This window comes from Heptranchias perlo, chromosome 34 (assembly GCF_035084215.1).
Source record: "Heptranchias perlo isolate sHepPer1 chromosome 34, sHepPer1.hap1, whole genome shotgun sequence".
In the NCBI taxonomy this organism is placed as follows: Eukaryota; Metazoa; Chordata; class Chondrichthyes; order Hexanchiformes; family Hexanchidae; genus Heptranchias; species Heptranchias perlo.
Window position 1 is genome coordinate 9,324,006 of NC_090358.1, and position 72,089 is coordinate 9,396,094.

The 72,089-nt window shown below is 44.7% G+C and overlaps 1 protein-coding gene across 1 annotated transcript; it reads left to right on the forward strand.

Moving 5' to 3' along the window:
• Positions 1-33,642: 33,642 nt before the first annotated feature.
• LOC137301770 (ammonium transporter Rh type C-like) lies at positions 33,643-56,344 on the forward strand. The gene is made up of 11 exons (XM_067971399.1): positions 33,643-33,948; positions 36,947-37,139; positions 39,651-39,801; positions 41,061-41,202; positions 42,356-42,522; positions 43,560-43,697; positions 44,480-44,616; positions 46,813-46,937; positions 48,410-48,483; positions 50,270-50,387; positions 51,819-56,344. The coding sequence occupies exons 1-10, from the start codon at positions 33,765-33,767 to the stop codon at positions 50,381-50,383; spliced, it is 1,425 nt and encodes a 474-aa protein (XP_067827500.1). The 5' UTR covers positions 33,643-33,764; the 3' UTR covers positions 50,384-50,387; positions 51,819-56,344.
• The last annotated feature ends 15,745 nt before the right edge of the window (positions 56,345-72,089 follow it).

Below are 72,089 nucleotides of genomic sequence, written 5' to 3' on the forward strand. Positions count from 1 at the left end.
AAAGGCCACTGTATAAAGCCACCCCACCTTGTATTGTACAGAATGTATTAGAAAATATGTACTGTGTTTTAAAATTGATAATAATGAGATCATAATGTATACAATCTACACTGTATTGCTTCGAACTACCTTGCTGGAAATTGTGTCTTTTTACTTGAACTGTGTGTAAACTGTGTGTATCTTTAAATTTTATGAAATAAAGTATATTTTGAAATTAAAAAAACCTGGCGGTGGGGCTTGCAGTGGTCTGGAGGGAAGCCCGAAGAAGGAAAATGACAAAAGTGATTCAATTTCTTCCCCAACCCCCACCTTCCCCCATACAATGCGAATGTTCTTCATGCCTCAGGGCCTTCTGGCAGCTTCTCGAAAGCAGCATTCAGAAGGTCTTGATGCTGGTGGCCAGGAGCTTAGCTCTTAGGCCTGCAACTACACACCTGTTTCAATCCCACAATCCCAGTTTAAATCCCTCAGTTTTTCAATGTCTCGGCTGATACAGAAAGAATGCCCACTTGGGGGAGGCACTGGAGGGTTGCAGCACATGTGGAAGCATATCTCTGCATAGAGCTACTCCTTCAGGAGAGGAGGGCAAAACGAAAAATAATAAAGAGAAATTCTTGCCGCCTTTTCACGGTTGTACAGAGCTTCCCGCTTAAGGGGAAATGACACTGCACCATTTCAAATGGTTGAAAGAAAAAGCAATTTCTAAAGTTAAGGGAAATGCAAAATTTCAAACATTAACTTTGTCAAGAGTCAAGCTACAAGGAGAAAGCTAAAAATATATGATACTCTGTTAATGGTATAATTGGGTAGATTTTTGGCAGGCATGTGACTTTCAGTATTTTGGTACTGAACTATCTCAAGCAATGTTGCTCATAGCATTTTTGAAATTCCTGTTCCCCTCAGTATCACCATGGTGATGGATGAAACCCAGCAATGGGGAAACTATGGATGATTGAACAACGGCTCTGTCATTGGCCATTGGTGACTGAACAGGCACATCCTTCCAGGAAAAAATAAAACAGCAAAGGGGTCTCATATGTTCCCTTCTTTTTTTCAGTAACAGAAATAAATCAGCTGCACTGTCTCCCTGCGGCCCGAGCCCCAAGACACTTCCGTATCCTAGGACTTTGTGGCATATATACAGACATGCACAACAGTAAATTATGAGAAGTTATGCGAAGTGAAGATCTGTGTGACGATAAATCAGCTTGCAGGGGATGCAACAGGCCCAACCAGCAGTAAATAGAAATGAAGATGAAACTTGGCTGTTGAGTTGCATACTAAGGCCATGTTAGGGATGCTCCTGTCCAGGATACAAGTTACTGAAATATTCCTGATGGAAAGTCTGATTTGGGATTCTAGTTGTATCATTACCTAATATTCACTCACAAAGTTGTTCTCCAAAAATTATTCAGTTATGATGAAGAGTCCAAACACCAGAGCACAAAAGTTAAAACTGAGGAAGTTAGGAGTAAGAAGGTGTAAGACATTCGGAAGGAGACTTTACCAAAATGGTTGTGGTAATTAGAGTTTTATTTAGTACATGACAAAGCACAGTTGGCAAGTCAGATTGCTAACAGTTTTACCATCTAAGGCAATAGACACAATAAAAACAGCTTTTCTGGATAGAGATGCAACCCTGCCTCTTCCTTCGATTCTCTACTCCCAGTTCTATCTTTCTCCCAGTTTATATCGTTTCCTTCCTGCCGTATCATCTGATCACCCTGCAGTCCCCATTATGTGGCTCCATTATCACGTCTTTCTTCTATTGTTCACTTTACGTCGCATGCAAACTCACTTAATTAGTATGGAAACTTGCCTTTGAATTGTGTAAAGATCGTAATCTCACCCATTTGCCCTTACTTCCCTTGAACAATTGCCCTCATGCTATGATCAAATGGCCAATCGCTCAGACAATATGGTCAAATGGTCCCCTTATCAATACCTCACACAGTATGATCAAACCAGTTTCAATTTACTTTGCATCACCCAAAACTCACTAACCCCATAAAAAAAACTAACTCCATGTTTGAATTCTACAGATTATTAGTATAGTGTGTTCATAGGTTCTAATCTTGTCCTAAAAATGACCTCTTTGAACCTGCTTATAATGCAGATTCTTAGTTTTAAAATGTGTTAGTGTCTTTAATATTGTGAAATGTTTAATCAAGTTATTAGAATTATTAAATTACCAGGGAAGAACATTGAAGAGGACATCCTACATAGATCCAAGAGACAACTACATACAACTTTAAGAGAAAAGCTATTGAGGGAAATGGTGAGGACTCAGGCTTGTTTGTCCTAATGGTCTTTTTCTGTTGCTATAACTTCTTATTCCAGTGTTCAAAGTTATTTTAAAGTGAATTTATTATTTCATAGGAACATAGGAACAGGAGTATGCCTGCTTGACCAGAGAAAGAAAGCTTTGATCCTGTGACACTGTTTCAATTTGAACACCTATGCTGTTGTTGTAAGGCCTCCAATTCTCATAGAATTCAATACTGCTATTAATTAGCTCCATAATTCCAATAACTCCTACACTTCACTTTGCTTCAAGCCAAGGCAGTGTTTATCCCTGTGTAACCGTTTGTGAAAAGAGTTGAAAAAGATGTGACAACTGTTGGGATTAAAGCTGGTTTTAAACTGGCACTCGTTTAGTTCGTACTCCAGGAGACCAACGTCTGTGATGCTATAGGGACTGACCCCCCCCAATAGGAATGTTTAACAGGGGATGAGTGATAGATGAAAGTCCCTTTCTCGAGACAGGAACAATTTGTTAAAGCAGTTTTAATTGCAGGTTTGACATGAGAATCATAAGGTGACAATGTAAATTATCTGCCCCCTCTGCACCACTCTATACTGGAGCAAAGTGGAGCTTTGGGTAGCATGTGGTGCTTACTACTCACATTTGCTCCCTTTCCTTTATATCAAGGGGTCAAGCACTCTCATTTTAGAGCACTCTATAATCTAATTATTAATTACATTTTTCAATGAGTGACTTGACAACATTGCAAACACGGAAATCTCTTAGTCACTAGCGCACACTCAGATTGTGGCAGAGCTACAGGAAGTTCAGAGAATGCAGGACTGAAACGGCAAAGCTATGGAACTTTTGGAAAAGGATCAAAGAGAGTCAAATGTCCGTGGCACAGTGCAACAAAGGCTGGAGTGGGGACATTCCCCATGTTTAGCGCCACAGACGATTTCAGTGCAAACTTGGGGACAGGTACCCAGAGGGTGGAAGCTGCCCATGGAACTGTATCCTGACATAAGTCATGAGAGGAGTATAAGAAGAAAAATACAAAACCGGACGGAACACCATCTTAGGTGGACTCAGTCTGGTGGAATTGGAAAAATCACGTTTGCCTCTGTTCTTTGGCTTTTGCCGTAGGATGGTGAGATTTTTTCTTAGAAATTGGACTTTCTTTGTCCGAGTAAAAATATTTGACTTCGTCCTTTCAAAACCCCTTTTCCATTGATTGATTACAACCAGCAACCCAAAGGAAAATAATTCTTGGGTTTTAGGAACACAATAAGTATTGATGTCTCGTCACGCGTTTGCTGTGAGAAAGAAACAACATGGAGCCAATTTAAATCCTGTACTTTTGGCAGTAAAAGAACAATCTAGCTGTTACCTCTATCATAGCAAATAATTGAGGCAGGTATTGCAAAATGTATAATGGCTCGCTGGTGTCTTGTTTTCCAAGTACAGCAATTAACTTGTGACAGCAATCAACTGGGATTAGTATAGCTCTGGTTGAAAACCAACAAATAGAAAGATTATCTACACACAAAGGGTTGTAGAAGTTTGGAACTCTCTTCCGCAAATGGCAATTGATACTAGCTTAATTGCTAAATTTAATTCTGAGATAGATAGCTTTTTGGCAACCAAAGGTAATAAGGGATATGGGCCAAAGGCAGGTATATGGAGTTAGATCACAGATCAGCTATGATCTTATCAAATGGCGGAGCAGGCACGAGGGGCTGAATTACCTACTCCTGTTCCTATGTTCCAGTAACTGTTGTAAAACAATCTGGTGCAGCAAGCTGGAGTCATAAAGACAAAGCATTGAACACCATTCTACTGCAATTTCAAATGGTGAAATTTATTCATACAATTCTAGTCATTGTGGCATTACCCTTTTTTAAATTTAAAAAGAACGTCAATAATATCATATAGGGGTGACTGGCAGAAGACAACTTAAACCATTCACCATATCTCAAGACTGTAGTGCCTAGTGTGGTACTGTGCTGTGCAACAACAACTTGCATTGATATAGCACATAGTAAACATCCCATGGTACTTCACAGAAGAGAACTGGGCCCCGATATTAGAGTGGAGACGGCCTGGCAGCGGGGGTGGTGGTTGGGCATGTGGGTAACCCACCCAATAAAAAATGACTATTTTGCACACGATCGCGATTTAATTGGTGCCACTTAACGTGGCTTCCAGGTTTGCTGTCCGAAAGCTGCGCAGTGGACGGACTGTGCACCCGCATCACAGGCTGTCAGCTGGAGGAGCTCTATTTAAAGGGGCAGTCCTTCAGTGGCTTTTCCTGGAGCAAACACCCACACACCACAGTGGAGCAGCAAAGGGGCAAGGCTGCTCCAAGATTCAACGATGCCTCACTCCAGGTGCTACTGGATGGGGTGAGGAGGAGGAGGGGTGTGTTTTACCCGGTGGACGGGAGGAAGTGGCCTGCCTCTGCCACCAAGAAGGCTTGGCTCGAGGTGGCAGAGGAGGTCACAAGCAGCAGCAATATCTCACGCACATGGAACCAATGCAGGAAGCGCTTCAGTGACCTAACTATGTCAGTCAAAGTGAGTACACTTATTGATTCTCCTATGTTCCGTCTTCCACATCACCGCCCCCACCCCCCAACTCATTCTGCACTGCCAACACTACTCTATCACATCACTCCTCACACCCACTTAAGGCTCAGCCTCAACTTACCTGCACTTCCTCAGCACTTCCTCACCTCCCCTTTAGTCACGCCACCACTAGCACTCAACCCAATCCTCATACAATGTCTTGGTTCTGTCTCATACTCACCCTCTGATGCATCTCTTTCACGGTCAGCCGCACCCAAACCAATGCATTCATCAGTTGGCCACTTCACCATCACTCACTCACGCGTCTGTACTTTCTCCCCTTATAGGAGAAGAGAGCTCAGAATGCACGGCAGAGGGCGAGGACTGGAGGGGGGCCGCAACAAATCATTGTCCTCACAGTGGCAGAGCAGGAGGCGCTGGAACTCAGCCGAACCCTCGGGTGCCTGTCTGTCGGGGACGCCGAGACTGGCACCCGACAAATGTCTGGTGACATAACTTTAATATTCATCGCACACAATATGAATTGATGTTAACATGCCTTGCCATCTTCAGCACCTCAGTATGCCCATCACAACATGACACATCTGTGATGATGCTTAATATTGCCTTCTGTTCCCTTACAGGGCCTTCAGCGATCGCTGTGACTGCAGAAGGCGATTCCTCAGAGAACCTGCCAGCCTCTAAGGGTTCACCATCACATCTTAGCGAGCCATTCACCAGCGCAGATACTCACACCTCGGTGGGTCCTAGTCCTCAGTTAATTGGGTTGGCACCTGGTGAGTTACCACACACGTGAGTACAAGCAGACACTGGTGGCAGGGACAGCTGCGGAGAGTCCGCGTTGGTGGGAGCACTCCTCTCCAGGCTCTGCTCCGCTGGACGCAGATGCTGAACCCTGGGGGCCATCCTTTAAAAGGAAAATGATCGAGGGACAGCAGCACATTTGGGAGGTGCTGGAACAGGTGCCACGCGCAGTCTCCACAATAGCGCAGAGGATGGAGGAGTCCAACTCCTGCATGAGTGGAATGGTGGCACAGGTACCGGAGGGAAATCTCTGAGATAGTGTCACAGGGACGTGAGCAACTCTCTGAGATACTGGGCCCGATTTTAGCAGGGCTGCGGGTTCTCGGCAGATGGGCTAGCGGGCGCGTGGGTAATGCGCCCGGTGAAATTAGTGGGTTTCCCGCCCGATCGTAGCAGGCAAACCACTAATTGGATTCACTTACCTGCTCCTCCGGGTTCCCCGCTGCTGATCTGCGCGTCGGGCGGGCTGCACATGGGCAGTAAGATCTGTCAGCTGGAGGCGCTCTATTTAAAGGGGCAGTCCTCCACTGACAGATGCTGCAACCAATAGCAACGATGACTGCATGGAGCAGCCCAGGGGGAAGGCTGCTCCCAGTTTAATGATGCCTCACCCCAGGTATCAATACATGGGGTGAGGAGGAGGGGGAGGACAGAGATCTTCCACCCAGCGGGCGGGAGGAAGCGGCTCGCCTCCGCCACCAGGAAGGCCTGGCTCGAGGTGGCAGAGGGGGTCACCTGCGCCACCAACATATCGCCCATCTGCACACAGTGCAGGAGGCGGTCCAATGACCTCAGTAGGTCAGCCACAGTGAGTACACGTAGTCCTTCCCCTACACTCCGTCTGCCACATCACTGCCCCCACCCCACATCTCCTTTGGCACTGCCAACACTTCTCTGTCACATCACCCCTCATACCCACTCAAACCCCATCCTCATCTTACCTGCACCTACTCACCTCGCCAGTACTCACCCCGCCACTACCACGCAACCCAATCCTCATACAATCTCATGGCTCTATCTCATACTCACCCTCTCGTGCATCTCTCTCACGGCCAGCCTCACTCAACCTGCCACCACCTGTGCTGCAGCCACAGGGCATGCATCACATATGTGCAGTAGGCAGCGTAAGGCAAACGTGTCGTGAGCATGAAGGGGATGCACAAGGGTGTTTGAGGGTTTGTCATGGTTGTTACTTATATTGAATTTCAGAACAACTCACATCACACATTATATTGGCACCACTACTGCCATGTCTTCGCGAATCCTGTCCGGTTTGTGCAATAATGCCCGCTCCTGGGTATCACTATGAGGACCCACCACTGATGCCACCCATTGTGTCACTGCGGAGTGGGTGTAGGTGTATTTGCAGGGCTCTTCTGCGCAGACGACTGAGAGACACCGGCGATGTCCCCGGTTGCACCCTGGAAGGCTGCGGAGGAGAAGTTCGGGAGGGCAGTGGTGACTTTGACAGCGACAGGTAGGAAGATGGTGCACGGGCCAGCCAGGAGCAGCTCGGCATGAAAGAGGCTGCAGATGTCCACGGCTACATGTCGAGTGACTCTGAGCCTCCGTGTGCACTGCTGCTCAGAGAGGTCCAGGAGGCTGAACATCGGTCTGTGGAACCTGTGGCGAGGGTAGTGCCCTCTGCGACGCACCTCTCTCTGCAGTAGCCCTCCCTCCTGCTGTACAGGTGGATGTGTCACAGCACTCTGTTGTGGAGCTCCACGTGTCAGAGGTGGACGGCGTGGATGGCGAGGCTGGTGAGGCTGGTGATGCTGTTAGCCCTCCGAGGAGGTCATGACTGCAGCTACGGCGGCCCCCATCCGGAGGATGTACATCTGAGGGGGTCCGCAAGGTAGGTACATGTCTCCGGACCCCGGGGTAAGTGTGCAGGTTGGTGACTTTGACCGTCAGGAGGAGGGTGGTGGAGGCCAAACTTTGTCCCAAGTGACAGAGTGGCCTCCTGAAATGGGTGAGGGTCTCCCCCCCCCCAACCTGTCAAATGGACCTTTGCAGCTGCCACAGGCTGACAGCTGCAACATGTCCATTCGATCTGGGAGTGTTTCCCCCAGTGTGTGAAACAGTCCCATGTTGATCAAAAATCACACACAGTCCCTTAATCAGGTCAGTTAATGACCTGAAATACCAAACTAAATATTGTCAAGTGGCGTCCCGCTGGCTTTAATTGCCTGCGGGATTCCCACCAGCGGGGGCTGCGCGCGCACGCCGGCGCGTCAGCGGGGAACCCGGAAGTGGGCGGGATCGAGGCGGGATCCGGTCCCGCTCCTGGATTTCCCGATTTTCAGGGCCCCCCCGCCGAGAACGCACCCAATAGCGGGTGCTAAAATCGAGCCCACTGTCACGGGTACATCATGAACAGCGACACTTGATGCCACCCGTTGGGTCACTTTACAGTTGGTGTATGTGTAGTTGCAGGATTGTTTTGTGCAGCGAGGGGAGGGGGGGTGGGGCTGGAGTGGGCGCTGCTCTTTCCAGGTGGTGTGAAGACTGGACTCTTCATACATTCTGATGTTAAGAGAACCGTTCACATATCAGTGACTCTCTGGCCTCACGAGCAGCCAGGTGAGCCGCTGCTCTGCCCATGAGTTCCTCCTGCTCCCCCTCCTCCGCCTCCTCCTCAATGTGGATGGCAGATGTGGATGGGGATCCTGACGGTGTGAGTTTGAGGGGGTCCGCAAAGTAGTTACATATGTGTGAACAGAAGAATTTTGAGTGGAAAGTAAGAATTTTCAGGGAAACCACAAAGATCTCGCAGCCAAAACTTATCTGAACGAACTGAGTGCCCTGCTGCAATAAGTGACCTTTCCTCCCCATCTGTCAAAGAAGCATTTGAATGTGCAACTGGCTGCTGGTTGAAACACGTCTGTTGCAACATAGAGTTTTTCCCACAGCACGGGAAACGCACTGAGGATGCTTCAAAATCGCAGCCCTGCCTCAATGCGGAGAAAATTAAGTACTTCAACTACTTAACCTATCTCAACAACTGTGTCAAACATCAGCCTGCTGGCTTTAATTGCCGGTGGGACTTCTGCATTCAGGAGGCGCGCGCACACCCAGAGGCGCGCATCAGTGGGGAACTCGGAAGTCTGCGGGTTGGAGCCGGGTTCAGAACCCAATCAGGATTTCCCCGATTTTTGGAGCTCCCCTGTCCCCAATGCACCCGCAATTTCCCGGGAAAATTGAGACCCTGGACTCTGAGCAGTAATGCGAAAGATGACCAAAGGCATGGTCAGAGATAGGTTTTGAGCAGGCTTTTGATGATGGCGAGAGGTGTAACAAGGAGAAGGGGTTTAGGGAGGGAGTTCCAGAGCAGAGAGCAAAGACTGCTGAAGGCTCTGCCACTGATGGTGGGGAGGGAGAGGGTGATGTAGAGGAGGCCAGATTCTGAAGACCAAGGATTATGGACGAGGATATAGGACTAGAGGAGGTTGCATAGGTAGGGTAGGACAAGGCTGTGCGGGGATCTGTAAATGTGTTGGAGAATGGGGAGCAAAGAAGGTAAGTGTGTATAGGGGTGATGGATAAAAAGGATGCTGGTAATGCAGTTTTGAATGAGTTGGACTTTATGTAGGGTGGAGTTTGGGAGGCTGGTGAGGAGGACATTAGAGAAGTTTGAAGTTCAGCTCAGGGTCGAACATGGCACTAAGGATTTGAACTGTTGGCTTCAGTGTGAACAAGCAGCTGATACAAGCATTTGATACAAGCCAAATAGGATGGCTTTAATCTTGCCAGTGTTAAGTAATTGAAAGTTCTGGTTCATAGAATCATAGAAGTTACAACATGGAAACAGGCCCTTCGGCCCAACATGTCCATGTCGCCCAGTTTATACCACTAAGCTAGTCCCAATTGCCTGCACTTGGCCCATATCCCTCTATATCCATCTTACCCATGCAACTGTCCAAATGCTTTTTAAAAGACAAAATTGTACCCGCCTCTACTACTGCCTCTGGCAGCTCGTTCCAGACACTCACCACCCTTTGAGTGAAAAAATTGCCCCTCTGGACCCTTTTGTATCTCTCCCCTCTCACCTTAAATCTATGTCCCCTCGTTATAGACTCCCCGACCTTTGGGAAAAGATTTTGACGATCTACCTTATCTATGCCCCTCATTATTTTATAGACTTCTATAAGATCACCCCGAAACCTCCTACTCTCCAGGGAAAAAAGTCGCAGTCTATCTAACCTCTCCCTATAAGTCAAACCATCAAGTTCCGGTAGCATCCTAGTAAATCTTTTCTGCACTCTTTCTAGTTTAATAATATCCTTTCAAGTGTGGCCTTACTAATGTCTTGTACAACTTCAACAAGACATCCCAACTCCTGTATTCAATGTTCTGACCAATGAAACCAAGCATGCCGAATGCCTTCTTCACCACCCTATCCACCTGTGACTCCACTTTCAAGGAGCTATGAACCTGTACTCCTAGATCTCTTTGTTCTATAACTCTCCCCAACGCCCTACCATTAACGGAGTAGGTCCTGGCCCGATTCGATCTACCAAAATGCATCACCTCACATTTATCTAAATTAAACTCCATCTGCCATTCATCGGCCCACTGGCCCAATTTATCAAGATCCCGTTGCAATCCTAGATAACCTTCTTCACTGTCCACAATGCCACCAATCTTGATGTCATCTGCAAACTTACTAACCATGCCTCCTAAATTCTCATCCAAATCATTAATATAAATAACAAATAACAGCGGACCCAGCACCGATCCCTGAGGCACACTGCTGGTCACAGGCCTCCAGTTTGAAAAACAACCCTCTACAACCACCCTCTGTCTTCTGTCGTCAATCCAATTTTGTATCCAATTGGCTACCTCACCTTGGATCCCGTGAGATTTAACCTTATGTAACAACCTACCATGCGGTACCTTGTCAAAGGCTTTGCTGAAGTCCATGTAGACCACGTCTACTGCACAGCCCTCATCTATCTTCTTGGTTACCCCTTCAAAAAACTCAATCAAATTCGTGAGACATGATTTTCCTCTCACAAAACCATGCTGACTGTTCCCAATCAGTCCCTGCCTCTCCAAATGCCTGTAGATCCTGTCCCTCAGAATACCCTCTAACAACTTACCCACTACAGATGTCAGGCTCACCGGTCTGTAGTTCCCAGGCTTTTCCCTGCCACCCTTCTTAAACAAAGGCACAACATTTGCTACCCTCCAATCTTCAGGCACCTCACCTGTAGCTGTCGATGACTCAAATATCTCTGCTAGGGGACCCGCAATTTCCTCCCTAACCTCCCATAACGTCCTGGGATACATTTCATCAGGTCCCGGAGATTTATCTACCTTGATGCGCGTTAAGACTTCCAGCACCTCCCTCTCTGTAATATGTACACTCCTCAAGACATCACTATTTATTTCCCCAAGTTCCCTAACATCCATGCCTTTCTCAACCGTAAATACCGATGTGAAATATTAATTTAGGATCTCACCCATCTCTTGTGGTTCTGCACATAGATGACCTTGTTGATCCTTAAGAGGCCCTACTCTCTCCCTAGTTACTCTTTTGCCCTTTATGTATTTGTAGAAGCTCTTTGGATTCTCCTTTGCCTTATCTGCCAAAGCAATCTCATGTCCCCTTTTTGCCCTCCTGATTTCTCTCTTAACTCTACTCCGGCAATCTCTATACTCTTCAAGGGATCCACTTGATCCCAGCTGCCTATGCATGTCATATGCCTCCTTCTTCTTTTTGACTAGGGCCTCAATCTCCCGAGTCATCCAAGGTTCCCTACTTCTACCAGCCTTGCCCTTCACTTTATAAGGAGTGTGCTTACCCTGAACCCTGGTTAACACACTTTTGAAAGCCTCCCACTTACCAGACGTCCCTTTGCCTGCCAACAGACTCTCCCAATCAACTTCTGAAAGTTCCTGTCTAATACCATCAAAATTGGCCTTTCCCCAATTTAGAATTTTAACTTTTGGGCCAGATTGCTTGTCTAACATTAAATCATTGGTTCATCAATGATTTAATGTTAGACAAGCAATCTGATGGCACAGTGATGACAGAGAGGCAGAGTTAGCTGTAATTAGCATAGAGGTCGAAGCTACAGATAATGTCACTGAAAGGACAACATACAGATGAGGAAAAGGAGATGGTCAAGAACAGAACTTTGGAGATCTCACAAGATGACCATGCGGGTGTGGGAGGAGAGGCCATTGTTAGAGATGTGCTAGCTACATGAGGAAAGTTAGGAGTGAAAGCAAGCAAAAAAGGTCCGACAAAAGATGCTGGAGTGGTCGAGCATGTTGAACACCAGGAATAAGTTGAGGAGAACAAGGAAGGATAGAGCACCATGGTCGCAGTCACAGATGATATCACTGTGATTTTGACCATGGCGGTCCTGGTTCTGTGGGCAGGATAGGAACTTGATTGAAGGGGTTCGAACAGGAATTGGTAGGAGAGTTGAATGCAGAACTGTGTGATGAGGAGATGTTCAAGGACCTTGGAGAAGAAAATGAGGTTGAGGATAGGGCAGTAGTTGGAGAAGATGGAGGGGATGATAATGGCAGCTTTTAAAGAGGATGTGAAAAACGATTGTGCAAAAGGGAACATTAACTATATCAGTGCGCTCTGGAGCAGGGAAAGATAACTCTTTGTTCAGGAGCTGACTCAGGATGGGATTGAGGCAGCAAAAGGTGGAAGGAAATGAACCTGGTGGGAGTTGGGAAGGAGAAGCTACAGAGTGATATGGGGTCAGGGCTGGGCTGATGGTAGGACTGGGGAGAGTTGGAAACAGGACAAGAGAAGGAAATGTCTGAGGCAGCCAAATGAATAGTCTCAAACTTGGCGATGAAAAATACATGAGCACACACTTGGCATTGGAGGTGAGGATGGAGGGAAAGGAGGAAGGGAGTAGGGGGAGGTAGCTTGTCATTGAAAAGAGAAGTTTGGCATTGTTATTATCTTTGAGAATAGCCCTGGAGCAGTAGCAGAATTTGGCTGCAGAGAGGAAAGGCTAGAGCTGGTTCAGCCAGATCTGCCAGTCATATACCAGGTGCACTTCAGTTTGCAGCCCTCAGCTTTGAGGGTGTATTAGGGGAACAGAGCAGGAAGATTTCAAGGTTGATCCCTGGTCCATGCTGGTCAGTTGAGCTCAGCCAAGATGCTCTTAGGACATTAACCTTTGCTGCAGCCATTGGTTTACCCCCAGAGGCAGTAAACAAAATTACATTGTGAGGTGATTTTTCAGGTGGCACAGTATCAGTTTTATTTTGATAAACCTACAATTATATGTAATGTGATCACTTATTCACTGCTATTTTCCCTGAGGCAAATTCCTTTAACATCTGCAATTAAATATTGCAGTTACTTGTACCTATCGTAATATCATCGTGCCTGTGCCAGCTCTTTGAAAGAGCGATCCAATTAGTCCCATTCCCCTGCCCTTTCCCCATTGCCGTGTAAATTTTTTCCCTTCAAATATTTATCTAATTCCCTTTTGAAAGTTACTGTTGAATCTGCTTCCACCACCCTTTCAGGCAGTGCATTCCAGATCATTACAACTCTCTGCGTAAAAAATGTTTCCTTATGTCGTCTCTGGCTCTTTTGCCGATCACCTTAAATCTGTATCCTCTGTTACCGACTTTCTGCCACTGGAAACAGTTTCTCCTTATTTACTCTAATAAAACCATTCATGATTTTCAACACCTCTATCAAATCTCCCCTTAACCTTCTCTGTTCTAAGGAGAACAATCCCAGCTTCTCCAGTCTCTCCACATGACTGAAGTCCCTCATCCCTGGTACCATTCTAGTAAATCTCTTCTGCACCCTCTCCAAGGCCTTGACATCTTTCCTAAAGTGTGGTGCCCAGAATTAAACAATACACCAGCTGCGGCCTAACCAGTATTTTATAAAGGTTTAGCATAACTTCCTTGCTCTTGTACTCTATGCCTCTATTAATAAAGCCCAGGATCCCATATGCTTTTTTAACAGCCTTCTCAACTTGTCTTGCCACCTTAAAGATGTGTATATGTGCACCCCCAGGCCTCTCTGTTCCTGCACTCCTTTTAAAATTGTACCATTTAGTTTATATTGCATCTCCTCATCCTTCCTACCAAAATGTATCACTTCACACTTCTCTGAATTAAATTTCATCTGCCATGTGTCTGCCCACTCCACCAGTCTCTCTATGTTCTCCTGAAGTCTGTTACTAACCTCCACATTGTTTACTACCTTTCTGAGTTTCGTGTCATCTGCAAACTTTGAAATTATACCCTCTACACCCAAGTCCAAGTCATTAATATATAAATAAAGTGACAATCTCCTGACAATCATCGCTGCTAACATAAAGACTATGTTAATGTAAATATTGTTTTAACAATGGCACTGCTCGGTCTATCCAGATTAGCAATGTGTCTGAAATCGTTTGAAATTGTTTCAAAAAGTCACTGAAATATTCCACCCACATGCGTTGTGGCAATTCTTTATTACTTATATGAAATATATGTTGGGTGCCTCCATCCAACCTAGGGTTGCCAACTTTGGCTGTATGTATTCCTGCATCATATGATCTCCTGCCTGCAACTGCCCCGTCCCCCCATGCTCCCGACATTGGTCACCCAACACGTCCATCCTCACAATGCACCTCCTTCCCATGCCAATTTGAAAGCTGATTGGATGATTCTTGAAAATTAGTTAAAACAACTTTTTTCCCATTTCCAATATTTTTATAACTAATAAATGAAAAAAATACTCATTTTTTTTAAATGTCCCTGTGATTTTTCTCCTGGGTTGCTCACAGCACTGTCCTGGAGATTATTTTTTATTACCTGGAGGCTCCAGGACAATCCTGGAGGGTTGGCAACCCTATCCTAACCCCCTCCCTGACTTCATAGGAATTTGTGCAAAAGTGCACTCTGTGCAAAATGTCCAGCCTTGAGATATTGGGTTAACACATAAAGGGCAACTCACCAGTTCATTAATTGTTAATGACAGACTTGAACTTGCATTACCTGTTCATCCACTAAGGGCATTGAAGGAGGATTTAGTTCTAATCATAAACAGTAGGGCTGGAGGAGTATATTATATGTGTATGTGGTGCTATATACACATATAATATACTCCTCCAGCCCTACAACTCTCCGAGATCTCTGCGCTCCTCCAATTCTGTCCTCTGTGCATCCTCGATTTTCTTCGCTCCAAGCATTGGCGGTCGTGCCTTCAGCTGCCTAGGCCCTAAGCTCTAGAATTCCCTGCCTAAACCTCACTACCTCTTTATCTTTCTCTCCTCCTTTTAGACCCTCTTTAAAACCTACCCCTTTGACCAAGCTTTTGGTCACCGGTCCTAATATGTGGCTCGGTGTCAATTTATGTTTGATAATCACTTCTGTGAAGCGCCTTGGGACATTTTACTACATTAAAGGTGCTATATAAATGCAAGTTTTTGTTAGATATGATGAGCTCTCATTCCTAACCACATATTTACAGATGGGCATGGGTTCGGAATGAGAGATTAGCTGAATTAATTATTTCAAAGTGGACCAGTTTGAGTTACTTTGTGGCCAATTTAGATGCTTCTAGGTTGAGTTGGCCAAAGATTAAACAGTATCGACAACATAAAGGGGAAATGGAGACAGCTGAGGACTTAGCCTTTGTGGTGTGGATTTCTGGTTATCTCTGCATAACAGGATGGTACAACTGCTCCTTAGTACCAGCAGCCAGAATATAATGGCTCAAATCATCAAAGTAGACTGAGGCACAATTTTTTTTAAGAGAAACCAGTTCACTTAGCCAAGTAAAATTTTCCTGAATTAATATCAACCGTGAAGCAACCGGTGAGTTGTAGCAATTAGAGACGAAAACTTTTGGAGGAATCTGATTGAAAAACCAGCAGTACCCAGAAAATGTACACACTGCCCATACCCAGCTGCCAACCAGCCCCCTGACCCATCCTCCTCGCCAGCCTGAAGCCCCCTCTGCTAAGGAAAGATCTAAAGACCCCCATCACTCCAACAAAATGCCCAGAACTCTCTAAGGCTCTCACTGCATGTATCTGCAAGTGTTAACGTGTATTATGCCATAACCCACGACAGTGTGTAAGCTTTGCTGAATTCATTAAAGGGCTGATTCCCTGACCGGGAGTTCCAAAACCAGAGTGTACTGATTTTTGACCTACTATTTAAAAGGACAGCAAAACAAGTACAGTGGGCCCACAATTTCCTGGCCAGTGCTCTCTGCGAATGCTGGGAGAGCCTCAGGGGCCAGGGTAAATCGCACCAAGAGCGAGGCCATGTTCTTTGGGAACTGGACCGACCGATCCTTTGTCCCCTTCACCGTCAGGTCGGATTACCTGAAGGTGCTGGGGATCTGGTTCGGGGGGGCCGGGGCATGCACCAAAAACCGGAAGGAGCGTATTTCTAAGGTGAAGCAGAAACTGGGACTGTGGGATCGACAATCCCTCTCAATCGTGGACAAAAACCTGGTCATCAGGTGCGAGGTGCTCTCGGTGTTGCTGTACTTGGCACAGGTCCGGCCCATACCTCGCTCCTGCGCTGTGACAGTCACCCGAGCCATCTTCCGCTTTATCTGGAGATCAAAAATGGACCGTGTCCGCAGGGACACGATGTACAAATCTCTGGAGAAAGGGGGGAAAGGCGTGCCCAATGTGGCCCTCATCCTGATGGCCACTTTTGTGTGCGGCTGCATCAAGCTTTGCATGGACCCTCAGTACGAAAACACAAAATGTCACTACGTGCTGAGGTTCTACCTATCCCCGGTGTTACGAAGGATGGGCCTGGCCACGCTGCCACGGAACACTCTGTCCAGTTGGACCGTTCCGCCCCACCTGTCCCTCGTTGAAAAGTTTATGCAAAAAAACACTTTCGACCACAAGACGATCAGTAAGTGGTCCGCACGTAACGTCCTCGAGACACTGCGGGAAAAGGAGACGATGGATCCTGTCAGTCGGTTTCCCGAGCAGACTGTCAATGTCATTTGGCAGAACGCCTCATCGCCAGAGCTTTCAAACAAGCACCAAGACCTAGCTTGGCTGGTGGTGAGAAAGGCCCTTCCTGTCAGATCCTTCATGCACTCCCGGACTCTCAGCCCCACCGCACACTGTCCCCGAGGAGGCTGCGGTGGAGACGAAACCGTCGCCCATCTCCTTCTGGAATGCGCCTTTGCAAAGAAGGTCTGGAGAGAGATGCAGTGGTATCTGTCCAGGTTCGTCCCGAGCAGTTCCATAACACAGGACTCTGTGCTCTACGGGCTGTTCCCGGGGACGCACACCGAGACATCAACTGCTGCTGGAAGACCATCAACTCAGTGAAAGACGCCCTTTGGTCTGCCCGAAACCTGCTGGTCTTTCAGTGCAAGGAGCTGTCCTCGACCGAGTGTTGCAGACTGGCACATTTCAAGGTCCAGGACTACGTGCTCAGGGACGCACTGAGGATGGGTGCAGCCGCTGCAAAGGCTCTGTGGGGAAAGGCAACCGTTTAGAGCCTTCCCGCCATTGTATACCGAGGGGCTGCAATCAGGGAAAACTCCCCCTCGGGCAGAATGTAAAATTCAAATTGCTGCAATGTGCCTGTAATTAATCTGTAATGTACCTGTAATGAATCTGTAAGCATTAATCTGTATTGAGTATAATGCAATGAGACACCCCAGAGTGTGATGAACTGTAATTATGTACAATGTATTCACTGGACTGTACTTGATGTAACCTGCAAATTGTATAATCTGTATTGTGTATGTTTGGAATGTGATATGACAACTGTATTGTATGTTTTTTGCTACAAATTTTATGAATAAAGTATATTTTTTGAAGAAAACAATCAGCCCTTAACTTTTTTCAAAAGAAACACACACGCATAGAGGACACACATAGGGAACAACACCACCTGCACATTCCCCTCCAAGTCACACACCATCCTGACTTGGAAATATATCGCCGTTCCTTCATCGTCGCTGGGACAAAATCTTGGAACTCCCTTCCTAACAGCACTGTGGGAGAACCTTCACCACACGGACTGCAGCAGTTCAAGAAGGCGGCTCACCATCACCTTCTCAAGGGCAATTAGGGATGGGCAATAAATGTTGGCTTTGCCAGCGACGCCCACATCCCATGAACGAATAATAAAAAAATGGACTGAACAAAGTAAGTAAAATGCTCATTTTCAAAAGTTCAGATGAAGAGATGGCGTGGGTCAGTGTGCACTGTTGTGAAAATGTTTGACACACATGGCTCAGTGGATAAATGCACTGCCCAGCATGGTTGTAAGCCATAGAGATAAGGAAAATCCCACATTTGATCTCTATGCGTGATAAATTACATGATCTCATCGGTGGGGGTGGGCTACATTTGCACTCAGTGCCCCTGGCTTAGGGAGGGGGAAACAATTAGCCAGGGTTCCTCCTCTTGGTCACTACCCATGATGGCGCATGTGTAGAAATCAGGTGAGGGCAGGATTGGGTTTGGCTGTAATGCTGTCCCTGGTTGAACACTCTGCTGGCACTCACTGGTTAGGCTTACAGATGAAAAATGACCACTTGGGCGAGGTACCAGAGGGCAGCCGACACTGTTGGGATTGTACCCCAGCAACAACCAGCATCTTCAGGAGAGGAGGTTTAAATGAAACTATTAAAGCTGGCAACTTTCTCAAAAAAGTGATGAGACTTTAATTTCTTTACATATTGTGCAACAAAGTAAAATCACATCATCATGTCACTTGCTTGTGACGTTAAGATTGCAAAATGGCACAAGAGTTGTTGGCTCTTTTTTCTCCCTTGGAATGTTTTTTCAGGAATACATTTCCCCTTTAAGATCGCTGCGAGTACTTGTGCATCTGACTGAGGCAGAACCAGTTGAGAAATGTTTGAATATACGATTAACATTTTTAGATTCCTTGCTACATTATAATATTTGGAAGCTGCACAGAAAGCTTGTCACAGCGGCAGTCATTCCATATGGTTTGTCTTTCGTTGGGGGAGTCATAATTTATCAGACCATAAATTTAATATTTGTCTTTCAGTTGCAGAAATGCTCATGTCATTTTCCAACTTTGCACCGAGTGCATTAACCAGAAGTGGTTCATTTTTTCCTCTATAAACCTTTGATCCTTGGATATTTGGAAGAGCTCTAACTTGAAATGTGCACTCTTGCCCTTGTGGTCAAGTTTCTAAATGTGATCGAAACTAGGCGCATCCACAACAACAACAACTTGCATTTATATAGCGCCATTAACATAGTAAAATGTCCCAATGCGCTTCACGGGAGCAATTATAAAACAAAATTTGACACCAAGCCACATAAGGAGATATTAGAACAGGTGACCAAAAACTTGATCAAAGAGGTAGGTTTTAAGGAGTGTCTTCAAGGAGGAGAGAGAGTTGGAGAGGCGGACAGGTTTATGGGAGGAATTTCAGAGCTTAGGTCCCAGGCAGCTGAAGGCACGGCCGCCAATTGGGGGGGCTGTGCTACGCAAGAGGCCAGAATTGGAGGACAGCAGAGATCTCAGAGGGTTGTAGGGCTGGAGGAGGTTACAGAGATAGGGAAGGGCGAGACCATGGAAGGACCCACATCCTGGGATCGCTGGAAAGAATCAGGAGCAGATGGATTTTTCCCCTTTCCAACCCATGGACACCAAGGCCAATTGTAGCACCCATACCATTGCCCTGGCTGAGATCAGCATTGACCCAGGAATCAGACTGGAACCTTGTTGCTCTGTATGGACCATTGTAAACTAACTGAATGTTTTAAATTTTAAGAAAAGTTGATATTACCTCACCACAATTAGAATATTGAACTGATCCTGGTGTAATGCAGCATTTCAATGAGAGAGCTGGAGTGGATGCTGGATTCGTGTAGCTTTTCCTGTAAGTGTACTCCGGAAAATTTTCTGTTGTCAGTCACAGGCAGATAAATGAAACAAGTTAGAACCATATCTTGTTGAATAAGTATTTGAAGAATTGTTCTTCATTTGTAAGCAAAACACATAAAAACGCGGAAGTAAATTGTCTCGAAACCAATCATCTCGTCGAAGTCAATCATCCCATCAGCACTTTGCATGATGTTGCCATGACAATGACACATGACTGTTCTCCTTTTCCTAACCACCCTCTCACAAACCGACAGAGATCAAAGGGCTTTTGAACACAATGGTGAGAGGTATCTTTCCAAATAGCAAGACAAGGTAATGAATGAATTATTGTTTGGTCTCTGGGAGAAACCATCCATTTCACATATTACCTACCTTTCGTCTGGTACCTCTTTTGAGCACTCTCGCCTCTGAGTCAGAAGGTTGTGGGTTCAAGTCCCACTCCAGAGACTTGAGTACAGCATCCAGGCTGACACTCCAGTGCCAGTACTGAGGGAGTGCTGCACTGCTAGAGGTGGCGTCTTTCAGATGAGACGTCTGCCCTCTCAGATGGACGTAAAAGATCCCACGGCACTGTTCAAAGAAGAGCCGGGGAGTTCTCCCCAGTGTCCTAGCCAATATATATGCCTCAGCCAACACCTAAAAAGACAGATCATCTGGTCATTATCGCTGTTTGTGGGACCTTACTGTGCGCAAATTGGCTGCCACGTTTCCTATATTACAACAGTGACCACTCTTCAAAAAATACTTCATTGGCTGTAAAGTGCTTTGGGACATCCTGAAGTTATGAAAGGCATTCTATAAATGCAAGTCTTTATTTTTTCTTTTTTAAGTTATGAGAATATACATTGGGAGAGATGTAAAACAGGCTGCCAATTTGCTAATTCGCTATTGCCCGTTTTACACTATCGCACAAAGTCAAAAGTACCCCCAAACTGTGAGAATACACATTGTTTTTAAAACCGAGGATTAAAAATAACTATTTTCCCCAAGTCCTTTCTGTTTAAAGAAGGTCAAAAAAAATCCAGCAACGTGACACGACTGTTGCCCCAGTACTACCTAAGTACAGACCAGGAATTGAACCTAGCATATTCTGACCCCTGGAGCTCAGGACTGCATTGGGTGATGTCTTTCCCTGCTTGGCCACCAGGGGGACTATTAGCAAAATGAAATAAGTTACAACTATATCTTCCTGAAAAGTATTTGAAGAATTCTTCTTCATTTGTAAGCAAGACGCATAACGAAACGGAAGTAAATTGTCTCAAGACCAATCATCTCGTCGAAGTCAATCATCCCATCATTACTTTGCATGATGTTGCCATGACAACAATAACACCTGGCTGATCCACCTCAAAACAAATAATTTTTGGTGATGGCAGTGTTGCTTTAACCTGGGCAGGTTATTAAAGATTAGAGCACAAGGAATAGATTTATTTTTAAATTTAAAATTTCTAAGTTTCTTTTTACAAAATGACCTAAAAGCAGCCACACAATTTGCACGTATGTCTATAAAATATGATCTGTAAATCGCTTTGAGACATCGTGAAGTCGTGAAAGGTGCTATTTAAATGCAAGTTGTTTCTTTCTTTAGAAAAAGCATCCTAAGGCGCTTTAGAGAAGAGTAATCAAACAAAAATGGACAGCCAGCCAAAGAAGGAGATATTAAGAGGGGTTGGTCAAAGAGTTGAGTTTTAAGCAGGGTCTTAATGAAATGAGAGGAAGATAGAGAGGCGGAGGAGTTCAAGGAGGAAAAACCAGACTCAGGTTGTTGCCATGTTCAGTTTCAGGTCTCATGCCAGCATCTGTGCAGTTTATGACCCTCACATTCGAGTTATGCCAACAGCTTGCTTCACTGTGTGTTGCACAGGCTTAGTGACAAAAATATAGAGCACGCATGCACAGCGCTCTGCTCCCCAGCTAATTCATTTTTCATGTTTGGAGAGAGCCAAAGGATATCTGCTAACACTACAATGATTAAAAGATTAAGATTAAAATGTTCCCCAGTGACTCACTGGATCACTGACTCAACTTCAAACTTATACAGTGCGCAGCGAACCACTTCAAATCAATGCAAAAGCAAGAGTATAATGAGACAGTGTGAGTATATTAGAAAATTAACTATCTCGTGTCTGGTTTAGGATCAGCATTCACCTTGTGCCAGGGCAAACACTGATGTGGCATCATTTCCTGCTGTTGTTGTGTTTTCTTTATTATCGAAACAATGACTATTGGCTGAACTTCAGTTCTCAAGAGTGTGGAATAATATTTCCAAAGTACTGTCTCAAAACATAATGAGCCATGCAACCTCCTAGGAACATAGCAACATAAGAACAGGAGCAGGCCATTCAGCCCCTCGAGCCTGTTCCGCCATTCAATTAGATCATGGCCGATCAGTACCTCATTTGCCCGCCTTAGCTCCATATCCCTTAGCACCCTTCCCTAACAAAAATCTATCGATCTCAGTCTTGAAAGGTCCAATTGTCGCAGCATCCGCAGCCTTTTGGGGGAGAGAATTCCAGATTTCTACTACCTTTTGTGTGAAAAAGTGTTTCCTGATTTCTTAAATGGCCTAGCTCTAATTTTAAGATTATGTCCCCTCGTTCTTGGTTCCCCCACCAGAGGAAATAGTTTCTTTCAAAATCGTGAGTCCATGTGAGAATATAATCTCTGTCCACGGTAAAGAAATCAACAACAACAACAACAACAACAACAACAACAACAACAACAGCTTGCATTTATATAGCGCCTTTAACGTAGTAAAACGTACCAAGGCACGTCACAGGAGCGTTACCAAACAAAATTTGACACTGAGCCACATCAGGAGATATTAGAACAGGTGAGAGGTAGGTTTTAAGGAGTGTCTTAAAGAAGGAGAGGTAGAGAGGCGGAGAGGTTTAAGGAGGGAATTCCGGAGCTTAGGGCCAAGGCAGCTGAAGGCACTGTTGCTAATGGTGGAGCGATTAAAACCGGAGCTGCAAGAGGCCAGAATTAGAGGGTTGTAAGGTTGGAGGAGGTTACAGAGATTGGGAGGGGTGAGGCTGTGGAGGGATTTGAAAACAAGGATGAGAACTTTAAAATCGAGGCGTTCCTGGACTGGGATCCTTTTTGGGGAGCGGCCTGGGTGTGTATCAAATCCTTTTAACATTTTAAACACATTTTCTGCTATGGTTAAAGAGAAAGAAACTGAAAAAATAATAGAAATCTGATATATAAACAGAAAACTCTTGACCTGTGAGATCTGACAAAGTATCGACACCCGAAATGACATCTCAGATTCTGATGGATCGGCCATCTTTTCCAGTCTTTATTTCAATCTTTTGGTTCAAAGATGCAGCACCTTCAAGAAATAAGAGGCTGGAATTCCCTACGACTTCGATGAGGTGATTCGTTTTGAGGCAATTTACTTCCATTTCGTTATAAATTTTGCTTACAAACGAAGAAGAATTCTCCAAATACTTTTTCAGGAAGATATAGTTGCAACTTGTTTCACTTTGCTAAGAGGCCCCCTGGTGGCCCAGCAGGGAAAGGCATCACCCAGTGCAGTACTGAGCTATATGGACTGGAATGTGCTCAGTTCAATTTCTGGCCTGTACTCAGGTAACTGCTCTCCACTGGGGCAAGAGTTGGGGTCCTACACCTGGTCTCAGTTCAGTGCCTGTAACATTTCTGGATTTTTTAACCTTCTTTACAAGAGAAAGGACTTGGGAAAAATAGTTACTTTCAATGCTCAGGTTTAAAAAGCAATGCATATTCTCACAAGTTGGGAGTTCTTTTGATTTTGTGCGATAATGTAAAACAGGCCATTGACTTCAATGGAAGTTAAAATTGGGAGAGATGTAAAACAGGCTGCCGATTCACTATCACCCGTTTTACACTATCGCACAAAGTCAAAATTACCTCCTTTATAAAAAGAGGTACCAGATGAAAGTGATTAATGTGCTAAATGGATGGTTTCTCCCAGAGACCAAACAATAATTGATTCATTACCATGTCTGAGCATTCGGAAAGACACCTCTCACCATTGTGTTCGAAAACCCTTTGATCTCTGTTAGTTTGTGAGAGGGTGGTTAGAAAAGGGATAAACTTTTTAACACAGAGAGAGGCTTTTAAATACAAAACACAGACACCAAAAAGTGCTGCCAAGAGGTTAAAAAATGACAGGAGACTGCAGGGAGAGAGGTTCTGCACCAGGCTCTGGAACAGAAGGCAGAGGAGTTACACTGTTCAAGTCAAGTAATGATGTGGTGATGCCGGTGATGGACTGGGGTTGACAATTGTAAACAATTTTACAACACCAAGTTATAGTCCAGCAATTTTATTTTAAATTCACAAGCTTTCGGAGGCTTCCTCCTTCGTCAGGTGAACGATGTGAAAATGAAATCCTCGAAATGAAATCGCATTTATAATTCACAGAACAATGCTTGGTGAGTACAGACAGTTTTTTCAACTGCCCGTTGCCAAGGCAATCAGTGTGCAGACAGACAGGTGTTACCTGCCAGGTCTCACAGAATATACAAATCACCAAAAAAAACAACAAACAAAAAAAAACAGAGATAGAGAGGTAGAAACATAGAAAAGACAGCAACTGACCCGTTATATTAAAAACAGATAACATTTGTTCGCTGGTGGGGTAACGTGTAGCGTGACATGAACCCAAGATCCCGGTTGAGGCCGTCCTCATGGGTGCGGAACTTGGCAATCAATTTCTGCTCGACGATTTTGCGTTGTCGTGTGTCTCGAAGGCCGCCTTGGAGTATGCTTACCTGAAGGTCGGTGGCTGAATGTCCTTGACTGCTGAAGTGTTCCCCAACTGGGAGGGAACCCTCCTGTTTGGCGATTGTTGCGCGGTGTCCGTTCATCCGTTGTCGCAGTGTCTGCATGGTCTCGCCAATGTACCATGCTCTGGGGCATCCTTTCCTGCAACGTATGAGGTAGACAACGTTGGCCGAGTCACAGGAGTATGAACCATGCACCTGGTGGGTGGTGTCCTCTCGTGTGATGGTGGTATCTGTGTTGATGATCTGGCATGTCTTGCAGAGGTTACCGCGGCAGGGTTGTGTGGTGTCGTGGACGCTGTTCTCTTGAAAGCTAGGTAATTTGCTGCGAACGATGGTCTGTTTGAGGTTGGGTGGCTGTTTAAAGGCGAGTAGTGGAGGTGTGGGGATGACCATAGCGAGGTGTTCGTCGTCATTGATGACATGTTGAAGGCTGCGGAGAACATGGCGTAGTTTCTCCGCTCCGGGGAAGTACTGGACGACAAAGGGTACTCTGTTGGTTGCGTCCCGTGTTAGTCTCCTGAGGAGGTCTATGCGATTTTTTGCTGTGGCCCGTCAGAACTGTCGATCGATGAGTCGAGCGTCATATCCCGTTCTTACTAGGGCGTCTTTCAGCGTCTGTAGGTGTACATCGCGTTCCTCCTCGTCTGAGCAGACCCTGTGTATTCGCAGGGCCTGTCCATAGGGGATGGCCTCTTTGACGTGGTTAGGGTGGAAGCTGGAAAAGTGGAGCATCGTGAGGTTGTCCGTGGGCTTGCGGTAGAGTGAGGTGCTGAGGTGCCCGTCTTTGATGGAGATTCGTGTGTCCAAGAAAGAAACTGATTCTGAGGAGTAGTCCATGGTGAGCTTGATGGTGGGATGGAACTTGTTGATGTTATCGTGTAGTCTCTTCAGTGATTCTTCGCCGTGGGTCCATAGAAAGAAAATGTCGTCGATGTATCTGGTGTATAGTGTTGGTTGGAGGTCTTGTGCAGTGAAGAAGTCCAGCTCGAACTTGTGCATGAAAATGTTGGCGTATTGGGGTGCGAATTTGGTCCCCATGGCTGTTCCGTGTGTTTGGGTAAAGAACTGGTTATTGAAGGTGAAGACATTGTGATCCAGGATGAAGCGGATGAGTTGTAGGATGGCGTCCGGAGATTGGCTGTTGTTGGTGTTGAGTATTGATGCTGTCGCAGCGATGCCGTCATCGTGGGGGATACTGGTGTAGAGTGCCGAGACGTCCATCGTGGTGAGAAGTGTTCCTGGTTCAACTGGTCCGTGGCTACTGAGTTTTTGTAGGAAGTCTGTAGTGTCGCGACAGAAGCTGGGGGTTCCCTGTACGATGGGTTTCAGGATGCCCTCGATGTATCCAGAGAGGTTCTCACACAGGGTTCCGTTGCCTGATACGATAGGACGTCCGGGTGTGTTGGCTTTGTGTATCTTTGGGAGGCAGTAGAAGTCTCCCACGCGGGGAGTACGTGGGATGAGAGTGCGTAGGATGCTTTGAAGGTCTGGATCGAAGGTCTTGATCAGTTTGTTGAGCTGGTGGGTGTGTTCTTTGGTCGGGTCTGTGGGTAACCGTCTGTAGTGTTCCTGGTTGTCCAGTTGTCGGTATGCTTCTTTGCAATAGTCCGTTCTGTTCTGTATGACTATGGCTCCTCCTTTGTCCGCTGGTTTGATGACAATGTTGCGGTTGGTCTTGAGAGCGTTGATGGCGTTGCGTTGTGCTCGGGTGACATTCTGGACTGTCTTCTGAGTGCGGCTGATGAATCTGGCATTGACGCATTTCATGACAGCTTGAGCATACATGTCCAGCTGAGGGCAGCGACCCTCTGGAGGAGTCCAGTTTGACTCTTTCCTCTTCGGTTGCTGTACCGCGGATCCCTCTGTCTGCTGTTCCGGATCGTCGATTGTCTCATTGGGTTCGCTGCTGAAACTTTGTGGTTTGTGGTAGAATTCCCGGAGCCTCATTTTCCTGACGAATTCCTCTGTGTCTGCCGCGAGACTAGTGGGGTCCATTTTGGTAGTGGGGCAGAAATTGAGCCCTCGGCTGAGAACTTCGATTTCGTCTGGTTGAAGGGTGTGGTCGGACAAATTGACGATAGACTTCCCTGTGGTTGCAACCGTGGTACCAGGGTCTGCTCAGACGAGGAGGAATGCGATGGACACCTACAGACGCTGAAAGACGCCCTAGTAAGAACGGGATATGACGCTCGACTCATCGATCGACAGTTCCGACGGGCCACAGCAAAAAATTGCATAGACCTCCTCAGGAGACTAACACGGGACGCAACCAACAGAGTACCCTTTGTCGTCCAGTACTTCCCCGGAGCGGAGAAACTACGCCATGTTCTCCGCAGCCTTCAACATGTCATCAATGACGACGAACACCTCGCTATGGTCATCCCCACACCTCCACTACTCGCCTTTAAACAGCCACCCAACCTCAAACAGACCATCGTTCGCAGCAAATTACCTAGCTTTCAAGAGAACAGCGTCCACGACACCACACAACCCTGCCGCGGTAACCTCTGCAAGACATGCCAGATCATCAACACAGATACCACCATCACACGAGAGGACACCACCCACCAGGTGCATGGTTCATACTCCTGTGACTCGGCCAACGTTGTCTACCTCATACGTTGCAGGAAAGGATGCCCCAGAGCATGGTACATTGGCGAGACCATGCAGACACTGCGACAACGGATGAACGGACACCGCGCAACAATCGCCAAACAGGAGGGTTCCCTCCCAGTCGGGGAACACTTCAGCAGTCAAGGACATTCAGCCACCGACCTTCAGGTAAGCATACTCCAAGGCGGCCTTCGAGACACACGACAACGCAAAATCGTCGAGCAGAAATTGATTGCCAAGTTCCGCACCCATGAGGACGGCCTCAACCGGGATCTTGGGTTCATGTCACGCTACACGTTACCCCACCAGCGAACAAATGTTATCTGTTTTTAATATAACGGGTCAGTTGCTGTCTTTTCTATGTTTCTACCTCTCTATCTCTGTTTTTTTTTGTTTGTTGTTTTTTTTGGTGATTTGTATATTCTGTGAGACCTGGCAGGTAACACCTGTCTGTCTGCACACTGATTGCCTTGGCAACGGGCAGTTGAAAAAACTGTCTGTACTCACCAAGCATTGTTCTGTGAATTATAAATGCGACTTCATTTCGAGGATTTCATTTCCACATCGTTCACCTGAGGAAGGAGGTAGCCTCCGAAAGCTTGTGAATTTAAAATAAAATTGCTGGACTATAACTTGGTGTTGTAAAATTGTTTACAACAAGTCAAGTAAGGCGACCCACCAATATGGGAAAGTGGGCCTGTTCTTTATTTTGTATCATTATGTGAACATAAATTGTACTAATTGAACTAAGTGACTCTGATCACCCCTGTTGCTCTTTACATCTCACCTTACTGTGGAATAAAATAATGATTCGAATCAAACTACATGTGACCTTACTCTGCCTTCAGAGGGATTGAAGACACATACAAATGATATGGATCCCATTTCAGGTCACGAGGGGGTATTAGTCTTACACCTCTGGGTTCTACTATTGTACAAGTAGATATAAGACAGTGTGAGTTACTTCCATAAAAGTAAGGTGCACAGATTGCTTATGGGAGTGATTAATACCACGGAAACATAGAAGGTACCTACGGCAAATTCGAATTTGTAACAGTGCCGCATGGACTAGGAACAGAAAAATCAACCCGGATGCCTACTTCTGATTGCTACGCTGTGTGTGTAGATGGTGAGTGATGACAAGATCGGGTTCGGCTGTGATGGCCAACATGCCCTGATTTTAACCCAGCCCGCCCGAAATCTAGACAAGCCAGTACAGACCCAGACCACTCCCCAAGAAGATAAGAATGGTCCATTTCACTGTGGGGAGTGGGAGGACGGTCCACGAGCTAACAATGCCCTTGTAAAGCCCCTTAAAGGATAACAACCCAATCCTGCAACACCTGTCACAATGTAGTGAGAAACCTTGATCCCCGCCTGATCCGATCAAACTATAGGGATGATAGAAAATTATCTTGATTTCCAAACAGGGCCCTGCACAGTGATTTCACAAAATGTATGTTTTTGCCCTTTTTAATGAATTAAAACATTGCAAGAACAAAAAAAGAAAGGGACTATCATCCCACGCTGAATGACAATGCTTGATTTACACTACATACCATAAATTTTTGACATAACATCTGAAAAATAGTTCCAACACCCATTGGCTGACGAGGCCATACCTCCAAATCAAAATGTAATTGTTCCAGAACTCCTAAAGTCCCTTCATCTTGTGTGCATGTTCATTCTCACGTTCGATTATATCTCCACTGGCATCTTGGGTCTATAGCCAATGGGAAATCAATTCTAAAGTCTTTCACCTGACTCGAACATTCTGTAAAGGGAAGAGTGAGGCGGGGTGAAAAAGTCATGAGTTCTGCAAAGGTGAACGTACCTCAGCATGTTTATGTCCTAAGAGTAGCCAGTACTGTTGAACATCCAATAATGAATACAACTGTTGCTGTGATATTTACTGCTGTGTTTGTCTGCATAGCAATAGTCACATTAAAAAAAAGAAAAAGTAATTTATAGTGTGGGGTAATTATAGGCCCGTTAATTTGACTTCAATGATAGCCAAGATGCTTGAAGAAATCATTAGGGATGCCTTTTATGATCCACTTAGATAAAGAATGTCTTATCAGGGACACCCAACACAGCTTCTGAAACCCTGCAACACCCCTCACAATGTGTTGAGAAACCTTGATCCCCCACCTGACCCAATCAAACTATAGGGATGATAGAAAATTATCTTGATTTCCAAACAGCATCCTGCACAGTGATTTCACAAAATGTATGTTTTTGCCCTTTTTAATGAATTAAAACATTGCAAGAATAAAAAAGAAAGGGAATATAATCCCACACTAAATGACAATGCTATGAGTCACACTACATACCATAAATTTCTGACATAACATCTGAAAAATAGTTCCAACATCCATTGGCTGACTAGGCCATACCTCCAAATCAAAATGTAATTGTTCCAGAACTCCTAAAGTACCTTCATCTTGTGTGCATGTTCATTCTCATGTTCGATTATATCTCCACTGGCATCTTGGGTCTATAGCCAATGGGAAATCAATTCTAAAGTCTTTCACCTGACTCGAACATTCTGTAAAGGGAGGAGTGAGGCGGGGTGAAAAAGTCATGAGTTCTGCAAAGGTTATATGACCACTTAGATAGAGAACGCCTTATCAGGGACACCCAACACAGCTTCTGGAAAAGAAGATCCTGTCTTACGAATCTGATTGAATTTTTTTGAAGAAGTCACCGTGTTAATTGATGAGAGTAACCTGGTAGACATTGTCTACCTGGATTTTCAGAAAAATTTTGCTAAGGTACATCACAAGAGGTTTCTGAATAAAATAGAATCTTGCGGCATTAGCGGTTATTTATAAAATAATGAAGGGACTAGATTGTGTCCGTTTGGACCAATTATTTCAACTGAATAGTTTAGGGAGAACCAGGGGTCAGGTTTACAAGTCATGTAAGGGCAGAACGAGGTTGGATATTAGGAGATTCTTCTTTTCCCAGAGAATTGGCTGTCTGCTCATGCTGCAAATGCTGATTCAGTGAATTCCTTCAAGACTGGTCTGGACCTGCTTCTGCCTGGGGCAGAGATCACCTCACACAAGAATATAGATATGTTTTTATATCACTTTTATACAGAAAAGGATAGGCACGTATAGGTTATTAAATAAATAAGTTAGGTGGATAATGTGGAACTCAAAGGGTTGTTCGGATTAAAACACATAAGCTTTTAAAACACAGGCTTTTGGTCACAGCAAGGGGGAATGTAAGAAAGGAGATTGCTGCAATATAAAAGACAATAGGTTGCCACAGAGCATACATCAAAGGCTTGTACAACAAAGCTATGGTTCGGGAAAAGTAATAATAGGAAGTTACAGTATGGTATGAAAAGACATGAGGCTTCTCATCCCTGTCTAGGATCTGTTCAAAGAACTGGGGTCATAAAACACCCAATGGTGTTGCATCCTCCTGGAAGTACAAAATGGTATAAAAAGAGCTGCAACATTTGACTGAGTAGGAACTTTTGCTTTGCCGACAGGAACAGGTATGTGAATAGGCTGTCCCCAAAGCTGGGTGCAGCCGCCGCAAAGGCTCTGTGGGGAAAGGCAACCGTTTAGAGCCTTCCCGCCATTGTATACCGAGGGGCTACAATCAGGGAAAAATCCCCTCGGGCAGAATGAAAAATTCAAATTGATGTAATGTACCTGTAATGAATCTGTAATCAATAATCTGTATTGAGTGTAATGCAATGAGGAACCCGAGAGTGTCATGAACTGTAATTATGTACAATGTGTTAATTGAACTGTACTTGATGTAACCTACAAATTGTATAATCTGTATTGTGTGCATTTGAAATGTGATATGACAACTGTATTGTATGTATTGCTGCAAATTTAATGAATAAAGTATATTTTTTGGGAAAAAAAAGGCTTGGATATTTTGAAATATTAAAAAAAGGCTTGGATATTTTGAAATATTAAAAAAAGGCTTGGATATTTTGAAATATTAAAAAAAGGCTTGGATAAGCCATTCTCGCGATTTCCCCCTAGAAGTTCCCTGCACAGATAGTTTCAGATGTGAGGCTAATGTGTACTATTCTGTATTAAATGTTAAAGGATAAATGTTTTGAAGAAAGAATAAATGAAGTTAATTCTCAGACATATTACTGTCTCTAGCTTTACGGATCTGTTCAAAGGATAAAAAAGGAATTATTCCAACAGGTAGGTATCCCATAATATAAATCAGGGTCTAGTTGATCTCCTAGACTAGTTTTGATTGTCTAAAGGGATTGAAGAGGAATTTTCCAGTTTTTTCCCCACTGGCCTGGGCTTTTATCTTGTTTTTCACCTTTCCCAGGAGATTACATGGCTCTGGGTGGTTGGGCAGTATCTGTATTGTGATGGACCAGGCATCACAGCTATATGGGACAGGCTAGATGGACCAGTGGGTTTCTTTCCTTTCTGTCATTTTCTTATGTTCGTATGTGAAGCGCTTTGAGACATCTTGATAAAATGGATGCTGCAAAAGTGCAATAATATTATCTAGAGTCCAGCAGTTGATGCCAGTGTGACTCATGGTTACTTTCTCCTCGGTTTCACTCTGGTCCACTATAATTACACAAGCCTTTTCTACAGTCATAGTGAGGATGGACCACTGTAAGCTCCTTTATAGTATACACATGTCACTTTGTTTCTCAATATTCTCCCCTTTTCTCTTAAAGGCACTAATTACTGTTCCATGGTCTGCGAGTAGTCCTCCAGTACCTCACCTAACTGATCATTGCATGTGTGAGTCTATACAACGAGGAAGGGAAATTGGTCTTGGTCAGCAACACACAACTCGTTTTACACTTTGTCCGGTTTTCTTTCCCATTGAGTTCAATGGGTGGGGTGTGAAAGGGCTGCCCACTCACTGTGGCCCATTTTGCGCCACTACCCAAGAACAATTTCATCCCCCAAGTTTGAACTGGGTAATCAGGCATGGGGGGCATCACAGCTGACCTTGATCTTGTCCTTCCCCCCTCATCCTCCACGCACAAGGACTTTCTATGAGGGGAAAGTGGTCAGTACTGAGAATCCTGCTGACTTTTCCCTTCTACATTGGGGGCACTACTGTAGCACCTCTAAAGCCACCCTGGCTGAGATAAGCTATTTCAGCATGGACAAGGAATGAAACCTGCAACCTTCTGGGCCACATCTGATGGTTAGTCACTGGACTATCAGAGTAATGCAACATAAGTCCATGACTAGCTACCTTCCCTGCTGCGAGGTCTCCAGGGTCCCAATCTTCTCTAGCTGTATGTATGACTCTGTCTTTTTTCTAACCAGGTATTCAATCCATTTTAAGATGTTACTGGACACAGCATTAACTAATTTATCTGAAACGCTATTCCACATATCAATCTCTTTTAGGAAAAAATCCTAATCCCAATCATTAATTGCACACTTATTCTATAAATCAGCTTTCACCATCGATGTTAAACAATCTGCTGGCATCTAGATCATTCATTCCTTGTAAACATTTAAAACAAACCTGGATGATGCCCCTCTCTAATGCAAACACCATCATTCTGTCAGTCAGTGAAATTGCAACATTTTACAAAAAAACCCTTACAGAATAGAGACGTGCAGGAGCACAGAGTGCACAGTACAGGCGCTGCCATTTGTCCTGAAACAAAAACGAAAATGCCAAAAACTGGTCAGGCAGCATCTGTGGCAAGAATAAGCAAATTAATATTTGGTGGCTCAGTGGGTAGCACTCTTACCTCTGAGTCAGATGTAAGGAATCTTACAACACCAGGTTATAGTCCAACAGTTTTATTTGAAAATCACAAGCTTTCAGAGCTTACCTCCTTCATCACCTGACGAAGGAGGAAAGCTCCGAAAGCTTGTGATTTTCAAATAAAACTGTTGGACTATAACCTGGTGTTGTAAGATTCCTTACATTTGTCCACCCCAGTCCATCACCGGCATCTCCACATCTCTTGAGTCAGAACATTGTGGGTTCAAGTCACATTCCAGAGGCTTGAGTACAAAATCTAGGCTGGCAGTACTGCAAGTATGCTGCACTGTCTGAGGTGCCATCTTTTGGACGAGGCTCAGTCTGCCCTTTCAGGTGGATGTAAAAGATCCCATAACACAATTTCAAAGAGAAGCAGGTGGTCTGGCTAATATTTATCCCTCAAACAACATGTTTATAAATTATCTGCCTCCTGTCCTACATTACAACAGCAACAATTACAGACTGGTTAAACTTGGGTTTACATTACAATAATGACTACACTTCAAAAAAGTGCTTCATTGGCTGTGAAGCCGTTTGGGACATTCTGGAGTCATGAAAAACGCTATTTAAATGCAAATTCCATCTTTATGTAAAGGACCTTGCTAGTTATTCTGCCCGGTCTGATCTTATCTGTATTGTGTACGTTTAGAATGTGCTATGACAACTGCATTGTATGTTTTTGCCACAAATTTTATGAATAAAGTATATTTTTTGAAAAAAATTTACACTGCAGGTGGGCTTGTCCCCCTCCCCATGCAGTGCATCCAATTGCTTCTGAGCTGCGACTTCATGGCAAAATAAAAGTGCAACTTCAGGCTGAGCGAATTTACTGATATCATTTAATCAAAGTTTTTTTTTTGGAAAAGAAAACGCCTCCAACTATTTTTATGAGGTAGTTGGATTTTATTATTTTTAAGGAATACAGCGGCCAGTCTCCGCCTCCCAGTGGGTTCCACCTCCAACTTTTCAAAGCTTTAAATATCTGGATTGCAGGGACCCGTTCTCACTTACAATCCAACTTTGATGGTTCAGGTTGTATCCTGCTTCTCCCGAGAGCGTATCCGAGGTTAAGACAAAGAGCATTTAATTAATTAATCTATATTTTCTCTTTTTTTAAACCCCACTGCTGAAATTTGAAGGATGAAGAACACTTTGATGCGCTGGAAGTTGCCCCTAATCTGCTGCATCTGGCAGTTGGCTATGATCATTCTCTTCGGGGTTTTCATACGGTACGACGAAGAATCAGACGCCCATTGGATTGAAACCAGAATAGCCCACAATATCAGCAGCGACTTGGAAAATGATTTCTACTTCAGGTACCCCAGTAAGTAGTCCCACTCCATCCATTCAATCTCTGCACTCCACCCGAAGTCTAAATACTCCCGTTTCTTTTCCAAATCTGCATCTACTAGAAATGAGTATTGAAAGAATTTAGAGAACTTTGCAAAAAGAAATTCTAAAACGCTGGGGAGGGAGAAAAAACCCTGCCAGTTTTTGGTAAACTCGCCCCTTGTAATATTAAACACATCGATCAGGGAGGTTCCAGGTTCTGTCATTGGTCCCTGAGTCAAGGCACTAATTCCCTATGATTAGCTTTAGTGCCCAGGGCTAGAGAGGAAAAAAAAACAATCTGGTTTCAGGTTAACGTTCAAGATGGACCTGCTGTGCCTTTCCACTGTTTGCTGTTTTTATTTCATTCGAGTTTATTTTTGCAGACCTCTTAATGTTTCGATGTTAGGTGTACATATTGTTTATTGGGTGGTTTCTACAGTCAAATTTCTGATTTTTAAACACCGCATTTTGGTGTCAGTACAGACACACTAGAGGGATTTGAACACAAGGAGGAGAATTTGAAAATTCAGGCATTGGGGGACAGGGAATCATTGTAGGTCATTGTAGGGTGATAGGTGAGCAAGACTTGGTGCGGGTTAGGATACCTGCCGCAGAGTTTTGGCTGAGCTGAAGTATATGGAGGGTGAGGGATGGAAGTTTGGCCAGGAGAGCATTGGAATAGTCGAGTCTGGAGGTGACAAAGGTATGAATGTGAGTTTTGGTAGCAAATGTGCTGAGACAGGTGATACTGTGGAGGTCCAAGGAATTTCTCAGCTCTAGAGATAGAAAGAGAGAGGATGGCCGAGAGAAATAGATACAGCAAGAAAGAGAAACCGTATAAGGCAAGGGTGCAAGAGAATAATAGAGAAAGAGAAATAGAGACAGTGAAACAGAGAGCACGACAAAGAGAGATTGGGTAAAAGATGGAGAGAAAAGCAGAGCATAACAGAAAAAAAGAGCATCACAAAGAGAGAGAAAGTAAATGAGAAAGATAGAGTGTCACAGAGAGATGGGGTAAATTTTAACAGGGAGCCGGGAAGAGGGAGGGGGCAGGGAATTCCTGACTGGAAACCCGGAAGTACGGGCTTCCCAGATGTCCTTACGTAAGGACGTCTTTCATTTCTTTTTGTTGGTTTCCCGTCCAACAGACCAGCCAGATTGACAGGCTGGCTGTCAATCGGACGGGAGAACAGCCAGGGAATGGATGCCAGCAGGTAAGTCTTAGATTGGGGGGGGGGGGGGGGGGGTGGTCGGTCACTGGCGGTGAGGGGGGTCGGCCATCGGGGGGGGCGGGGTCAGGGATCGGGGTCATTAGGCGTTCGGTCATCGGGGGGTTTGGTCATCAGACGGGTCGGTCATTGGGAGTTCATCATGGGCTCAGTCATGGGGGGTCAGAGATTGTGGGGGGGTCGGAGATCATTGGGAGGGTCGGAGATCATGGGAAGGAGGGTCGGTTGATTGTGCGTGTGGGATCGCAGCAGGTAACCTTGCTGGGCCTGGGGGAAGCACTCCTGCTCCTCCTGGCCCACAAGCAGTGCAATAAAGGCACTTACCTGCTGAGCCAGGCCTTCTCGCCTCCTCTTACGTGGCGTGAAGCAGAAGACCAGGGAATCCCGGATCCCAGGAGTTAAAAAAAACCTGTCAAAACGGAGGCGCGCTGCCTCCTTTAAAGATTTTACTGACTGATCCGCCTCCTGAGAGCGGATTGGTTGCCCACCCATTGACCTGCCTCCGTTAAAACCAGAAGTGGGCGGGTTGGAGGCGAGTTTTAAATTTTTATAATTTTTACCTTCCCACCCTCCCCCAACCCACCCGTTCGTGGGGTTAAAATTTACCCCATCGAGAGAATTGAGAGCGTGCAGGAGCATCACAAAAGAGACAGAGGCCAACAGAGAGAGAGAGCATGACAGCCAGCGATAGAGCCAAAAAGAGAGAGAGAGACAAAGCAGGACAGAAGAAGGGATAAAGACAGAGCATAACAGAGAAAGAGAAAGTATGATAGAGTGGTAGAGATGGATAGAAACAGTGAGCATGAGAGACAGATATGAGAGAAAGAAACAGAGATACAGTTGGATGAGAGAGACAGACAGACATAAAAAGAGTGTGATAAAGATACAGGGAGGAGAAATAGAGAGAAAGGAGATAGCGACAAAGGACAAAAAAGAGCATGACAAAGAATAATAGAGAGATAGAACCAGAAACAGAAAAAGAGAGATCGACAGGGAGAAAGCCAGCATGACAGACAGACAGAGATAGAGAGAACATGGAAAATAGCCGTAGAGAAAGCGAGCATGTCAGAGATTTTTAAAAAAGATAATTAGAGACAGAAGTAAAGCACAAAAGAGAAAAGAGAGGAAGAGTTAGAAGTCTCAAGAACATGGCAGAGAGAGAGGGGCAGGATGAGAGATGCTGGAAGGACAGTAAAAGCTGCTGCAAGACATGGGGGGAGGGGGTAATTTTGACTTTGGGTGATGATAAAAATATGCAATATCAGATCAGCCATCCGTTATACATCTCTCCCAATTTTTATTTCCGTTAAAATAGTCCATTGACTTATCGTCTAAAGTCAAAATTACCCCCATTGGAAGCATTAAGAACAAACCACTCATTTCTGGAATGTAGCTTCAGGCTCTCCTTTGATTCTGACAACTATGTTGTGGAACATCAGTGAGGTGATCCATGTCCATTCTGTAGATTCTGTCCCATCCATTTAATCTTCTTTCGCACACCTTTACATTCTACCCTATCATAGATTCTACCTCCACTCATTTAATCTCCTGCGGGAACGTTATGCATAAATAATTCCTGATCCCCAAAGGTAATCAAGCAAAGCTCCAGAATATTGATCCATATTCTCATCTCCATTATGCAGCCGCAGGCTCCTGCCTAACATAAACGGAAAGCCTTAGGCAACAAGCCCGCTTTCTGGTGGTGGCCTTTATAAAGAGCCTGAATTGTTTGTTCAGATAATTTCCTTCCTTTGATTTCAGGTTTCCAAGATGTCCATGTGATGATTTTTGTGGGATTCGGGTTTCTGATGACCTTCCTGAAGAGATATGGATTTGGAAGTGTCGGATTCAACTTCCTCACTGCCGCCTTTGGCATCCAGTGGGCTCTGCTGATGCAGGGATGGTTTCATTCGTTAGATTATAGTGATGGAAAAATCAAAATCGGTGTGGAAAGGTTTGTGCTAAAATCTGACCCATAGACATGTAGGAAAAAGTGGACCTGCATCCAGAAATGCCAGTCGCAGCTTGCGCATCAGTCCGGGTCTGAAATGTTGAATATTTCAATATTGAAATGAAGCCTGTGCTCATTTCAGGCACCCGCTAGCAGGCACCAATTTAGCAGTGACCGGAACTCCCGTGCAAATCAGGCACGGGCCTCTGCACTGCTAAATTGGTTATCATTGGGCCCATAAAGCAGGTGCAACTATGTTAAATTTAGACCCCAGTTGAGTTTTAATTTCATCACATTGTAAATGCAGGAAGGAGAAAGAGCATGTAAGATGGTGTATTTGGAGCTGGGGTGGAATAATAGAGGAAATTTAAATCACAGCGGTATCAATAAAATAAAAGAAAGACAAGAAAGGTTCTCATCCAAGACTTAATCAGAAGTATTCAGAGTCTAAGATAAACGTGTACTTGCTCACTTGGCAGTGTGCTGGCCGGCAAGATTTGGTTTCTGTAACAGGACAGAGGTGTATGACTGCTGTAGTGACCCTTAGTGGCACAAATGCTCCAATGCAATCTATGGTTTCCCAATGAAACAGGGAGAATTTCACATTTTTCCCTCCAGCAGGGGCGGAGCAGAGCTCCCCTCCCCTGTCAAACTGCAGCCACACTTAATATTTACAGATAGTCGATAGGACAGTGGGAACTTTGCTAACATTTTTTTTTAAAAAGGTCAAATGTAAACCTGGAAATTAGTGTTTGTGATATTCGCTTCATTTTACAATCATTCCTGTTTTAATGGATGTGTTGGCTAGTTTAAAACAAACTGTTCCCTGGGAACACAAATGGTGAGAAATTTGTCAGATGAAATACCTGACCCCTAATATCTGCAATAGTCATTTCTAGGCTGTAGTTTTTTCAAGCCTTTCCAGATGGTTCATTGCAGTTACACTGAGGCTGGTGTGAGGATGAAGTAATGTGAGACTACCTCCTGGAGATGGTCACACCATCTGCCCATGTTCGATTCAAGAGACTTCACATCTGAATTAAACTGCTTCATATCAACACAAAAATTGTGATATAACTGGTGTGAAAGAGTGATTGTAAGAACTCAGAAATTGGTCCCCACTCTCTCTTCATGGTTGTCATGTGTAGGATCCAAATCCACCACCAGGGGGAGACAACACCCAAGATTCCATGCACAGATTCTCCTGTAATTCATGTGGTTACTGTCTCTCCTGGTTTCCCTGTTTTGTACTCACACTTGCTTTCCATTCATATTAGCGCCCAAGGAAAAGATCCCTAAATTATCAAGCACTGAATTTGTGAATTGGGAAACCAAGAATGGGTAATGAAACATCACTATTCCCAGATACCACAGGGATCCCCGTGTGCACAGGAGTAAGGATGGATGGTCTTCCATAGAATCTGTGGGATCACCACAAATTTAGAGGATTACCTCTCAGGCCTCTGCTTCAGGCTGACTCGATCACTGGCTGACGTCAATGAATGAGCACACTCACTAGGGAATTCTAGGTGGGTTATAGTCACAGGGCAATTCTGAGTGGGTGCTGAAAGTCCATGGATCGTGAACACATGATGGGGCCTAGATTATCCGCCTGGTAAATTTTGATCTCTGCATTTTTAAAAAATGCTCTTCATATGTCTGGGCAAGCTCTTCCAGAGCCCTGATTCCTGCTCAGTTCACAAATGGGCAGAGGGCGGTTGCACTAGAGGCTGTACAGACCTCTCAGGGAAAGAACTGCTGGCATTCTGTGGGTCAGGGCACAGGCTGCAAACATTCCATAATAATTTGCATGATCCTGGATGAGGTGAGATGAAGCCACCTCATCTTGAGCTGTATCGGCAGTAGGTGTTGTTTACCACAGGTTACACCATTGTATACTCATAATTAGGTTTTGCGTTCCCCTCTGCTCTGTTTGCCTCTGGGTCTCTACAGCCTGCTACATCACTGAGGCCAGGATGGAGAGAGTGTGTGAGGCACAGAGAGGTAGTAGAGAGAAGAGCAAGCAGAGCGATGGAGAGAGACAAAGAATTGTAGACAAATAAAAGAGATAAAAAGACAGAAAGTAAGAGACATAAACAGAAAATCAGAGAGAGATGAAAAGAGATAGACAGGAAACACAGAGATGATAGACAATGAGAGAGAGCGAGCGAGCGATAAGTAGAGAGATTGAAGTGTAGAAATGATTGTTGGTTATGTTACTGTGCAAATGCTTAACATGTGTCAAATTCCTCTCTGAACCTACTTTACTGGAGGTGATGCTTGTTTATTTTAGAAAGGTTAAAATAGTGGAGAGAGGAATTTGATGTGAGCACGTTAAACATTTATACAATAGCTTCAGTAATCTCCGAGCAATGGATGTAGAAATAGACAGGCTTGAATTGTGGCCCTTGACAAAATGTTAATAGTTAACCCTGTCCTAATAATCACAAGGTTGCTGCCTGTGTCTGTGCTTTAATCTGTGACATTCTGTTCCTCTGATTTCTCTTTTCCCAGTTTGATAAATGCTGATTTCTGTGTCGCCTCGGCGCTGATCTCATTTGGAGCCATCCTTGGAAAAGTCAGCCCAATCCAGCTGCTGATCATGACGCTGTTTGAAGTGACTCTGTACGCGGTGAATGAGTTCATCCTCCTGAACGTGCTCGGGGTGAGTTATCCAAACACTCCCCTTTTCTATTTGCTTTTACTGTCTCAAATCTTACTTCAGGAATCATTTGAAGAGACTTTGATCATAGAACATGAGAAATTTTGGGAACTGATAACACCTGTTAGGGCCAACAAGCCTGTCCCTTCCTGGGAGACCAGCCCCACCTATTCACCATTTCCCTCAGGCCTTTCTCTCTCCAGAAACCCATCTCATTTTTGAGCGTATTTATATTGTCTGCTTCAGTGTCATTCCCTGGTAGTTTATTCCATCAACTCTTATCTTTTGGGTGAAAATATTCCCTCTAAAGCCCCTTACACCTAAATTCCTCATTTTTGACTTGTGTCCCCTGGTGTTTGAGCCTTTCACCACAGGGAACAGTTTGCCTGGATCAGTTTTGTCATTTGTCTGGATCAGTTTTGTCAATCCCCTTCATAATCTTCAATTAGATAAGCTCAAAGTCTCCTCTTTCCCAGTGAAAACAAGCCCAATTTCCTTAACCCGATACCCGGAATTAACTGGAAGGAAGATGTCAGGGGGCTCTTCATCCTCGTCTTCAAACCCCTTGTCAGCGTTGCTCCGCCCTGTCTCTGCAATCCTCCCTGCCCGTGCCTCTCACGCTCCTGACTCTTCTGATTTTGGTCCACTGCGTGTCCCCCTCGCCCACCCTACCCTCCCCTCAGTGGCACAGCCCCTGCACTCTAGAATTCCAACATCAAGTCCTGGATGAGTCATAATTTTTTCTACAGCTCAAAGGCTGAAGCTGTCGTGCTTTGCTTTCACCAGCTTTCACCTGTCTTTGCTTCGGACTCCAGTAACCTCCCTGACTGTCTGTTCAGTCCTAACCTCACTGTTTTGTTTGAACCAGAGTTGAGTTTTATCTCCCACCTCTGGCCAGTCACCAAGGTAGCTGCCTCCAACTGCTGAAGCATTGCCTACTCATGTCCCTGCTTCCTCCAGCTACTGCTAAAACCCACATCCGTATCTTCTTCACCTTCCTCCAGTGCCCTCCTCACTGCCTGGCCCATCTCCAGAACCCTGAAGCCCATGTCTGCTCCCTCCATTCCTGTCCTGGTCAGATGATTGTTGTCGTCGTGATGTCACGCAGCTCTGAGTTGGCTTCCAAGCAGCTCTGAAGGGCTGATCTTGTTCCTGGGAAGGTCCAAACTACAGGGAGGTTAGGGGAAAAAGGGCTTCCCCAAAAACAAATAAATAAATGTCACTTAACAAGGACTCTCTGAAATCTCCTTTCTCTCTCAAAGGTGAAAGACGCTGGCGGCTCGATGATTATCCACGTGTTTGGTGCTTATTTTGGACTCGCAATCACTCGTGTCCTGTACAGGCCAAACTTGGATCAAAGCAAGAATGGGTCTGTCTACCACTCCGACCTCTTCGCCATGATTGGTGAGCGTTTTTTCTTCAGTTGTCGAGAACTCCAGCTGTAGGGTCTAGACCCACCAGCAAGGGTAAAATGAATAGGACAATAGATGAGTTTATAACGGAGCAGTTTTGGGTGATTGGGTTTTGAAAACCTATAGATTGTAGGAGGAAGGGAAGACAAGGGATGTATGGAGTTCCACAGTTTTGTGGTCCAGAGAAAGAATGAGTTTGAGAAGGAGATGGTGCGATGAGTCTTGATTTTGACAGAGTGAGGATGTCGGGAGAAGGAAGTGTCCGTGTTTTATGCTGTGGGTAATCTCTTCTTCCTCAATCATTGTCTTTACTTATAAGAGGTCAAGGTTCAATCACTAGATCTTAGGGAGGTACCTTCAGTACATTCGGCCTCTGTTTCCCTCACACACGTTCCTTAGTGTGCCAAGCTACAAAACTTGGAAGGTGCCAAATCCTTCAAAAAAGCTGATAATTGTATAACTGAAAAACTTCCCTGAATCAAGGCCACTGCTTCAAAGTGACCAAATAATTAAATTCCTTTCAGCTACATTGGATTTCAGGATTTTTCTTGGTATTTTGGGATCACATTCCACAGTTCAGTTTGTTTTTCTGAACCCAATGGTTTAACGCATGACATACGAAAAGGAATAGTTACAATGTGTGTACATTGGATCATGAACTTGTTGTGACTTAAGTTGTAGCTATGCTCAATATTCCAAGTTGTATTAAAGGAGGTAAAAATTGAAATACACAAAAATGCTTTGATTCTGTTTTGGGCTCTTTCACCGTCCATCCTTAAGGAACTCAATGAAGAAATCCAGGAAAAGGGACTCAAATGAAATTAAGGGCATGGGTCAAATTCTAAAACTGACTGGTTTGCAGAGCACTTTGCAAGGGTGGGGTGGGGGGGGGGAGGTAGAAGAGGATAATGAGTAGGACACAAGGGAGATTAAAGGCGGGAAGGTCAAAAGCACATTGGAAAAGATGGGCATTTTGAGGCAAGGGAGGGAGACATCAAATTGAAATGGCTTTGGGAGAGAGTTCCAAAGGTCGGGGCGTAGTGGCTGAGTGGGGAGGAGGGAGCGGCAGACGTTACCCGTGGGGTATCCGGTGTTCAGATTTGGTAGGGGTCCAGTTACGACAGGGTTTTTGCTCTCTTCCTCAGGCACCCTCTACCTCTGGATGTTTTGGCCCAGCTTCAACTCTGCAATTTCAAACCATGGGGACGCCCAGCACCGCGGTGCCATCAACACCTACTGCTCCCTCGCAGCCGGTGTCCTCGCCACCATCGCCATTTCCAGTCTCTTTGAGAAGAAAGGAAAAATCAACATGGTAGGGAACACTTTTTGAGCAGGGTGGGCACATCTGTAACCGAGGATTAACACGGTACCTAATCTTACAGGGCTGGAATAGTCCTCAAATTCTAGTGTCTAGTGTGTGAAGATAGTTAAGATATAGATCAATCATGATCTTATTGAATGGTGGAACACTCTCGAGGGGCTGAACGGCCTTCTGCTGTTCCTATATATTGAGACTAAATGGCGGAACACTCTCGAGGGGCTGAATGGCCTCCTCCTGTTCCTATATATTGAGACTAAATGGCGGCACACTCTCGAGGGGCTGAATGGTCTCCTGCTGTTCCTATGTATTGAGACTAAATGGCAGAACACTCTCGAGGGGCTGAATGGCCTCCTCCTGTTCCTATGCATTGAGACTATCATACATTATCCTCACCTGGGAGAAAAAAATTCAACCAGGCTTCCTGCTCCTGATCACTATCGAACCAGTCCTGTTGGAAAGTGTGCACATGCATAGATATCGGGAGAGGATAGGATCGAACTTGGCTGTGATGCCCCTATAGTCGAATAGTCTGCTGGCATAGTCGTTGCGCCACACAGACTAGGACGGCCCCAGGTTCGATCCCTATATTCAGACAGCTGATCTCAAACAGGGCAGCAGTTACGGGCATTACAACTGGCTTCCTTGCCCCTAAATTCTGGGGTCGGGGGAAATCGGCTAGTGTTCCTGCTCCTGATCATTATTGCAGCCCCTGCTCAAAAGTAGGTGCGTGTGTTTGAGTATGTGTGTGTTTATGCTAGTGCATGTGCTGGTGCATGTGTGTGCTGATGCATGTGTGTGCGTGTGCTGATGGTGCGTCTGCTGATTGTGTGTGTGTGTGTATGTTGGGTGGGTGAGGACAGGCTTGGCCGTGATGCCCCAATGACCGAATAGCTTGCCAACACTCATTGTCTGGACTCGCACATGAAGACTGGCCACTTGGGTGAGATACCGGAGGGGATAACAAATTGGGGTGGGGGGTGGAAGCTTTGTGGGGATCGGCCACTCCTACCCTCTTGTTCTTTTGCCAGGTTCACGTTCAGAACGGGACACTGGCTGGTGGCGTCGCTCTTGGCACAGCTGCTGAAATGATGCTCACGCCCTACGGAGCGCTGATAGTCGGCTCTATCTCGGGAACTGTGTCTACGTTGGGCTTCATCTTCCTCATGGTGAGTTCAAATAACTCAGCTTCACAAGCTGGGTGGAGCAATAAGAGGGACGAGCTTAAAAGCAAAAGAGTTTGGACCCCCCTCCGCCTCAGAGTCATTCAATTGGATTGAGTCCGCCAGGTTTGGGAGGGGCAGATTCAGCTGGGAGTTTGGGTTCCTATTCACTGACCCCTGCTGGAAAGTGCTCATTTCAACAGGGAATTGGATATATACTTGAAAAGGAAAAATCTGCAGGGTTATAGGGAAAAAGCAGGGAAGTGGGACTAATGGACAGCTCTTTCAAAGAGCCAGCACAAGCACAATGGGCCGAATGGCCACCTTCTGTGCTGTATGATTCTATGATTTGCAGACATTGGGTGGGGGAAGGATCAGGCTGTGATGCCTATCCCTCAACCTGGGTCAAATAAGCAGCTGGCACGCGGGCATTTAACGTTGGCAGAGTGGGCCCGAGGATTTGTGAGGCCTCTCTGTCAAAGCTGACCAAACCCTCTCAGCCTGTGACTGATTGATTGGATTGCTGGCTCGGGCTCGAGCTCGAGCTCAATTCTCCGATCCTGCTGATCCCTGAACGAGTGTCAGCCCGCTGAATATTAAAAGGCATTTGCAAATCTCGAACTGCAAACAGCTGTGGAATCTTAAAACACCCACAAGCATTGGGCTAGATTAAACTCCCACTCCCAGTGGCCTGAAATGAATGGTCACTGACCTGTGTGAATTTTAAAATTGTTTGCTTAATAAGTAAACTTCATTCACGTTCTTAATGTGTGATTTTCTGTTTTAAGCCATTCTTGGAGAAATACCTTAAGATACAAGATACCTGCGGCATCCATAACCTACATGCCATTCCAGGTGTGATAGGAGCCATTGTGGGAGCCGTCACTGCTGCAGCTGCGACTGAAGGAGTGTACAGTAAACAAGGGTAAGGTGGAGCAGACAGCACTGTAATATATAGTGGGTAAGGTGGAGTGTATATAGAGTGTACAGTAAACAAGGGTAAGGTGGAGCAGACAGCACTGTAATATATAGTGGGTAAGGTGGAGCGTATATAGAGTGTACAGTAAACGAGGGTAAGGTGGAGCAGACAGCACTGTAATATATAGTGGGTAAGGTGGAGTGTATATAGAGTGTACAGTAAACAAGGGTAAGGTGGAGCAGACAGCACTGTAATATATAGTGGGTAAGGTGGAGCGTATATAGAGTGTACAGTAAACAAGGGTAAGGTGGAGCAGACAGCACTGTAATATATAGTGGGTAAGGTGGAGTGTATATAGAGTGTACAGTAAACAAGGGTAAGGTGGAGCAGACAGCACTGTAATATATAGTGGGTAAGGTGGAGTGTATATAGAGTGTACAGTAAACAAGGGTAAGGTGGAGCAGACAGCACTGTAATATATAGTGGGTAAGGTGGAGCATATATAGAGTGTACAGTAAACAAGGGTAAGGTGGAGCAGACAGCAAGTGTGATATATAGTGAACAAGGGTAAGAACGAGTGGACAGCAATGTAGCAGGTAGAATGTACAGTAAACAAGGGGAAGCAGACAGCATGGTAGCATATAGAGTGCACACTAAACAAGGGTAAGGAGGTGTGGACAACACTAGTAAAGTGTACAATAAACAAGGATAAGCAGGAGCAGACAGCAAGTGTATATAGAGTATAGAGTGAACAAAGGTAAGCAGAAATGGACAGCGTTGTAATTCAGTAGAACCACTGAGCCCATGTATATTCCAAAAAGTTAATCTCAACCACATTGTCACTGAAGAGACAGTGTCACCATTCGCCTCTACAATAACTAACTATTTAAACATAGGCAGCGCCTTTTGTGAGGCCCTTGTCTTTCGCAGTTGCAATTTGACGTGGCACCGTGTCATACACACCAGGAAGATCCCAGGTTTCTTCCCTAGTTGATGTTGAACTAGCTGATCTCAGCCAAGGTGATATTAAGGTTATTACAATTGGCTTTAGCGCCCTGGGCTGGGGAGGGGTAAAAAAATCAATCAGGCTTCTTGCTCCCGATTGCTATCCGGTAAGTCCGGCTGGATAGTGCTCTGATGAAGGCAGGATCCATCTCAGTGGTGATGCCTACCACGATGGAATAGCGTGCCAGCACTCATTGTCTAGGCTTACATACCGGTGAGATACTGGAGGGCAGCGAGCGCCTGTGCGACTGTACCCCCCCACAGCGAGCGCCTGTGCAACTGACCCCCCCCAGTGAGCACCTGTGCGACTGTACCCCACCACCCCAGCAAGCCCGTGTGACTGTACCCCCCCAGCGAGCGCCTGTGCGACTGTACCCCGCAGCGAGAGCCTGTGCGACTGTACCCCCCAGCGAGCACCTGTGCGACTGTACCCCCCCAGCGAGCGCCTGTGCGACTGTACCCCCCCAGCGAGCGCCTGTGCGACTGTACTCCCTCAGCGAGCGCCTGTGCGACTGTACTCCCCCGGCGAGCGTCTGTACCCCCCCGGCGAGTGCCGGTGTGACTGTACCCCCCCAGCAAGCGGCTGTGCGACTGTACCCCCCCAGCTAGCGGCTGTGCGACTGTACCCCCCCCCAGCGAGCGCCTGTGCGAGTGTACCCCCCCAGCGAGCGCCTGTGCGACTGTACTCCCTCAGCGAGCGCCTGTGCGACTGTACTCCCCCGGCGAGCGTCTGTACCCCCCCCCGGCGAGTGCCGGTGTGACTACACCCCCCCCAGCGAGCGCCGGTGCGACTGTACCCCCCCAGCAAGCGGCTGTGCGACTGTACCCCTCCAGCGAGCGCCTGTGCGACTGTACCCCCCAGCAAGCGGCTGTGCGACTGTACCCCCCAGCGAGCGCCTGTGCGACTGTACCCCCCCAGCGAGCGGCTGTGCGACTTTACCCCCCCCAGCGAGCGCCTGTGCGACTTTACCCCCCCCCAGCGAGCGCCTGTGCCAACAGGAGAGAAAATGGAAGAGAAATGATGAAAGGGAGGGGGTGAAGGCTGAAACGTTCAAAGGTAACGGTGCAGCCCTACCCAATGTGAGAAAGCCAGACTCTGGCTAATCAATCTCAAGTGCAGGATCCTGTCTGATTGGAGAGAGCTGTTTGTATTTGGTGCCTGCATTGTTTTGTGAACATTTGGTTTTATTTCTTCAGGTTGATTGCTGCTTTTGGATTCACGGGCAAATTTGCAGATCGGACCCCCAGTGTCCAAGGAGGGTTTCAGGCTGCGGCGCTGTGTGTTACTCTCCTCCTGGGCGCGGGGGGAGGAACAATTGTAGGTGAGTTGCCAGTTTCTCTTGTGACACGACCAAGAAACACAAAATGTCAAGCCAGTGAACACGGTAGCGGTCGGAGACAGAGCCATACAGTATTCCAAAAACTACAGAAACATTCAATAAATTCCCATCTTTTTCAGTATTGACCGGCCATTTAGAAATACTCTGCATCTAGTCAATGTGAGAAAAGTAGTTTTAAACTTTCCCAGTTTTCCACATTTTCTAATTTTCCCCCTTCCTCCTTCCTCCCTCCCCCACCCTCCTCCCCAGACATCCTTTTAATCATGAAGACATCAGATGTGAATGGCACCATGGCATATTTGCATCACTGCTTTGAAAGGGGAAAGGATTGCCAGAGGCTCTTCTCATTAAGGCATTGCAGCTTTAAGAAACCAGGAGTAAATTTTAACCCGGAGCCGGGAAGATGGCAGGGGGAGGGGGGTGGATTTCCTGACAGGAAATCTGGAAGAACGGATTTCTTGGACGTCCTTACGATTTTGACGATTTTTGTTTGTCTGTTTCCCGCCCGACACACCAGCCAGTTTGACAGGCTGGCCATCAGTTGGACGGGAGAGCAGCCAGGCAGCAGATGCCAATGGGTAAGCCTTAGATGGCAGGGGGGGGGGGGGCGGGGGGGTCGGCGGTCATCGGGGGGGGGGGTTTGGTCACCGGGTTGGGGGTCACCGGGGAGTTTGGAGATCGTGGGGCCAGAGATCGTTGGGGGGGGGGGCGTGGGGGGGTGGGCGGGGTCAGAGATTGTAGGGAGGGGTCGGAGATTGGGAAGGGGGGGGTCGGTTGATCGCGTGTGTGGGATCGCAGCAGGTAGGCTAGTTGGGCTTGGGGGAAGCACTCCTGCTCCTCCTGACCCACAAGCAGTGCAGTAAAGGCACTTAACTGCTGAGCTGGGCCTTCTCGCCTCCTCTCACGTGGCATGAAGCAGAAGACCCGGGAATCCCAGCCCCCAGGAGTTAAAAATGGAAAACCTGTACTGACCGACCCGCCTCCTGAGAGCGGGTTGGTCGCCCGCCCCTCGACCCGCCTCCGTTAAAGCCGGAAGTGGGTGGGTTGGAGGCGGGTCGGGGTTGAGGTTTAATTTTTTACAATTTTTACCTCCCCACCCGTTCGTGGGGTTAAAATTTAGGCCCAGGAGTGACTTTCTGAAGCAAAAATCAGATTAAAAATGCTGGACTTTGGCTGCCACCTTGTGGTGCTGCTTTGCCATTATACATCAGAGTCATTATGAAAACCTAAAAGAAATTTGCTTGGTACTTCACATTAAAAGAATGTGTTAAAAATTGTCATTTAATGTATTCTCTGCCTGAGAGAAGATATTGTAATCTGTGAAATAACAGTCTATAATAATAATTCCAAAGTATCGCAAGACACAGGTGATGTTCTTTTACGAGATCACAAGCTGGTTTTGCATTCAAAATCTGTCTGAAAATCACTGATTGCTGCTAATGTTTTTTTTAAAGGTTTTATTCTGAAGTTGCCATTCTGGGGAGACCCGTCAGATGAAAACTGCTATGAAGATGAGATCTACTGGGAGGTAAGTTCATGCAGCCGCTGTAAGTAATGGCAACACTGTGGAGTTGTGACTCCTTACCACTGACATGGGGAGCTGTATCTTTTATTGTTTTGATGGGTCATTTAAATATATTTGCTATAATTGTACAATTTGGAACTGAACACATTTAGAAGACAAAGGGGCATAATTTGCTGTAGCAGGGCATCTAACGGCATCTGCCGTTAGTTAGACTTGCCCTTGCACCTTGAGGGTTTTAAATTTTTTGCGTGGCAAGTTGCTGAAAGTGCGAGCTGATAACGTCACAGCGAGGGAAACGGGGCATCTGGGAGCTGAGTGAACGGGGCAAGCAACTGTGTATCTCCTTAATCAATCAGATCGAAGGATTGGGTAATTAACAGTGCAAGGACTGAGAAGGAAGTGTAAAATAGAGTGGGTGAATTCAATGTCAAATCAGGTACAGAGAGAAATAGGGAGAGGGAAAGAAAGATTGGATTAAGAGAGAGGGAAAAGAAACAGAAAAGTAAAAAAAAAAGTATAATTTAAAATTTTACATTTTTAAAATCTCCAACAATTAAAACCTGAAGGAATGAGACTCCATACTTGTAATAGTTATTTTTCAGTGCGAGAGAGGTTGACTGGCAGCAATTAACACTCATCACACCATTAAAAGGGTACTTAGACTAAAATGGACAAGACTTAACTTTCTGTGGCGAGTTCAGTTCGTATCTACTGCACAAATGCAGCAACTTCAAGCCGTTCAATGCATTTCAATGGTGAGGCAGACAGCGAGATGCCGTTTTCACAAACCTAACGAGTGGCACAACTCGGACAGCAACTTTTAGATGTTTGAGTTTAACCGTACACCTGCCCCTCGCCTGAAGTTGCAGTACAATTTGCTCATAAATAGTCATTATAATTTGTAGAATTAGAATAATCTCCTGCTCTAATTCCTTCTTTCGTAGGACATAAAAACTCTGGAACTCCATAACTCAGTCAAGCTCCCCTTCATCCCGCAATCTATGTGCTGTTTAAAAAAAAATGTCAGATAATCGCTACTTTCTGACTTATCTTCTCTCCTACTCTTTTCAACTTCGCACTACTATAAAGATAAGAACAGATGAGGGAGGTCATTCAGCCCATCTGGCTCGCTCTTCCATGGAAACCTACAGTTCTGTGGGCACTGGCCCTTCGCCCAGGTTTCTCAATTTAAAACTTTATGCCCTGATGAAGCCCATTCAAAACCACGTGATTTTCTGGAGTGAAGTATTTCAACCTAACTCGGTAATTAAGTAGAATTTAACCCTTCAATCCCAGGCATCAACCAAGTCATTAACCTCATTGATACATCAGCAGAGGCAGCTCTGACCTTTCTGATTTGTTAGCCCCAGCTTACATGGAACTTACATCGAAATATCTGTTGATAGTTGAAGCTCTTCAGTAATTTTGTGGAATGGTCGATTTTAAAGAGAATTTGTGTAAATGCAACTAACTTCCTTCCAATAATGTAGGAGAGCATAGAATAAAGAAAGGTCATTTGACCCAAAAGCCCCCTTGTACACTCTACCATCTCGTGAACTTTACCCCATCCATTTCATCTCCCTCCACAGCCCATGATTTTTGATAATTAAAAAAGCTCAGCTGGTATTCAATGAGGTTAGAAACCTGACAGTGGTTGAGAGGAATATCTCTATCAGTGAAATAAGGCCCCTGCAATGAAGGTATCCAGTTTTCTCAAAAGAATTTTGGGGACATGATGGTTTCAGATCCACTGACTCTCGATATCAAAGTAACATCTTTTAATCTGTAGGTGCCAGAGGAAGAAGGAGCTGCATTGTACAGTGTCCATTCCATGAACTCGCCACCCTTAAAACCTACAAACTCGCCACCCTTAAAACCTGCAACAAATGGAGCCACTCAATAATGAGGTGAGCTATGTCTATCTCATGAAGTATTAATGGGTTTCCTATGAAGCACAGGCCTAATGCTGCTGCACCAGTATGGTCGTGTATGGAAATGTTACTGAACTAGTCATCTCGAGGCCTAGACTACTAATCCAGAGTTCAAATTGCACCACGGCAGTTTGAGAATTTGAATTAGTTTTTTAAAGCTTGAAATAAAAAGCTGGTATCAGCAAAAAAAAAAGTGACCATGAAGCTGTCTGATTGTCATAAAAACCCAACTGGTTCACTAATGTCCTGTAGGAAAGGAAACCTGCCGTCCTTACCTGGTCTGGTCTATTTGTGACACCAGTGCCACACCAATGTGGTTGACTCTTAATTGCGCTCAGGGCAACTAGCGGCAGGCAATAAATGCCAGCCTTGCCAGTGATGCCCAAGAAACAGGACTTAGAATATGATCTACAGGTCACCTCCCCCTCACCTGTGGTCTTCAGTAGAGAGAGTTATGGAGACAGACAGAGACAAAAGTTCTTACAAAAGTGAACATTGTTTTTTGCTGTGTGTGTGACAGTAACCCTTGAGCTAATCACTGCTCAGGTCTTGACTCTCAAGAAAGAGGTACTGAATATTGCTGAGACAGCTTTGACTTCTTAACTGGTTCATTGTAAAACAGCACCAGAGAGTCTCCTCGACGTTGTGTGCCACTACTGAGAATATTTCTTTTTGTGACTCTTAAGGAAAATTGGCCGGTCACAGTTACCATCCCCACCTGATTTTCCTCTCTGTGCTGAGCCCTCAGGCTGTGCTTTACACTGAGATGCGAAAGCTGAAAACCGCCTTTAGTTGAAATGTTAATCAGGCACTGTCGATCTGATGTGTATTTCCAGCAATCACTTTTTATTTTAAATTGAGAATCCTATTTTTTTTTAAAATCCTGAACTAGAAATAACTACTATTAGAGACAATGAGGCCTTCAAGACATCCTGGAGGTAAGTCGTGCTAGCATTGTTTATCAGACAATGAGTGACCAGCAACGAGTTACAGGCAGGATTTTAAACTCAGTAATTCTGCTATCAAGGGGGCTGCTGATCGCCCAGACCCTCACGGAATAACGAACTCCGGGGCATCTTCCTACAGTGTTTTTTTCTAGGTCGTTGAACGCTAAAAGTTGGTACTGACTAATATATGCAGCCTTGATGCATGGGGATAAACATCTGCAGTTTCAAAGACTCACCACAAGGGAGCGCAGCTCAGTTCTGAACAACATAGGGAAAGCAATAGAAGAGCAAGGACCCAGTGGGTGAAGGGTTAAAAAAATAGTTTATTTTCTGAGGAGAATAGAAGGAAAATTCACCAATTTATATTAACAATAGTCAGAGCTCAGATGAGGTGAGGCTATCAGCCATTTGAAGATCTTCGCGCTTATAACATGATTTTGTTTTTTGTGGTTTTTTTTAGACTATTTTGGTTTGCCTGTGGTGATTAACTTTTATCAAGCATTTACTGAACACTTAAAAAGAGCACGTGTGAATATGCTTCTGCGCTCTCCAGTACTGAGCAACAAGTAAAAGCAGCATCTTCAGTCAACCCGCCCATAATTGTACCTTATGGCTTCCCTCACGACCTCGCGGATGAACTCTAAGCAAAGGCCTCTGGTCGACAGATTACTTCTCTTCCTCCTCCGCCTCCCCCACCCGCTTCTGGAACGATCGCTGTCAGGGACTGGGGCCGTCTCCATCTCTTCAGCTACAGTTACCAGGAACGACTGCTTTTACCTTCGGGCCGCTATGTTTCCTTGAGTGTTTCGCTTCTTTTTTAGCGATGGCCCCTTTCAGACCCAGAGGACCAACTGCCAACAGCAAATCTCTTGTCGTGATTTTTTTTTTCAAGTCCCCTCTGATTTTTCTCCTCTCCTGAAGGCACTGACTCTTGCTGGAGTACAGGTGGTAGCCTCCCAAGCGGGAGGCCATAGAGTGAGTGTCAGAAAGAACGAACTTGCATTCATATAGCGCCTTGCACGACCTCAGGACGGCCCAGTCACTTTACGGCCAATGAAGTACTTTATTTTTTTTAAGGTGTAGTCACTGTTGTAATGTCAGCTGGCTTAATTCAACATCAGGACTGAGCCTGATTCTATTCTCACTCAAATTCCACACACACACACACACACACACACACACACGAGTTGGGGGGAGGGAATAATTTTACCGTCAAACGAAAAACAGGTGAAAGGAAATCGGCAGCCTGCCTTCCACCTCCCCAGATTTTCCTCACCGATTCCCTATTTGTTGCCTGGCCTAAAAGTTTAAATGACCCGTCATGCACTTTCCAGCGGGGGCCAGTGGATGGTGATCAGGAGAAGGAACCTCGGCTGATTTATTTCCCCTCTTCCTAGCTCAGGCCAATCTTAGTGCAGTACCGCTGGCCTGAATAAGGTCAACTAACTCAGTGCCAAACACGGGTCGGAGTCTGGGATCTTTCCAGTTGGTGTAACTCAGTTCGACACCAGACGGTGTAAATAGGCACTGAGCCATTGGGAACAGCATAAAGATCTGTGGATTATAATTCTTATCCTTACGCCCCTGTGAAGCTCCTGGGGATATCTTTCGATGTCAAAGGTGTTGTATATAGATGCAAGTTGCTGTTGTTATATTTGAAATAGGAAACTCAATTTGTCCAAACGCTGCAGTCCTGCAACCCTTAAGGCCCGGAATTTCCTGGATGGCACTTGCGCAGAAATTACGCCAAAATTTACGCTAGTCACTGCGCCGATCTTGCCGACGGGAACCTAACCCCCCAAATTTCCTGCCAAGCTCGTTTGCCTGCGCTGGATTATAAAAACCGGCACAGAGCAAGCGCAAACTCAGCAGTGTTGTCTTGCAACCGAATTATAGGCGAAATGGCTGGACAGAGGGTTCGCTTTTAACCCCGAGCAGGTTTCTCGCTGGCCTAAGTTTCAAGCGATGGGTATTTTAATTACTGGGCCTCATTTAAACGTCGCCGGTCCAGAACGGGTGGGAAGAGGACGCAGAGCAGTTGCCAGCAGGGGAGTGGGTGGGGAAGGGTTTTTAGGAGGGTCCCGCGGCAGGAAAGTTTGGGGGGTGGGGGTATGGAAGTCGCAACTTTCTTTGTGGGGCCAGGGGGAAGGCTCTTGCTCCTTCAGTCCCCACAAAAGAAAATTTTGCACTTACCTGCTTCAGCCTGTTGGCATTTTCCCAGTTAAAATGCAGTCGGGGTTCTGTTGACGTCATAGGGCCCCGATTAGCATTTATACATCAGGCTCAATTGCTAAATTTAAATGTGAGATAGATAGCTTTTTGGCAACCAAAGGTATTAAGAGTTATGGGCCAAAAGCAGGTATATGGAGTTAGATCACAGATCAGCCATGATCTTATCAAATGGCGGAGCAGGCACGAGGGGCAGAATGGCCTACTCCTGTTCCTTATGCTCCCTCCCGAGTCTGGCGGGCATCTCATCCGCCACCAACCAAAACCAGCGACGTTAAACTCGGGAGATTGGCAAGAACAGAACGGGAAATGGAGCCACTCCGTTTTTAACTGCTTGCCCATTCCGTTCCCGCCGAGTGAGGAGAGTTACAATCCCACCCCCCACCCCCAATAATTGTGTTGGTCACGTCCTAATAAAGTGGATCAAAACTTATCCTATATTCTAACATTTTTACTTCATTGCATGTCTCTTTTAAATAATCAAACTTGCTAATAAATTAAACTGAGTTTTCCACTAGGTCTGTCCTTGATAAGTGGAACTAATTCAGAAGCCCAAGTGTGAAATTTTAGAAAACCAAATTTGAACATATGATCTCTTTCATATAACCACCTTAATAATTGCGTTACTGAATTGGACCAGTATTTATTTATTTTGGGATATGCAGCACTTACTAAATCTCTCCGACCAATAGCAACAATCTCTATTTCAGCAAAGCACATAACAATGAAGAATTATGCAATTGTAAGAACTGTAGTTGTGCTTAAGTTGATGAAACATTAGCGGTAAGAATGAAACTTAGAATGGTTCTTTAGAAATTACACATGTGCAGCATGGAGGATGCAATTTATGCATTTGGGTCAAATGTTTATTGAAATAAGTAATGGTTCACTGGAGGGGAACTTGAAAAAGTATTTGAATCTCTAGGGCAGACACTTCAGTTTCTACTTAACAGTTAAAATTATTTATATAGAAGGAAATTAAAATGTTTTTTTTAAACAAGGAAGCATCAATAGTTATCAAAGTAACTCTTTCCTAAAAAAAAAATGAAAGCTTCAGACCTGAGAAATGCAATCACTCCTAAAGTTACGTCAATACCAGGTGATTTTGGGTCATGCTGCATCTAGATCTTTGAGCATAAATTTATGCCAGCGCATCACTGGAGTAAATACAGGTAACTACGTGAGCTGGTCTTTTGCCTGGGTGCAGGGCTATGCAAATGAGCAGCAGAGGGTTTTGGTGGATGTATCTTGGACGATCGAGGAAATTTGCGGGTAGCAAACCGGTGTAAATCAGTTATGTGCAAAGTTTCCGCAGAGAAAGAATGGCACCACTCCACTCTTACGCAGTCGGTACATTGAAAAGTTCCAGAAAATTCCGGACCTTAAACTCTTCAGGCACCGATAGGGGTGGCATGCGTGTCTTAGTGAATTGTGAAGCTGGCTTTATTTGTGTAGCCACAGGATAAGTTGAAAGACAATATTTGCTATTTTTACATCATATTTTTCCATCATTATTGAAGTGAAGGCCTTTTGTTCCAAGCTGTGTAAGGGGTAACTTTCATTTCACAGGTAAAATATTCAACCTGCCTCACTGATCCATTCAAGGTGAGGGAGGGGCTAGAATGCAGTGACATCACACCAGTCATTTCAACAACAGCTTGCATTTATATAGCGCCTTTAACGTAGTAAAATGTCCCAAGGCGCTTCACAGGAGCGTTATCAAACAAAATTTGATCCCGAGACACGTAAGGAGATATTAGGACGGAGGTAGGTTTTAAGGAGCGTCTTAAAGAAAGGGAGAGAGGCGGAGAGGTTTAAGGAGGGAATTCCAGAGCTTAGGGCCTAGGCAGCTGAAGGCACGACCGCCAATGATGGAGTGAAGAAAATTGGGGATGCACAAGAGGCCAGAATTAATGATTTGTTAGGTATCGGATCCGCTGAAAAACCAATATATTCACTGCTTCGGGTCTTTTTACATAAAATAGTGATATTTGGGCAGCAAATTGAATCACACACTGTGGCGGTAATTTTGACTTTGGGCAATAGTGTAAAACGGATGATGTTGATTCAGTCGCATTGTTACACATCTCGCTTAAGAAGCCACTCTTCACCTGTAAGCCTAGACGGTGAGTGTCGGTAGGATGCTCAACCATGGGAGGCATTGCAGCCAAGCATTCTGTCGTCAGCTGACATCTAGGCGTAGACACTTTCCAGCAGGGGTCATTTGACAGGAGCCTTGGCTGATTGCTCCGCCCACCCCTCCCCCACCCTGCCTTCAACCCAGAGACATTGATGTCAATTGTAGTGTTCCCAACTGAAGCTCGGCTAACTAACATCAGCTAACTCAGCACAGACCAGGGACCGAACCTGGGGCCTCTGGTCTGTCAGTACACGGAGGACGGCTTTATGAACACAATGGGTAAGAGTTAATTGGTAGAATCTGCTATCTTTGTCTTGAAAGGCTGTAATCCTTCACCGATGATGGTTTGCGGTAAACACAACTCTAATCAAAGTCCTTTTTTTCAGGCCACAAAATACAAAACAGTTTCCAAAGGAAACATGCTGTTGATGGGATTGAAGTTTGTCTTTTAAAATTGATAAGATATTATGTATATTTTTAAAGCAGGCGTTTCTGAGCTTAAATATACTGTGTTATAACTATTTTCAAAGATTTTAGATTTGTATTTTCTAAAAGGATAGTCTCAAAAAAGTTTCTTGAAGAGAAATGCCTCATTAAAGTCATTTATTTCACTGTAATCCTTGATCTCTGTCTTTATTTCATTTCTTTGGGGCTAATATATAAACTTCCACTCCTCACAGTTAGGGTTGCCAACCCTCCAAGATTGTCCTGGAGTCTCCAGGAGTTAAAGGTTAATCTCCTGGATGCTGCTGCGAGCAACACCAGGAGAAAAATCATTGGGGCATTAAAAAAAAAAGTTTTTTTCTCATTTTCTTTGGACACTTTCGTTTATTAGTTATAAAAAATATTGTGAGATGGGGAGAAAAAGGCTGTTTGACTGGGCGGGGTGGTTGGAAGCATGTCATGTGACAAACCTCCAGGAATATGTCCAACCGGAGTTGGCAACCCTACTCATAGCAGCAGGGAAATCAGGGTGTTCTTTTCTAACCTATGGGCAACATTAGGTGGAGATACGAAAGGACCCACTGTTATAATATGTTACCTTGAATGAGGAAAGTACTGGTGAGGAATGGGACAGTTATATATAGCACAGCTTAGATGAAGAGTAAAGCCCCCTCTACATGGTCCCATCAGGCAATCCCAAATTAAATACACACTTGTCAGATACAATGTAAAGCTCCCCCTACATTGCCCCATTAAACACGCCCCAGGACACGTATAGCACTGATTAAGTGCAGAGTAAAGCTCCATCTATACTGCTCCATCAAGCACTCCAGGTCAGGTACAACATGGTTCAAATGCAGATTAAAGTTTTCTCAACACTGAACCAGTCATGAATCTCCAGGTCAGGTACATGAATTTAGATTTGAGGTTAGGATCAGATCAGCCATGATCGTATTAAATGGCGGAGCAGGCTCGAAGGGCCGATTGGCCTACTCCTGCTCCTATTTCTTATGTTCTTATGTACAATATGGGTTAAATGCAAATGACAACGCCCTCTACACTGCCCCAATAATCTGTTCCAGCCTCCTGCAGAAGAATATCCCCTACTGTACCCATGTGACATTTCTCACACCAGTCATCCTGTGGCCTCCTAGTGAGATTGCCAGTGGAGATAGTTTTGCCCGGTGGATTATCGCTACTAGGAACTAAACCAGAACTGTACAAATTTGATTCACTTAGGCCCCTTACAGCCAACAGAAAGAGGAGACTTTGATCCCAAACTTAGGTGGTGAAGGTAAAAAGGTAGCCTACAACTAACTACCTCACCCACGTGGAGTTAATACCCCAAAACTGTATCACTCTCAACAACCTGTTCTCCCGTTTTCTTCCATTTTGATTTCTCCTGACCCGAAGGTGATAAATATTACTGGGGGATGGCACCAGGGTTGCTGGCCGCTTCCTAGGACCTCATCCAAGTCACCGTTCTTTACCTGGTTTGGATGACTCAGTACCACACTACATGGTGCATTTACCCACTGAACCATGAGGGGGTGCTCAATCCCAAAATTGTTACAAAGTTCATCAAAATGAAAATGGTGTCCAACAAGGCCACATCCCAAAGGAGGGAGGGAGCTTCAGATGGGTCACCACAAGCTCCCAGCAGCAGAGCTCTGAAGGAACATCAGCAGAGGCTTGGGAGTACATTGTCCACCTTCCCTTTAACTGACAAATGGTATTAGGCATCGGCAAGGGAGCAAACTTAAAGTAAAGAAAGGAATGAGGGTGATAAAAGCAAACTGATTCAGATGGCAGCAACAATCTATGGATCTGTTCTTCCTGTCTTAAAGAGGACAGGACAGGACCCTTACAATCGTAAAATTTAATAGCACAGAGCGAGGCCATTTGATCCAAAGTACCTGTGCCACCTCTCTGAAAGAGCTTTCCGTTTAGTCACATTACCCTGCCCTTTCCCCACACCCTTTAAAATTTACTCTCAGCATCATAGGTTACCAAACCAAAGCTTTCAGTCACATCTGTGGCTTCAATACACTTAATACTTGTAGAGGCTTCCAGGTACATGAAATTTTACTTCACAAAGAGGAAGAAAGCATTAATACCGGTTGGATACCATTACCTGATTTACCTCATACTCTGTCCTACTCTTTCAACCTTGGTGGTACCCTGCACTGTAGGCCTTGCTCTTTCTCAGAGTAAGCACTTTGAGACATTACTGAGAAATGTGATAAAGTGCAATTTAAAGGCAAATGTTCGTTTTAGCGACAATAAAAAAATCGTAGCCATGAGATGAAGATTACATTAGGAGCATAGGTTTTAAGACTAACTTTCAGTTATACTGCCAGAGTGCGACAAGATCCCTCTCCATGACGTATCTGTACAGAAATTAGCCTTAAGTAAATTGATCATTTAAATAACAACAGATCATCAGATTTCAGTTTCTTGAGGTAAGTTTGATTTGTTATTCATTTAATTTCCTTCCAATATAAAATTTTGCAAATCTAAAAAAAAACTTTACTCATTCGATTTTGTTTCATTTAATTAATTTATTTAACATGTTTTTGCCTTGAATTATCCTTTTTCTGCAGTGATTAATTACCTATGGTAGTGTGGGAGTGTCACTGCAAAAGCTGCATTCACTTTATTCCGAGTTTACTTGGCTGCAGCTCCCAATGGTGTCCTGTGGTCAAAGGTCAAGAGGTCAAATGACTCTCACTGGTTTAACAAGGCCACAAACCACTGTTTTATTGGAGGGACAAGGTCGCTGGGAGACACCTCACATATTTCATTAGCTTTCTTGCCTTGCTCATTTCTATACAGCTCGGCAACTGAGATTGAGACAAAGAGAGGCAGCGGCTGTGAATGACAAAACAAGGGGGGTACTTCCCATTGTGGCTCCCAAAAGAGGAGCGGCCTACAACAGGCTGCATGGATTAGGCTGACAAATTGGATGGGAGGAGAAGGTGAAATTGACTGAGACTATCCTGAGTAAGTTCCCATGGGGGGAACGCTGAGGAGAATGATGTTCAAGTGTCCTAGGCCCTGCCCTTCAGGCTAATCCATCTGATCTTTGGCTAAAAAAAAAGCAGAAAAATAGGTCAATGGATTCTCATGTAAAGATGTCAGTTTTGAGGCTGGTATTAAAACTCCCGAGAGCTGTACCACTTAATCCTCCAGTTAATGGGCAGAGCAGGTGGGCTCAGATCTGAGTCGTCATGAATGGCCTGCCACAGTGCTCCTTAAATTGAGACAGCCTACTCAGATCATATACCCGTCCAGTTAAAACAAACCTCTGGTGTGTGAAACCATCAGACCCTCTGAAGATTTCTCTAAATTATAATCAGATTAGAGGACTCGGTCCTCATGCTTATGGCTATTGAGAGTACACCAGATTTTTAATGACTACGTGGCGCTGAATTGAATAAAGGCCTCAAATCTCACTGCGGGGGTTTGCCTCGGCCCACTCAGCAAATTGTCCCACTGAGGGGAGGCTCTTTTCTTCCACTGTTCTCTATAATTATGTCAATTTGGTGGCCAAATTGTTTGCTTGAGTGGACAGTAGGGCCGCTCAGATGGGCTCAGGCATGGGCCTTGCTTTGAAAAGCACACCTCCTCTATTCATGTGCTAATTCAGTAAGAAAACATCACCGCAGACTGCTGAGACAAGAGGAGCCGAGTATAGCGAGTAAGGCTCAGAGAAGAACACCTCCGAATACCATGCATTGACAAAAGCAAACACTGTTCCCCCTTAAAGAACTCTTCTCAATATGCCACTTGTATTAAAATCAAAATACAATATTTGATTGGGTAGTTCAGCACTTCTCTACTTATATTCAGATTGTAAACACAAACCTTGCTAACATGACCCAATGCCCAGCTCTGCTGGAGATACACCGCCTGACTCTACACACACAGCACTGCACTGTTTCTGGTTTCTCTCCTACAGAAAGCCTAAGGCCAGATATGCTACATAACATACATCAGTGCCACACTTGCCATCGATGCACAACGTGTAGTAAAATCCAGGGAAGTTGCCCACACTTAACTTCCGCAGAGGTTGCAGGAGGCACTCTCACTCAATCTCGGCTTTACACCGGCTATTTCTTGGGATGAGACAACATTGGCAAGACTGCGTTTATTGCCCATCCCTTGTTATCCTGAGAAGGGCTTTCTTCTTGAACCAAAAGTAGCAATTACAATTAAGTGGCTTGCTACTTCACAGGCCATTAAGAAGATTAAAATGACCCCGAAGCATTTACATGTTACAAAGAAATTACAACACAGAAACAGGCCGTTTGGCCCAAAGAATCCGTGTTGGATTTAACTAAGGCTGGAGCTCCGTTTCACCTGTACAGGCAGCAACGTGGAGTTGGCAGTATAACCCAAGTCTTCTGGCTCCTTATAACTGTAAACAGGTAACAGTTTTAAACTGGTATCTGAGTACCTGTTGTATTAATTCTGGAACATTAAATACTGCTGCAAAGTGTTATCTCCTACATTCGAATAACAAGCTAAGAGACAAATAGCCCGGAAATAACTGTCAGAGGTAATTGCGAATGTTTAACACATTCCCCTCCGCCATTTTGACACAGGTGTTAATGCCACCTTGAAAATAACAAATGTAAGGAATCTTACAACACCAGGTTATAGTCCAACAGTTTTATTTTAAAATCACAAGCTTTCGGAGATTATCTCCTTCGTCAGGTGAGTGAGTGAAAGGTTCTCAAATCACATATGCGATTTGAGAACTTTTCACTCACTCACCTGACGAAGGAGATAATCTCCGAAAGCTTGTGATTTTAAAATAAAACTGTTGGACTATAACCTGGTGTTGTAAGATTCCTTACATTTGTCCACCCCAGTCCATCACTGGCATCTCCACATCTTGAAAATAACAGTGAGAGGAATTTGATACGAGAGTGTTAATCGTTTGTGCAGTGACATCATTGAGAGTCATTTCCAGGTTAGTGCAATTAGCTCCTGCAGCTGTACAATGAATGATATTTCAAAGAGGGGAAACAGGAATAAGCATCTCACTGAGGGAGAAATTGCTGAGGTTGGTATGAGTAGCAGCATTGCAAGTGCATGCATGGAGATTTCCTCTGGTTGGTTTTTCAAGTGAAATTGTAAAACAGATTCAAAAAGAACAGATTTATGACTTCTGTTAGAAATGCTGACCAGAGGAAATCTTCAGGAATGTACTTAACATGTTGTTACACATAACGATCAGGTGAAATCTTCATAAATGTACTTACAATGTTGTTATAGAATTAATATGATTGGTACCCAGATACCAGTTTAAAACTGTTACCTACTTTCAGTGACCAGAGGAAATCTGCACACCTATGAATGGAAATGAAAATCAGGAGAGGTGTATAACAGGAGGCTGAGCCGATATCGCCTGTTTACACTATTTTTAAAAATGCGTTCATGGGATGTGGGCATCGCTGGTGAGGCCAGCATTTATTGTCCATCCATAATGCCCTTGAGAAGGTGGCGGTGAACCGCCTTCTTGAACCGCTGCAGTCTGTGTGGTGAATGTTCTCCCACAGTGCTGTTAAGAAGGGAGTTCCAGGATTTTCACCCAGCGACGATGAAGGAACGGCGATATATTTCCAAGTCGGGATGGTGTGTGACTTGGAGGGGAACGTGCAGGTGGTGTTGTTCCCATGTGCCTGCTGTCCTTGTCCTTCTAGGTGGTAGAGGTCACGGGTTTGGGAGGTGATGTCGAAGAAGCCTTAGCGAGTTGCTGCAGTGTATCTTGTGGATGGTACACACTGCAGCCACTGTGCACCGGTGGTGAAGGGAGTGAAGGTTTAGGGTGTTTAGGGTGGTGGATGGGGTGCCAATCAAGCGAGCTGCTTTGTCCTGGATGGTGTCGAGCTTCGTGAGTGTTGTTGGAGCTGCACAAGTGGAGAGTATTCCATCACACTCCTGACTTGTGTAAACAATTTCACAACACCAAGTTATAGTCCAACAAATTTATTTTAAATTCCACAAGCTTTCGGAGGCTTCCTCCTTCCTCAGGTGAACGGTGAGGAAATGAAATTTTCGAATCCTTTCCACAACGTTCACCTGAGGAAGGAGGAAGCCTCCGAAAGCTTGTGGAATTTAAAATAAATTTGTTGGACTATAACTTGGTGTTGTGAAATTGTTTACAATTGTCAACCCCAGTCCATCACCGGCATCTCCACATCATCACTCCTGACTTGTGCCTTGTAGATAGTGCAAAGGCTTTGGGGAGTCAGGAGGTGAGTCACTCGCTGCAGAATACCCAGCCTCTGACCTGCTCTTGTAGCCTCAGTATTTATATGGCTGGTCCAGTTAAGTTTCTGGTCAATGGTGACCCCCAGGATGTTGATGGTGGGGGGGATTCGGCAATGGTAATGCCGTTGAATGTCAAGGGGAGGTGGTTAGACTATTGCCAAAAGTTAAAATTACTCCCATAGAGTTAATACTTTTACTTCCATCATCAGCACCAGTCATATTATATCTGCTGTATATTCTCTGACAAATAGGTTTTTGAAGGAAAGAGGGATAAAGTGGCATGGGACCGCAACAGGCACAAGACAAGCTCTACTACCTGTGTGGAGGATAAACACCAATATGGACTGGTAGGGCCAAATATCCTTTTACTGTGTTGTAATTTTTATATATGGAATTCTATATAATTCATTGTTCCATCAAGAACTCCCGAGTCTGGTGCAGCACAGATAAAATATTGAGGAAAGCTCACTCTACCTGGCCCCATCAAGCACTCCCGAGTCAGGTACAGCACAGATTAGATATTGAGTAAAGCTCTCTCTACGTGGCCCCATTACGCATTCCCAAGTTAGGTACAGCACAGATTAGATATTGAGTAAAGCTCTCTCTACGTGGCCCCATTAAGCATTCCCAAGTTAGGTACAGCACAGATTAGATATTGAGTAAAGCTCTCTCTACCTGGCCCCATCAAACACTCCCGAGTCAGTACAGAATGGATTAGAAATAGGATAAAGTTTGGCCTATTCTGCCCCAATAATGTTCCTCAGCTCCAACCCCAGAACAGTGCCCTTTACTGCACCAGTATGAGATTTTTCCATTTCCCACATCAACAAATCTATGGCTTCTCTGACTGAGATTGGCATTGTGTGCCAAATTATGGGTGATTTTCTGCTACAGACACATGCAGTAGGAACTCCGTCCCAAATTGGTCACACTGAAGAGCCTTGCAACCAGTGAGAAATATTCTTTAATTCCATCTATCTGGGCTGGAATTGACCTAGGTCCAAGGACTTAAAAGACGTTCCATCCAGTCTTCTATAACCATCTTGATGTAGCAATATATATGGCAACCTCCAGTTTGCTTTGGCACGGCATTGGCAGTTGTTCCAAACAGGCTACTCTATAATACATCTTGGCATAATACACTGAGTTATAACATAATGTGCTATGGTACACTGTACAATAATATACTGTATTATAATGCACTGTTCAATAAAAGTCCATGCTATAACATGTCGTGCCATAACGCACAGTGGTATGGTGATCAATTTATTTTCCCATTTATTGTTTTAAAGTTCTAGGTGCAAAATAATTTTGGACAGTATTAATGCAATTGCTCGTGAGCATGACCCATAGCTAGAGATGCCAACCCTCCAAGTTTGTCCTGCAGTCTCCAGGAATTAAAGATGAATCTCCAGGACACTGCTGCAAGCAAACCAGAAGAAAAATCAAAGGGGCATTGAAAAAAATTGTGCGTTTTTTTCATTTTCACCCAGCCATTACTTCCTGATTTACCTCCTCTTCTCCCCTACTTTTCCCCAACTTGCTGGTGTCCCACACTTTGTTACTTGGCCCTTCACCTGGGTTCCTCAAAAGACAAAAAAAAAAGTCAACTCAGAAAGGGCACTGATGGTATCACAGATAAATCTGTGGGTATTTCATAATAGTGTGAATATGAGGAAAGGCGAGTAATTTATGAGGCAGGTGGTCACTTTGTCAACATGAATCTAGATTCATCTAACACCATGGGGACAGTGTCCTTGTCCATCAGAAAATTCAGCAAGTGGGAGGGTACAATTATCGTATGAATGGTTAATGCACTTGGATTAAGTTCTCTGCTCTCTGTTTATGGGTTAAAGCCACCATTAAAGTAATGGTCTCAGAAAAAATAAAGTTGGGGTTCTCTAACACATTTAAAGGGTTTCTGTGTAGACCGTTTGTTGCGGATTCTGCATTTTCTCAAAGTTGTTTAAAAAAATAAAATAAACAGAATGAAGAACTTAAGTTCAAAGAATCTGTTTGAGGTTTTACTCCTAAACAAACTGTGGAAATGTGCAGTGTTTTTAATTAATATTCGGTACTGCAAGTTATAGCTGACAGTTTATTCCCAGCACAACAATGCCAATTTAATCCTGGTCTACCATGTAAACAAGGCATCAGAGCTGAAAGGCAGCACTCTCTGGGCTAAAAATGCTCTATCATATATGAAAGTCTCATGCCTAATGTGAAAAAAAGAGTTAATCATTTCACGCAGTGTTCCACCTACCTGGAGCCAGAAATTTACAAGTAGTTACAATTTCCCTTTGATTGACTTCAAGGGATTGAATTTCCATGGGTATTTTCCCAGTTGTCCGGGGTAGATGACCCATGGAAACCTCATAATGGTGTTTACATCATTTCTCGGTGGATTCTGCATAACTTCCGCGAAGTTATGGTGGATGATCAGGAGAACATCTGCAGAAATTCAACCCCCAAGAGTTTACAAGTAGCTACAATTACCTGGATTTGCTCGTTTAGATCAGTTCCCCAGAGGCAGCACCTGAGCAGTGGCCTTAAAGGGAGAGACTAGATTACCAGTGAAACAGAACAGTTGTGCTCTGGACCCGCAAGAGCAATGACACAGGCGTTACGCTAGTTATTTAAAGAAAGAACAAGGATTGAATCAGCAAGGCTCTGCTCCTGGAGTGGAACCTCACTGGGCAGGAGCGTAGGTTGCAGATACATCATTTAACATTATAGGGCTGCATTTATTGTCCAGCGAGGCTGTGTGTTGGGACCACAGCCTCACTAAATTTACCCAATAATATTCTTCACATGTTAAAAATCAATATTTGTCCATTAATTTCCAAAACATTTGTTCAATGTAGAGTTGAAGCTGGTTAATTTGGATAACCAATAAAAAAAGACCTTGCATTTATATAGCTCCTATCACATCCTCAGAACATCCCAAAGTGCTTCACAGCCAATTAATTACCTTTGAAGTGCAATCACTGTTGTTATGTAAGCAAATGTGACAGACAATTTTCACACAGCAAGGTCCCACAAAAACAATAAGAGAAATGGCCAGATAATCTGTTTTAGTAGTTGGTTGAGGGATAAACATTGGAAAAGCGCCCTGTTCTTCTTTGAAGAGAATTGTAAACAATTTTACAACACCAAGTTATAGTCCAGCAATTTTATTTTAAATTCACAAGCTTTCGGAGACTTCCTCCTTCCTCAGGTAAATGTTTCAGGAGCTCCTTGAAGCCTACGCATTTATACATATAGAACAATACATGGTGTTTACAGACTGCCCCTGCAACTGCCCGTTGCCAAGGCAATCACCGTGTTCAGACAGAGAAGTGTCACCTGCAGAACCCCCGAATACACATTCAACAAAATATAATATAATGGGTCATATAATGGGTCATTTGCTGGCTCTCTCTGCCTTCCGGATGTTTCTGCCTCTCTCTGTTTTTTTTCTCTGTTTTTTTTCCCTGTTTTTTTTTTGAATGTGTATTCGGGGGTTCTGCAGGTGACACCTCTCTGTCTGAACACGGTGATTGCCTTGGCAACGGGCAGTTGCAGGGGCAGTCTGTAAACACCATGTATTGTTCTATATGTATAAATGCGTAGGCTTCAAGGAGCTCCTGAAACATTTACCTGAGGAAGGAGGAAGTCTCCGAAAGCTTGTGAATTTAAAATAAAATTGCTGGACTATAACTTGGTGTTGTAAAATTGTTTACAATTGTCAACCCCAGTCCATCACCGGCATCTCCACATCTTTGAAGAGAGCCATGGGATCTTTTACATCCACATTAACAGGCAGATTGGACCTTGGTTTAACGTCTCATCTGAAAGATGGCACCTCTGACAATGCAGCACTCTCTCAGTACTGCACTGAAGTATTGGTCTAGACCGAAACGTGCTGTGCATAAAGTTACCCAGAAGTAATGGAATTGATCCCGGCTCCGCTGATATCCCCAGGGGGTGTCGAGCAGAGCCTGTGACGTTTCCTCGTCTAGTGTTTTCTGGTGGCTAACTACAGGGGGCAATGGCTAGAATCTGGGATCACACTGTGCACTTGCCCTCTCAGAAGTGTGAATATCAGATGGGACCTGAAGACATAGTGGAATAATGAACAAAGAAAAAATGTTAAACATGAAAAAAAATTAGTAAAAAGTTTCAACAAAAAGGAAATGACAGAAATACAAAAGATGGTTGGGTAGTTTTAATTTTACATAACAAGGGAAATATGTGTGGATTTTTGTCAAAATAATGCTTAAATTGGATACTGTACTTAGACTTATGACCAGTACCATTAGCCTTTCTTTTCACTTTACAGAGCCTCACAGGTCTGCTGTGTATTTCCAGCATTTTCTGTTTCCATTTCAGATTCCCAGCACATGCTGCTTTTTCTTTTTATTGCATTTAGATTTCATCCGTTCTCAACAACACTCAGGACCAGGTATCAGTACTGACTGGATAAGAACAATTGTAAACAATTTTACAACACCAAGTTATAGTCCAGCAATTTTATTTTAAATTCACAAGCTTTCGGAGGCTTCCCCCTTCGTCAGGTGAACGATGTGAAAATGACGAAGGGGGAAGCCTCCGAAAGCTTGTGAATTTAAAATAAAATTGCTGGACTATAACTTGGTGTTGTAAAATTGTTTACAATTGTCAACCCCAGTCCATCACCGGCATCTCCACATCATGGATAAGAACAGATAGCTAGCTTCTGCAACTCTGACCAGTTATATATCAACGCACACCCTCCCCCCCAGAGACCCATTGCAGGTTAAATTTCAGTGCAAAGGTTCCATTCAAAGGTCATTTTTTACACTCTCACTTATTTGTCGCAAGTGCTGTTTGTTGTTTGCACCCCCCCCCCCACCTCCCCAACCCTTGTTCCTCTTCAATAGACTCACTGAATATTCATTGGAAGCTCTTGAAGACACCAGACGCTTGTTAATGTGGGGACATAAGGCTTTTTGCCTTTAGGTCACGGGGGGTCAGTAGGCCAGGACCCTCCAGGGACCTTGAATAATAGAGCGAGACTCTCGAAGAGTATATAGAGTTGTTAGACATTGATGTGATTGAATCTGAATGGTTGTAAAGGAGTTTCCATGCAGTAAACTATCCAATTATAATCCCATGGGTATATGTTCAAATGGTGAGCCCATATTTGAATTGCACACTCCGGTTTAATATAGGATAATTATTTCCTCAATAGTGTCCAGAGGGGGACCTCCAGTGACTGACACCTCTTTAAAAGTACTATCACACAATTTGTCACAGCACTATAGAAGCTTCAACCATTTATTTATTTCCCAGGGTTTATGTGTAAAAATGTTCAGTGACTGCAAGGTACTGATTTATTACTGGTTATTAAATTAGATATTTTGAGGAACTCGTCTTGATGCTGGAGTTAAAATGAGATCAGAGCATTGTCTAGCAACCTGGGGGAGGTGGGGGTGGGGGAGCATAACTGGGAATTGGGAAGGTTAGAAAGGATTAATTGGTCACAAGTGTCAATTGTGGTATTTATATGATACAGTATAATCTTAGTAAGAAAACAAATTTAAGGGGAATGCTACAATTGGCCTCAGTGCCCCTGGGCTAGGGAGGGAATAAAATCACCCCAAATAACCCTGCATGTTGGCTGATGACAGGATCATGGTTGGTTGTGATGTGTTCCACAGTCAAATAGCACAGAAACACTCACTTTCTAGGCTCACACATGAAGAATGGACTCTTGAGTGAGGTACCATGAGGTGTCTGGCATGCGTGGATTGGTAACCCAGCAAAGGTGGGGAAAATGGAGGAAAAAAGATTGCACAATCCTTGAAGCACAGTCTAACTCTGATCTATCCACCAGTTTTCATCTTTCAAGATTGAAATTGGGAGAATCACAAACATTAATTGAAGAATTTTGAACAATTTGTTGGCCATTGAGACATGTTCTAATAGAGACAACTTCTGACAACAATAGAGCAGAAACAAAGCAATTGGGAGAAACTTGGTGATCAAAGAGAATTCCATTCACTAATGAGAAAGAGAAGATTGACTAACTTTACACGTCTTCAGGGAGGATTACTCAAGAAGACATTATTCAAAGGCAGATGTAGGAGAGAATTTGCAAGATTATGTAGAGAATTGACAAAGTTGATCTGGGTAAATAGTTCACTATGGTAAAGGGTTTATATACCAGGGGACATGTTAAAATAAGGAAGTTTGGAATGAGAAGGGAAGTCAGGTGGAACTTTTCATCACAGAGTTATGGAGTTGTGGAGTTAGTTACCAGAGAAGGGAATTGAGGTAGTCAGTGTAAGTGGACTTGAGACAATTGGGAGAAGGGTTTTTTTTTAATTGGGAAATTCAGGTGATGAATGAAGGCCCATTGTGTAGGGGAACGGCAAAATTGAAAAGAGAGAGGGACATAGTGCACTTTCTGGCAGGGGTGACAGGATAGTGACAGGATCAGAGACCCTGGCTGATTTCTCCCTTCCTTTGCCCAGGGTCATAACTTTCTGGTGTATATAGCTCAGCTATTCAGCAGATAAACCTGTTGAACCCTCAGCAGGTGCAACTATCTGGAGAAAAAATGCTTTAGTGGGATGAGAAGAACAGATAGCAGCACACAATGGAGAATGATAATTAGTCAGGGTGTTGTCACTTCAAATAACTGCACATTAAATACACCTCGCTACCATCAGTTGGAAATAACAAACTCAACATCTATGTTTGTGCAACATTTAACACACCAGAGCCTTATTTTCGCATTTATTCAGTGTTAGAATTAACACAAATCAACACCTTTGCCTTCATTCTAGATTCTTGTGTTCATAGAATCATAGAACCGCTACTGCACAGAAGGAGCCATTCAGCCCATTGAGCCTGTGCCTGCGTTATCCTCAAACTCTCAGCTTCTATATTTCTGTCTTTTTTTTCAAAAAATATACTTTATTCATAAAATTTGTAGCAAAAACATACAATACAGTTGTCATATCACATTTCAAACATACACAATACAGATTATACAATTTGCAGGTTAAATCAAGTACAGTTCAATGAACACATTGTGCATAATTACAGTTCATGACACTCTGGGGTGTCTCATTGCATTATACTCAATACAGATTATTGATTACAGATTCATTACAGGTACATTACAGCAATTTGAATTTTACATTCTGCCTGGGGGGAGTTTTCCGTGATTGCAGACCCTCGGTATACAATGGGGGGAAGGCTCTAAATGGTTGCCTTTCCCCACAGAGCCTTTGCAGCGGCCGCACCTGAGCACATAGTCCTGGACCTTGGAATGTGCCAGTCTGCAACACTCGGTCGAGGACAGCTCCGTGCACTGGAAGACCAGCAGGTTTCGCGCAGACTAAAGGGCGTCTTTCACCGAGTTAATGGTCTTCCAGCAGCAGTTGATGTCTGTCTCGGTGTGCATCCCTATTTTATCAATAGTACAATTGGACATTTCCTCTCTTGTTCCTCCTGAGCTCCAAATATCCATCCTACACATTCTTCCTCCTCTTTACATTCTCAATGTGTTGAATTCAACACTTGTTTCACTATTTCCGACTCTAACTCAATATTTCCCAGGACCGTGGAACTCCTCATCTCCCTCAGTTTTCCCTTCCTTCTGCAATCTACAGGCGTTTAAACCCCAAGCTCGGTGTTGCTTAAGACTCCTGATTTACATAATTTTTCCTTTTACCCTTTCAACCTTGCTGCTGACCTACACTATGGGTCTTGGCCCTTCACTTGGGGTTCTCAAAGTAAAATAGTCAAATGTACATTTACAAATTCAGGATAGAAACACCATCCTAGGCCTGGCGTAGGTAGAATCGTAGTTTTTTTTCTACTCGAATAATAAAGCATCCATGTTATATGTGGAGCTGGATAATTTTGGTGCTTAGCTTGATCAAATTTATATGTGAGACCACTTTAAAATCACAAGTGAGGATCTCCCAATGGCCAAGTATGTAAATGTACTGTCTGGTATCTAACCCACACAGATGAAAAGATTCCATGTTTGATTTCTGGCCTGTGCTGAGCTAGGTATATCTCTGTCAGACAACCGTTGGAGCGCTACAATTGGCCTCAGTACCCCTGAGCTAGGAATGGGGGGACATCAGCCAGGGCTTCCACTCCTGATCGTCATCTAGTGACTAATGTTGGAACTTCCAAATATCCAACCATCGTGCAAAGATAGGATTGGATTCTGCTGTGATGCCCTCCACACGGAGCAGACTGCTAATGCTCCCTGTCTAGCCTCACACATGAAGAATGGCCACTTGGGGGGACTACTGGAGAACAGCTTGGTGCCTGTGGAACTGTAACCCAGCAAGAGCTAAGGCATCGGTGGTGGAGGGGGCGTGGGGGTTGAGAAAGTTGGGTGGAAAAAATTATATCGTTTTTAGAAAGGGTATGTTCAGCCTCGTGATTTAGGGCAGTCCAATTTAATTGACAATACATTGATGATGTCAAAGCAATGTATTGTGACAATGAATTCAATCACAGGTTCAGGACATTGCAGAATCAGCTTAATATTTGGTATATACATAGTACAAAAAACTATTATTCAGGCGAATAGTCGGTCAGGTGTTACAGGAAGGAGTTATTTAAATAAAATGAATGGATGACAGATGTAACCTTTGGTTTCATCCATCAATTATCCATCTTCAATTTGGGATGGCAGTGTGCATATGCATCCTTTCTTGCTCAAGTGCATTTCAGTACGTTTAACATGATCACCATACATTTCTGCTGGCGCTGCACTCTGGCAAGTACTCTCTGTTAATGTATGAAGGTACTAGAATCATAGAATTGTACTGCATAGAAGGAGGCCATTTGTGTTAACACCACATCCAATTTTCCTCTACATGAAGTCAATGGAAGAGAAACTTGGCAGGATATATAATAAGTGGCCAATTCGATATCATCCATTTTACACCACCATCCAAAGTTAAAATTACTCCCAACAGGTTTTACAACAACAACTTGCATTTGTGTAGCACCTTTAATGCAGAAAAATATCTCAATGTGCTTCACAGAGGTGAAATGAAAAATGGATACCTTCAAAGAAGTCCAGTGACCAAAAGCTTGGTCAAAGGGGTGGGTTTTAAAGGAGGATCCTAAAGGAGGAGAGAGAGTTAAGGGGTTCAGAGAGGTAATTCCAGAGCGTGGGTTCTATGCAGCTGTAGGCACAGCTGACAATGGTGGGGTGGTGGGAGGGGGATGCACAAGAGGCCAGAGGCAGAGGAATGGAGGGGGGGTTGTAGGGATGGAGAGGCTCCAGCAATGAGGAGGGACAAAGATGTAGGACAAGAAGTCTGAGAGGCATTGGAGAGGTTGAGCTGAGTGTCATCAGCTAATGCCATGTCTGCGGATGATGTTGCCAATGGACAGCATGTAGATGTGGAAGAGGAGGGGGCTATGGATGGATCCCTGGGAGATGCTCAAGGTGATGGTGCGGAGGCGGGAAGAGAAGCTTTTGCTGGGTAATCGGAAAGGTAAGAGCGGAACCAAGAGAGGGCAGTCCCACTGAGCTGTAGAATGGAGGAGTGGAGTTGGAAGAGGATGGTGTGATCGACTGTGTCAAAGGCCACAGAGAGGTCGAGGAGGATGATGAGGGAAATTTGTATC

Coding starts and splice junctions, on each gene's coding strand:
- LOC137301770 (XM_067971399.1), top strand. CDS start 33,765: ATGAAGAACACTTTGATGCGCTGGAAGTTGCCCCTAATCTGCTGCATC. Junction 37,140..39,650: donor ATCAAAATCGGTGTGGAAAG/GTTTGTGCTAAA, acceptor CTCTTTTCCCAG/TTTGATAAATGCTGATTTCT. Junction 42,523..43,559: donor AGAAAGGAAAAATCAACATG/GTAGGGAACACT, acceptor TTCTTTTGCCAG/GTTCACGTTCAGAACGGGAC.